The 72,089-nt window shown below is 40.0% G+C and overlaps 1 protein-coding gene and 1 long non-coding RNA gene across 2 annotated transcripts; both read left to right on the forward strand.

The window, feature by feature from the left end:
* The first annotated feature begins 14,048 nt into the window (after positions 1-14,048).
* Positions 14,049-43,183, forward strand: SDHAF3 (succinate dehydrogenase complex assembly factor 3). Its single transcript, XM_058041432.1, has 2 exons — positions 14,049-14,210; positions 42,407-43,183. Exons 1-2 carry the CDS (start codon positions 14,049-14,051, stop codon positions 42,605-42,607), a joined length of 363 nt encoding a protein of 120 aa, XP_057897415.1. The 3' UTR covers positions 42,608-43,183.
* LOC131093981 (uncharacterized) lies at positions 15,921-16,573 on the forward strand. The gene is made up of 3 exons (XR_009115644.1): positions 15,921-16,043; positions 16,243-16,322; positions 16,500-16,573. It is a non-coding gene; the product is annotated as an uncharacterized LOC131093981 (long non-coding RNA).
* Positions 43,184-72,089: the final 28,906 nt, after the last annotated feature.

The raw sequence follows: 72,089 nt of genomic DNA on the forward strand, positions 1-72,089 counted from the left end.
ATCCAAGCCTATGCCTTTCAGCTGCCTCACCCCAAGACAGATGTGCTGCGCCAGCCTGCAGAAAACCTGATTCATGGCTTCATCCACAGCCCATTGCCAAAAAGCAAAACATTTCCGTTGACTTCACTCAGTTTCACACTGGCCCCTGGGACTCAAAACACACTGCAAAACACCAGTTCTCTGCTGAATCTGTCAAGGCTCTCCTGTGTTGTTAGAGCCAACAGGGCCTCACTGGTTGCTGCTAGCAGGGAATTTGGCCCTCCATGCCATTTCCAGCATGGATGTTGCAAGATGATGGTTAAATGATTTCTCTTGAGTTTTTACTGATAAAAAAATATGTCAGACTTTTTGGAAAACCCTGCCTCTTGTACCACTGCCAAGTGTTTCCTTCTCTATTGCTACCAAGTTTTGACTTCAAATGGAACTTTCTAATTACATCACAAATATTATATCATGCAAATTTGGAACATGTTAACATAGTCCAGAATAAAATAACTGAAAATTAACAGACTACAGCCTCTTTTCATTACACTCTGAAGGTCTAAAAAGTTCTGAAGTATAAATTCTCAATCCTGTCTGAGTATTGAAGGACAGATGACCTCACAGCAGAATGAGCTGGTGGCCTAAAGAAGCTGGCTAATCCACGAGACATTATTTCTATCCTCTTCTGTTGGCATCTTTTGTAATAGTTTATTAACAATGATTTGTGTCCTGTTGAGTAAGCTGTGTTTGTATAACACCATTGGCACTACATTAGCTGAAGCCAAGGGTATTCTGGCTAGTTAGTCACAGCTATCAAATGCTTGGAACTTAATTTTCACTCTTTTCTCGCTAAGAATTTTTAAGAAATATTTTGCTGCAGGGTAGAGAAAATCCTAAATGCTCAACAGTATTGTTTGCAGGACCAGACAGGCATTTGCAGCCAGATGAATATGTTTGATGTACTTCTGTGGTGGAAACACAATGACATCTACTGGCCAATGAAGATGGCTGTCAGAGTGTCTGCCGGAGCACAACAGCCCAGAGTGGCTCTGCAAGGAAAGGGCATGGCATTCTTCTGAGAGGCAGGATGACAAATCAGTACAACACCCACAGATATCCCAAGAAATACAATAGAGATTGAAAACCAGAAAATTTAAGGTATTTTATTTAGGTACCACTTGTTTATTGTTAGTTGAAAAACAAACAAACAAACAACACAAATCCTCTGATGGTGCAAATTTTCTCTATTGTCCTCAGTAATGGCTGTCAGATCTAAAAAAGTTAAAGCAATTTACAGTGGGTGTAGCCAGCTAAAATTCACAAACAAGATCCAGAATCCAGTGCCTCCTCTCCTCTTAAAAAAGGGATGCATGCAGGCAGGACTTTCTGATACCCTGAAATGACACAGTTCTGCACAGCACTGATATTAGTGCATTTTTTCTCCGATGCATGCAATCTCTGTAAGTCTTGTGCAGAAGACTATACCTAATCAACCCCAAAGGCATGGTGCTCCAGCAGTATGGTATTTCTCTTGCAAATAGTGCTATTAAAAATAAATAAAGCAGGCAATCAAAACTTGTCTGTTTCTGAAACTGTGAATGCTAACAATAGCAGTTAATTGAGAATGAATTTTCTATCAGCTCACACTTCTTATGTTCAAAATGTGTATGATTTGAAATCCCTTGTCTTCTATCAACTCTGTTCCTATAATTTTTAGTTGTGTTGCCTCAACAAGATGATGCAGTTCAGCAGAACCAGCACCTCTGAAAATCATCATGCTGGCTTTCTAAAATGGATAGGTTGTGCAATTTACTCAGTAAGTGGCACTGGGTTGGAAATGTTATACAGCCAGTATATCAGTGCAGCATCCAGAAGAGGAACTGAGTGGAAAAGAAGGCTTTGGCTTCCATTCATGGAAGCAAATCAATCCAGAACTAAGGAATGCAGCATTGACTAGATCCTGTCCATGGTTTAGAGGCTTCTAGGTGGTGACAAGAAAATTGAGGCTGTCTAAAATGAATTAATATTGTGCATGGAAGTAAGAGTAGCAAATATGAGCAATGCATTAAATGTGGTCACGGCAATCCATGGAGACTTTAGTACCATTTCATGTTGGGTTTAGCAGGAGTCAAGAATGCGCTTGAACTGGAGCAGCTTCTTGTATAATGTAAGTGAATGCTCCAAAGATCTGTACAGTTTTGCATGTCACTCCCTCACTTAGATTTCATCCCTTACAGAGGAGATGAGGGAATGTGAGCAAAAGGATTTGACCCTAATGTCACAACCCTACTGCTCAACAATGGGCCTTTCACAGTGCTGTTGCAAGGAAGAAAAGAGAAGGGGAGAAGGGAGATGGCATAACACAAACAAGCAAAAAATGGTTCAGTCTGTGATTATAAAGGTCTAAAAGGGTCCTCCTCATAGCAATAATAGAGAAATCTGTGATAAAAGTGGTCTGACCATCAAAATATTGCAGGAAGTTCTTACCAGACTATATACAGCAGATGATTCCTTCTGTACATTGTATAGCAATGGGACAACTTTGGGCAGGCTTTCCCTCCTCAAATAATTTCAGAGCGTCAGAATTGGCATTTGATTCCTGACTGGCAGCATTCAGGATGCGGGACAAAACAGGAATGTGTATTTCTGTGAGGCTGCTTGTTTCCATATGTCATCCTGAATTTGGGTTCTGAAAGGCTACATTCTATTGAGACAAGAAAACATAACCAAGAACAAGGAAATGTCTTCCATATTTTTCTGATATGTGTAACTTCTATAAACAGAGCTCTTATGGGATGTGAATTGTCATGTTAAACATAGTGACACCTAACAGTGACTAAAAAATAAATCAGATGCAGATTTCTGGGCTGCTGTCCTCTGTCACCACACCGTCCATGACTTTTGCAAGCGGTCATGTATGTTAGTGGTTCTCACACTGTAGTAGCTGGGATGCAGCCTGAAAACAGCCAGTGTGATACTCATGTCCCTGTTCAGTGCCAATATAAACCCTCTGTCTTTCATGCTGGCAGGCGGGTGCACCATGTGTCCATGGGTGCATTCCACAACAATTCTGGGTAATAATTATTACCAGAATAATCACTAGGGAATAATTATTACCAGAATAATTACTAGGACTCTGTGGAGTCCCCCTAGTTATTGTCTTCCCTCATTTGACTTTCATTTACATTTCCTATGAACGTACTTACATAGAAATATTAAAAAATATTTGTTTAGATAACAAAGGGTGAGCTTTGTTTTTTTTTTTCTTCCTTCCAAACCCCAAAAATCTGCTGAGTGTCTTGGCCAGCCAAGAAGATGTTCACTGGTAACCTTCACTCCCCCTCCAAAAAGCATTGCACTGCCTGGGTTATTTGTTTAAAGAGATACTGTGATGTCAAACTGGGACCTAAAGATAGCAACTTTAAACACAATCCTTTTAACAAACCAAAGACTCCTGGAGACATTTCTATGTTTATAATTTCCAGTGGATACAGGGGATTTTCTTGAATCCTTATTGCAAATAAACATCTTCCACTCAGCCAGTCATGCCAGACAATGCAGCATGGGAGTTAGGGAGTAAAAATGATGAGAAATAATTACTTCAACTTGCAATGAATCAACTAATTTTGTTTAATTTGGAAGAGTGAGAAAATACAGAGGGGCAGCTAAATACTTGAAAAATATTTATGAAATCTCAGAAAGTAAAGGTGGGAGGGTTAAGCACTCTGGTTAAAAACACAGTTGGAAGAACATTTGTCCTCAGCTGTGCTAGATCACTGCTATTTCCAGTTAAACAAAGTTAGGAGGAGCCTTTTACATAATTTTCTTCATTTCTGTCTTCAATACAGAGATCTGTTTGCATAAATATGTACCTTCTCCATATACATATGTAGAGATGAACCAGAGAACTTTGCATGCACAGAACTGCAGTCTCCATCTGCAGGATCCACTTCAGGACTGAACTGCATTATTCATTTTGTGCTCACTTTGAGACATCCTGGAAGATCCTGCTTTTGGGGAGTTCAGAGCCTATACCATCCTTGGGACATTTAATCCAGACTCTAGACATGAAGAACACTGTTTCCAGCCTTAGAGCCTCATCTGTCAAGCCTAAAGACAAAACTCCTCTAGGACATGCAAAGCTGGGCACAGGAACACCCTGGGTGAGGGCTGAAGCCAAGAGAGGCAGGTGAGGATGTTGATGTTGAAGCTACTCTCATCTTGCCTTGATCCCTTGTTGGTCCTGGGTAAATATCTTCATTTTTTCAGCAAGGAGACACCCAGTGAGGGACAACTACTAGACAGTGAATAAGCCAACTGTGGAATGGCTAAACAACATAACCATGCTAATAATTCTTAGCAGTTTTTAGTCCTCATCTCCTTTAAAATAATTTTTTTCATCCTGTGGCAACATTCAACTGCCTTTCTCTGGTCCTGCAATGTGGCACAATGCTGAGGTTTGGCTTACCACCATCTGGAGACGAGATGGATAGAATAAAAAACTTCCACTTTGCTAAATGACCAAATACAAAGAGTTGTCTTTGACCACTTCCCATCCTTCTCCACCCTGAAAAGACCAACCAGAAAATGGAACAGGATGTATATAAAATATCCTTAAGCTTGTAAGCATCTCCTTGTAGTTGTTCATATGACTTTTGAATGTTTCAGCATATCTTTAGTTCTCTTTGATTCTTCTGAGGTTATATGGGTGGTTGCTGGCAGAATTACACAAATACAGTCTTCACAGCTCAGCAATCCTTGCATCCAGATTTGGAGCTCAATGTGGGTGGCATAGGAGTAGATGCCAATAAGAAGGCTAGGACAGTGTTGTTACTTTTAGAAGCTAAATGACTCAGTACAGAGCCTTTGCAAGCAGCAATTAAAGAACCAGAATAATGTTTTGTAACTACTAAAGAGTAAGAGGGAAACCTCATTTTTTTGTAATGATGTTTTATTTTCACTCTTTAATGAATGTTTTAATCTTGCCTTAAGATATATTTCTGTTACTGAATGTCAGATAGAGACAATCAGTATCTTTCAAGTCTTTTGCTGCTAGGGCATTTCCACCTTTGCTGTGGGAACACCTTTCAGTTCATTTTAGGGTTAAGGCTTCAGATCTCAGTAGCTGCACATTGCTGTTGTTGAAAGAGCCTCTATGGGATGTATAGAAAGCATTTACTAAAATCATCATAGGCTTTAGGTTGATTTGTATGGGTAATATATCTGATGATGATGACAATGATATATTGTCCAAAAAGTTTTAAGTAAAAACTGACACATTGATAAGAATGTGAAATAATACAAAGTTGTCCAAACCTCAGAGACAATATCAACTATTAACTGAAGCACTGAACTGAGACACAGGAAAGCCTTAAGTTGTTGTACCATCTCTGACACTGTCTTACTGAAGGCTAGGTTGGCATGATGACCCACTCTCTCAAGTTTCCCATATGTTGAATGGTGATGTGGTACTCTCACACAATCTCAGTGCACCTGGAGGCACATTTTGATAGGCAAGTGTGTAAAGCAATCAGTGAGTGTCAAGTACACATGCACAGGACACAGTTTATATTGTGGAAAGTGCTTGCAGCAGCTATCAGAAAGAAAAAAAAAAAGGCACATATTAAAAGCCTTAAAAATCTGATTACAAAGTAAGCCAGGAAAAATGGGTTTGTTATGTTATTTCAGAAAGTTACAGTAACAAAGTTCTGTGTGCACTTGTGTGTGTGTATTTGTGTCCATGGACATACATATGTGAGTTTGGAGGGGCATGTGGGGGGAAGTATATGTATATACATTTTTATAAAAACAGGTACATGCACATATAGCTCATACTACTTGTGTGGCATGTCTATTCCTTTGCTTGTACAGCAGCACATGAATCAAACACAAAATACTTGAAAAGGAATTGAAAGTATTTACTGACAGCAAGAGAAATGATTCATGTTCTAGTATCAAAAAAGTAATTTTTGATTTTGTTTTTATTTTTCTGAGCTATCACTCTAGTGTTAAATATTTCTCAACTTGTTGTTTACCAAATTTCAAGTGTCTGTTTGGTTAGCTGAAGAATTAAGCTTAAGATCAGTCTGCAATAAGTACATATTTCATGGGTTTCATACCCTCAGATTTCTCTGAATTGTGTTACAAAAAAAAAGATTTAAAAAATCAAGAACCAAAAGTTGCTTAGCAGTTTCACAGGGAGGGAGGAATTACTCCAAATTTACACTGGGAAATGTTCCAGTTATTGTCACGACTAAGTTTTCAAGACCATCATAATATCCCAGTGGATTTCCAAGCATATAAAATGCAGCTCTCCTGGGAAGGTTGAAAAGAAGGGGTATTATCTGAAGACCTGTTAGACCAATTGACTTCAGACCTGCATGGATAATGATGCCTCTGGCTCTGGTGAGGTGTAACAATTTTCAAAACATGTTGGAGATGCCTGTGGATTTCAGAGCACTTTGAAATCCAGGTCTTTAATGAGAAGTTTTGCTCCCAGGGCATAACTTTGAAAGCAGAGTGCAGGAAGACAGTAAATGAGTCCCAGCAAAGCCCTCTGGAAGCTGAGAAGAGTACAGTTTTGACATATGAAGCTGAACAACAGAAGGGGTACAATCCTTGTCCTTTTGAAGAATTTCTGAAGTACGGATCTCCTCAAGAACATCTTTTGATATCACAGCCTGATATTTTACATAGACACTGTACCCTGGACCTAGATGGGATTCTCCAAGTTTTCAAGATGCCACAGCAATTATATGAATTTTGGAGCTCACAGAAAAATCATCTGTCCTACACAATGTTGTTTTCACCATAAACTCCAGGAGTGCATTGCTGCACCATTAAAAAGTTTGCTTTCAAGATTAATTTTAAAGGATTTTTAAATGTACATTATCTTTACACCCTACTAATGAATATTAAAAAAAATTAACTTCTATATGGTGGGAAAATAAAACTGGAGAATAAACAATGCTAGGACACTTTGCTGTATTCCACCAGTGAAAAGTTTCCAACTTTTTTCCTTTGAAGAGATTGTGACCATCCTACTGTCTAACACATTAGAATGAAACAATTGAAAATTTTCCCCTACATTTTGGTCTGTGCTTCCTACAGCACCTGGAGCTGCTACTGCTCCATAGCATACAAGTTATCTTTCAATATCTCAGTTTAAAAGCAAATCTCAAAGAAGTCAAAAACCAAATGCCACTTCCACAAAGCAACAAGCAGTTTGTGATCACTAACTTGTTTTCAGTCAAAAAATTATTCCTGTGGCACCTTGCAAATAACTTTTGTTTTGGTTTAGGAGAAGTGAAAAGCCATTATTCACAAAGCAACAGCAATAAACTCACTATTAAAAACCATATCTCACTGAGGTGATAATTTCAATACTAAGAAATGCTACATGTCCTTTGATCACCACTGATCCTGCCTTCAGGTGGTTTGGGGAGGGGGTGGAGGGAGGAACTGATTAACAGTGATAGTGATGTTGGATAAAAAGGGTTTAAGGAACCCTGAGTATTTATTTAAATACTTTTAAATAATTTTTTTTTCATGTGGTATCCTATAGTTCTATCTTGAATCCCAACCATTAACACAAGATGTTATATCAAGAAACCACATAGGAAAATCCTGACTATCAAGAAATGTAATTACAAATATTACCAGATCCAGTGAATAATAAACCTTGGATGAGTAGCCATCCAGATACACCCCCAGTTTGCAGTGTGGCGCTGAGTTTCAGGGCAGGGAACACAACAAAAGAGCACAAACAGTTTCAGAGCTACACAGTTTCATGTTGGATTTGTTTTCCTGATTGATTACAACATCAGAAACTGGATAGAGACAAGAGATGCCTATCCAAGGCTGCACATCAAAGGTGATGCCAAGTGTTTTAGCGTGAGGCCAGTTAAGTATTCCAGAACTTGGCCTGCATGTTAAATTGTCCTGGACAGACTGGATGCATTCAGAAGGCTTTTAAAGCACTAGAGACCTGAGATGGAACATGTGCTTTGCTGATAGCATATTGTTTATGCCAAAATAATGAATGATGTTGGATTATGCATGCTTAATTTTAAACTGCAGACAATGATCTGGATTTGTGAAACAATAACAACGTTATAGCAAAGCCTTGAACCTGAGAACATGTAACCACTGAGCATGGTAAAAGGAGAAATACAAATACTCTCAGAGGCTGTCAAAATTTATGTTTGGCTTTGAATTTTGTGGGTTTGCCCTGCTTTCTGCTCTGAAGTGTGCAGCATTGGCTGGACACTTGCAGCTGCATCTCCCATGGTCAGGGCACTCAGTGGCTTTGTTTCTCTCCCAGTGGGAAGGAATGGGCTCCCAGACCAGTAAGAGCCACAGGGCTCATGCTTTATTTGTGACATGTAGACTGCTATCTGTAGATCTTGTAAAAGCAAGAAGGGATTTCCAATCGATCTGTGGTTACTTGGTGGCGGGAGGGAGGGAGAAAGAGAAAGCACAGTCTTCTTCCCAGTCCCCTTTGGCTCAGTACTAATGCCAAAACTGAAGCAGCCACACAGAGAGCAGGGGAAACTTTAAAAAAACTTAATTAGGGAAGAAAGCAAACTAAATAATACTATGGTCTGTTTACTTAGAGCTGCAATGCTGCCAGAGAAACCTCACAGCTTGCATTTGTAAGCTATGCTTTTCATATAAAACATATTTAATGAAAACAGGAGACGGGACAACAAGCTTTCTTCTAACTTCATTTAAACATGTTTATGCTGCACTTTAAATTCCTCCTGGGTTAATATGAAGCTGGGCTAAAACTTTGGAAGTGATGCAGCCTAGCTAGCTTTATTCCCTGAGTTTAGGCTTCAGGGCCTGACAGCACATCATCTGGAGCTCCCAGGACCCATGGATGCCACTGTTCAGCCGGGGTTTGCTTTTGCTCCCCTCCTGATGCTTTGAGGTTGGGCAATGCTTCTGCAGTCACATATATGTGGTCCCTTCTGCAGCTTTTCAGAATATTAACTTTTTTAAAATTTGATCATCTACTCACTTGTTCTGTTTCTCCCCTCTGTGAAAAGCATCAACATAAAAATTTCTGTGCTCTTTTTGTGTTATTCTGGAAGGAATTTTAATGGATTTGTGGAAGCATCTTTGCATGGCCTTAAGTTTTACAATGACTTAATAAGTAGAACAGGAAAACAAAGCCTTATCTATGAATGGTGCACACTTCATATTATATTTGAAATAACAAAATGTGTGCTTTCAACTTGTATTTATTTCAGCATCAACATTCTGCTCTTAATTCACTTACCATGTGAATATTGCATCTCTTACAGAATTTGAATGCAGTTAAACAGAACAGCACATGTGGCAGCTTAACCAAGTGAAATAGTACTGTATTTAGCAAAAAGATTGTTCACAAGAAGACACACAGCAATTCCAAATAAATGACATTTTCAAATTCTGTTTGAATTTTCAAAAGTAGAAGAAATGTTTTGCAATATAGGCAATCTTGGATGCTTTCTTTGAATGTTGAAAACAACAATAGCTTAAGGATGAAAAAGATTTCCAGCTCACAGTCTGACTTGGCACCATCTATAAAAGACGGTGTAGGATTTTCCCCATAAAACCATCTTGCCTGCCATTTACATTGAGTTTTGATGCTCTTTAATCATTCTACCCAAAATTTTAATTTTGAATCAGTTCACTGAGTAGAACTCTTTTAGAAAATTTCCACTGAACATTAGATGTGTCTGAAAGGAGATTAAAGAAAACCCTCACAAGGTTAATCGCAATCTTCTCTTTTTCTTTCACAACACTTCCCTGAGACATGCTGCTGCCTGTGTGCTTTGAAATCCAGTGCTGGACTGGGGAGAGGAGATGAAGGTGGGGAGATTGTGAGCAGGAGGGTCCACGTGCAAGCCTGGCACTCCTCCAGGCTGATGTTGCCTACACTTGGCTTGCTGCAAAGCTCTGCTCTCACATATTCAAGCAGAAACTTGATAGAGTTTGGTAGCTAAATATTTGAATATTTTAGCACACTTGGCATCTTTCATGTCTGCAGGAGGCAAGCAGAACTTCCTCAGGAACTGTCAAAAATTTGTTTTGGATGATATGGACCATGTGCTTCAGATGAAAGTACAAGAAATCTTGCAATGAATGAGCAGCTCAAGCATAAGCTGAACCAAAGCAGAACTTCCTTTTAATGTCCAAAAGCTACCAGCATGCCAAGCATGTAATTGACTGTAGTCCAAAACCAGCTGACTGCCTCTCCCTTCCAAAACTGTCATGTGCTGTATTTATTTCATCAGAATTGTGTTCTATTTGTTTTCATCCTACTATCAGATGCATGTGTGAGTACCTGAAGCCATCCTGATGAGCTGCACTAAATGACATTTATTATGGCATCTTTTTCTCTCACTGAAATGGAGCTTTTGGAAGAAAATCACCTGTCCTGCTCTCCCTACCACGCTCTGCTGACCAGGCTGGAGCATGCCAAGCACAGGCTGTGTGCAGAACGCTGGGCCAGACAGGGGCAGGCAGTGTCCAGCCTCTGCAGCCAACAGCAAACACCACTGGTGTCCTCATCAGCTCTGCTTCCCCAAGCCTGGGGAAAGAGCTGCTCCAGTTTCAGCAGCATCCAACTATAGTAGGTTGCACATCCAGCTTTTGGGTGGGTTTTGGAGCAGACAGTCCTGTGCTAAAACTGACTTTGCTTCTTTTGAATCAAGGACAAAACTCGACTCCACTTTGACAGAGGCAGAAACATCCTCAGAACCTCAAAGTACCCAAAAAATGACGTTTTTCTAAGTCATTTATGAAAGTTAATAGTAATTTTCTGTTTATGTTTCCTACAGAACAGGGGTAATTCGGTGTCTTTTTAGTTTATGAGGCACATTGGAAGGTGCCACAGAATGTCTAGTAGACAACTTGTGCTGTCATAACAGATCTTTTGCTTGGTTTTTGAATCTGCTTTGTTATGGAACAGCATGCAAAAAGAAACTGTATTGAATATATTCAAATACTTAGAGAGTTTATTAAAAACATAATAATTCTGAAATGAGAGATGCAATTTTATTGTGATCTGCACAACGCAAAAAAGGAAACAAGGAACAGGGCTATACTTTTTTTTAATAGCAGGAAATTAGACTGTACTTTAACATTAATCCACAATTTACAGAAAAGATTGCATATTATTCTGGGGGGTATATTTTAAATATGACAATACAATTTAGCTTCATCAGGAGTACCAACAGTTCTGGAAAGAAATACCACTTCATTGCATTCTATATTTAATCATTTATTTTGATTCACAAAAAGAACTTCTCTCAGGATGCTCTTGATAATTTAAAAAATTACAGCAATTATACCAGCTCAATAAATACTTCAGCTTCATCTTCTTTAGTCAACATATTACTGATAAAAGGAAAAAATAAACATGGAAGTGTTCCTCCAGTCTTTCTATATTTGGAATTAGGACTGTAACAAACAACACGGCCACTCTGACAGATTCACGGGGTCAAAAGCTCAGAAGGATGGCTAAGAAACCACTTTGCATCCATGCTTTACCACAGGTTTCTTGTATATCCTTGGGAAAAGAGATATGATGCTACTCACACAGTCACTAGCCATGCAAATAGAGATTTAATATACTGGCCAAGCCACTCCACCTGCCTTTGTGCTGACCTATTGCAGGGCTGACACTGCCTCCCCAGACCCAAAGGCACTATGATGGAGCATGGCACAAAGACACTCTGGTACCTTTGTAGGATCCACACCAATTCTAGCAAAACAAACACCGACCCAGTCCTTTAAAGACCAGTCAGATACAGAATCATCCATTATGGGTTGTCTAAATCACACGTACCACAGTACAGCCTCCTATTGACACTTGAAAGGAAGTAGTGCTTAATTGCCTCCACTTGCCCAAAAAGGAGTGGGATGAGCACTCTCCTGAGGTGCCTTTCTGTGATGCAAGCTAAGAAGTGCTCGTGGGCTGTGGAGCACCAGGAGCAGCAGGACAGATGCCCCAGTGTCCTGCACAGAAGCAGTGCTGCCTGGAAGCAGAGGCAGGCACCAACAGGAGGCAAGCCAAGGACTTGCGCTCGTGTGTTAACTAAAATTGTATCTGGATTCAAAGTGTGGCACAGACATTTTGAGTACTGATGACTGAGAAGTCATTATATGGAAAGAATACCTCTAATATTGTATCATGTCTTAATGAGTTCTGCTGGTGAGTCTGCTTGTGCCTGTACACAAAGAATATGGCACTCAATTGCCTCTGCTGCCTCACCACATTGCCTGATAGTGCAGAGACCTCCGAGGACCTAGGCATTTAAAAATTGATATTAGACAAAGACTGACAACTTAGACTGTTATCAGCAGCTTGATGAACTTACAGCTCTATCTCCTGCTGCAGGGGGAATTCATTGGTAAATCCTCACTCTTCTCGCAGCACCTAGGGAAGGCGCAAGGATGAGGCTCAAGAGCTGCAGCTGAAGCATTCTGGAGGTGCAGAGATGCTGCAGGAATCCTCCTGGGCAGGAACCACCTGCCCCACAGGATGGGCAAAAATGGCTTTTGGTCTCTGTGGACTGAAAGGTAAGATGTAAGAAATGTTGAAGGTCACAGATCTGCGTGAGCTGGTATTTGAGCCTGGTGAGAGTATCTGAGAGGCAAAGTGAGTGCCCAGCAGAGGGCTTAAGCAGGCCATGGAAGAAGAGGGCTCCTAAAAACCACACAGGGTGGATGTAGCAAAAAAAGCTCTCAATGTGCAATACTAGTATGTTGGTCAAGATATAATAAAATATTTAAATAAATTCTCTAAATGAATGCACCCTTAGATGATTCAGAGGAATTGCATCACTGCAAATAAGTGATACAGCAAATTGGTTTTTTAACCTCAATCCTTTTAAACTGTGAACATATTGAAAGACAGACATATGGTAGACAAAATGCTTTAGGTCCAGAAATCTTCCCTCAAAGAAATGTCTGCAGAAAATACAGTTTAAAAATATGAAACTGTACCAACCAATTTGAGGATCAGACCACCTCTGCCAGGGCCCGACTGCTCACTCTGACAGCACCACCAGCAGGAAAAGGACAGGAGACTGTAATTGACAATAGTTGAATCTATAAGCATTTGCTTTTATTTCAGTAACTTTGTGTTACTGGGAACTTCAGTTTTCCATCAGTGAAGTGCTTAGGACAATAAATAAACATAAAGAAACAGTAGTCAGTAAAACAGTCTGTACTTTGCTCTTTACTCTGTTGCTCTCATATAACAACTTGGGCTTTCTGCGAGGCAGTACATTTTTGTAATTTCCTAGTATTTTAGTAAAGCTTAATGCTCCCTGGCCCTATAGAAATGTTTCCTTTTTGTTTGGAATCATGAGCAATTTCACTGGCTGGAAGGAGCTTAACACTCACCCGCAACGAGGCAGGACTTCTGCCACTGCTGCCACTGCCTGACTCTGCTTTTTCCATTATATCTATGGCTGCTGACATTTGAGGGTTTTTCCACATGGGTGAGTTGGAAGTGATGTTAAGCTGCTGAAAAAGCTTTATGGAGAGCTAGGGAGTTGGAGTTTGAGCTGTCAGTGGGAGGTAGGAGAACGCAGGAGTGCTCTCGGTAGTGACAATGTGGTGGCACAAAGTCCAACAGGGGCAGTAAGGCTTCTTGCTATGACTCCTCTCGTCTTATGGTGAAAATGCAAATAAATCAAATTTAAGCGTATGAAGCTTGGGGCTTAGTGGCCTAATTAATTTGTGCCACATTCTAATCTGGTATAAAGTACACATTTCATTCTTCTGGTGGTGAACCTGGAGCCAAAAATGAACTGATTTCTTTATCTATCTATATATCGAGATCTCTGCCACCCGGACCGGTCTTTGTGAAACAACATCCTCCATGCATTCTTACAAGTACTATCCGCAACCCCATTGCTGGGTACCGCTCCAGACGCCACCCGCGAGACGCGGGCTCCCGTTCGCGGGCAGCGCCGCCCCACACGGGGCGCTGGGCGCCGCTCCGGCCGCGGCGGGGGAGGCGCGGCCCGGCCCGGCCCGGCCCCTCGGGCCGCCCCAGGGCCGCCATGGCGGGCGGAGCGCGGCGCCTGTACCGCCGCATCCTGCAGCTGCACCGTGCTCTGCCGCCCGCCCTGCGCGACCTGGGCGACCGCTACGTGAAGGAGGAGTTCCGGAGGCACAGGGCGGCCGGGCCCGCCGAGGCCCAGCGCTTCCTGCGGGAATGGGAGGCAAGTGGCCGCCGCCCCGCGGGCAGGGACGCGGCGGGGCCCGGCGGGGCGCAGGGCAGGCCCGGCCCCGGCAAGGTCAGGGCGCCGGGCGGTCGCAGCTGCTCGGGTGTCGGGCTCGGGGATCTCAGAGGTCTTTTCCAGCCCAGCTGATTCTCTCTGCTTGGGCATGCTCCCGTGAGGGGCGAGCTCCTTGCAGAGCTGCAGAATGCCTTGTGGCTCCATGTCTCTAGGCAGGTTATCTGTTATGGTTGTCAGTGCCTTGCCTCTAATGTGTGTGAGCACACACAGGTATATGTAACAGAGTGGCCCCAATTATATAATTAGCTATGTATAAATATATAAATAAAAGTACACGCACAATTATCTGTATGATCTATAATAATGCATTGTATGATTATATATAAATACTTATAACGACATACATAACTAATTTTATAATTATAATTAGCTAAGTATGGGTGTAAATAGCCTCCCTGTGAACTTGCATTTGATTTTGGAGTAACGTTTTTTCATTGTTTCTTAAGGAAATAAGTCTTATGTGAACATTGCTTCTCTGCTTAACACCCCTTCCCCTGAACTTCCTGCCTGGTTTCTCCAAGGAGAGAAAAGCAGATCACTCCCAGGTGACGAGGTTGTAACAAGTTTCACAAGCAGCAGAGGAAGGAGGCCTGTAAGGTGCTTTCCCCACATGCCTGGACTCCAGTAGGTATCAGCGTATTAACAGGTCACCAGGAGTCCACATGGCAAATGTATAGGCACTTCACAGAGGAGAAGCTTCAGTTAAAGCATGAGGACAGCTGCAAGAGACAGATGTATTGACAAGCTTCCCATTAATTTTCATGCTCCTTGAACTACTGCCTTGGTAGTACTTTTGAATCTCAAAACTGTTTTCCTTTCTACAGAAGAAAACTCTGTTCTACTTTGCAGTGGAAGGTGGTTAGCAAAGGTAGCATCCATTGCCTCCCAGTTTACAGAAGGAGGGTAGTGGGGAGAACTGCCCCATCCCTTCTACCTGCAGCAGCTGAAATCTTAGGGCTTGAAGTAACTGGGGCATCAGGAAGAAGCAGGGAGAAGACTGCCTCGTGTACAAAGGAAAGGAATAAATGTATTTTAATTGCCTCTTGCCAACTGATAGATCCTCAAATCAGAGAAATTTGTATCAACTTCTCAAATGCCTGATGCTATTGTAATTTTCAATTGCCGTTTACTTAATACTGCTGAAATGTTTCCGCATCACTGCTTTCAGTTTTAACATGAGCTAAAGAGACAAGTTACAGGTTACTATTTCCAGTGCTAAAATCTTCCTTAAAATAGTTTTAGAAAAGGAAGGAAATGTTTACATTGAAATATCTTTAGCCATTTTTAAAGTGAAGTGTACAAATAGGGAAAATGTTTCTCAGTTCTGAAATGTTTTAAAGGTAGATTATAGGGAAAATGGTGACAAAAATTAGACTACGAGTAACGAGTTGAATTTTGAAACCTGACATTTAGTGCTATTAGCTATGATATGTTCAAGGAAAGGAAACTAATTTAATAACTGTTTTGAGTGTGTGAATATAAAGAACTTTGCAAATATGTCTGTCTTCTAACAAGATGCTGGGAGATATTAGCATGTAGTTAACATATCTCTTCTCATCTTTAATTTTTGTTTTGTTCTGGGGTCTTTTTCTCACCCAAATAATAATTTATTTTGAGTGTGAAATTTAAGTCAGACTTTCACATTTTTGGCCTGTGAGACTTACTTTGTATCTTATGTTATGCTGTGGTTCCCAGCCCCATGAAGACTTGAATGAGGTGATTGAGGAAAGTGGACTGTGGACAAACTGGGATTAGGTAACTCTGGGCTCTAATTACATGCTAATTAATTCATGTTGGAATCAGTCCTCTGACCTGATTTTGGCTAAGATAGAGTTAATTTTCTTTGTAGTAGCTTGTTCGGTGCTGTATTTTGGATTTAGTGTGAGAATAATGTTGGTAATGCACTGTTGTAGCTATTCTTAAGTGTGCTTACTCTAAATCAAGTATTTTTCAGATGCCCATGCTCTGCCAGTAAGGAGATGCACAAGAAGCTGGGAGGGAGAATGGCCAGGACAGCTGACCCAAAGTGGCCAGGTGGATGTTCCATACCATACAGCCTGTAGTATGTTCAATATATAAACTGGGGAAGTTGGCCATGAGGGTTGATCACTGCTCCGGCGTGGGCAGGGCATCAGTCAGCAGGTGGTGAGCAGTTGTACTGTGCACCACTTGTTTCTCTTGTGTGTCATTCTTTGCACCCTTCCTGGGCAGCGGGACACTCTGAAAATAGGCTGGAAGCTCCAGGACAGGTCTTGCAGGACAGACCAGCGTAGCTGTGGAGTGCTGGGTTCTTGCCTAAGAGTCACCCAGTTAGCTGAGGGAAGCTGAGATAATGCTGCTGTTCATGTAGCTTGTACCATAACTGTACTTCTTGCCTTGTCGCAGACATTTTTTCATAGAAATCCTTTCTTTGGGATTTGTTCATCTTCTGGGAAGCTGAGGCCCCAGAAGAAGAATGTAAACAATTGTTATTGGCTGGTGTGGAATGCAACAGGTGCAGCGGTGATTGGTCTTCTGTGAGTGTTTGGATTTGCTGACCACTCACAGGAGAGTTTGTCCTTGCTTTCTGCTGGACACAGAACTTTGTTATTCATTCTTTTCTATGCTATTCTTAGCTTAGCAGCCTCTGCAACTTCTCTCCTTATTCTTTTTAGTATAGTAATAATGTTTTATATATCATATATCAATAAATCCAGCCTTCTGATCATGAAACAAGATTCCGTCTCTCTCTCACCCTGAAGACCTTCATCAGGTCGCTGTAATATTGCCTCTAATTTTATTAAATGAAACAAAAAAGAATCAAACCAAACAAATCCACCTAAACAAATCACTACAACATTAATACAAACTGGTTGTTTAAATTGCCTGTTAAATTTCTTTTTTTTTTGGAAAAAATGCTTACGGCTCTGATAACAGTATTATGGCATGTTGCACTTCCAACTTTTTTCTTCCCAATTTGCTTGTTCATTAGGCTAAGCAAATACCTTGCTGTGTGCACTTTGGTGTTGTCAGTATTCAGCTTCGATCTGGAAATGTTCTTTCCTCATGCCTTCTGTTGAATGCAGGGCAGGGCATCTGGTACAGGGTGTGTCTCATGTTACAGAGAATTAGTATTCTTAATTTTATGTTAAAGTAATATATCTTGATGTATATTTATCAGAGGGTAAAGATTATGGATATGATGATTGCAGTGATGTTTCTTGACTTCGAATGAGGATTTCAATATGAAGTGTAATCTTAGTAAGTCATCTGAAATGCTTTTTGAATGAAAATTTCCAAGGATGTCGTATTTGAACATGAAACTCCTTGACTATTGCTAAATCTCTTCAGGCTCTCTTTGGGTAGTCAGACCTTCTGAATATACTAGTTCATAGCCTGTGGTGTGCTTTCTTGTCCTCCAATTTGATTTATATTAGCTGAACATTTAGAAAACAGGCCTGGCATTTCAATCCCATTGTGGTTGCCTCACATAGTGCCCCTGCCCCCCTTGCTATTTAAATTATGTTGATTCAAGGGAGCTGGGCATATTAATTCAAGTTTGTAGCCAAGTGGGAATCAGCCTCTTGTCCCAGGCTGTGGTTGCTGTCCCAGCCTCAGGTTGTGCCACGGGGAGGTTCAGGTTGGACATCAGAAGGAATTTCTTAGCAAAAAACGTTGTTAAGAACAGACAGGGAGGGGTGGAGTCACTGTCCCTGGAAGTGTTGAGGAGATGACTGGATGTGGCACTTAGTGCCATGGTTTAGTTGACATGTTGTGCTTGATCCAAGGTTGGACTCCATGACCTTAGAGGTCTTCTGCAGTCGGAATGATTCTGTGATTGTGTCTCACAAATGGAATGAATTTCCTTTATTTCTTATGAAACACAGTGGAAAACCTATAGGGAGATTTTTAAGATCAGCTTTAAAAATAAAAGGAGGAGAAACAAGAAGTAAAAAGCTCTGAGATGATATTATTGTAGGATGTGTGAGTGGTTCGTGTTGTTTTCCTGTAAAGGAGATGAGAAGGGACCTCATCTTGTTTAGAATCCACAGGAATTGAGGGATTTAATGTTAGAGCCAACCATGTAGATGGCTAATGAAGTTTTGTAGGAAACCTAAGCTGACCTATTTGCATTTATAAAATAGGGAAACTATCCATTGAATATTCTTGGAAGAGTTTTTAAGTGGGTACCACCAATGGTAGACTGCAAGTCCATATGTGCTCATGTCAAAGTAGAAGAATATAAATATTGTGGTTTTCATATCATTGGTATTGGATTCCTAGTTTGTGTCTGGAAACCTGCTGGAAAATATTAAAGAGGGATGATACAAAGAAAGTAAGCTTTGTTGTTCAGGAATTATGCTTCTTCAGGTAGATTCAAATTAAGCATATAAATTATTAATATATGTTCCTATCTATTTTCTAAATATTTAATATTTTAATTAAAATAATTGGTACTCATTTACAGGAGACTGCTGATATAATTAGATTGATACTGATTATTATCTTGGAATGGTATTGAATTAATGTTGACAGGTATGATAAGTCAATTAGTTCAGCAGTCTTCTAAATCATGGTAGCTGATGAGAATGCTTACATAAGATAAGTAATATTAAGATAGTATTGATTACTTCATTTCAGATTGCAATAGGTTCAATATTCCGCTAAATAGTTTAAGTAACAATTTGTTTCACATTTAAGCATTAATTTTTGAAAATGACCATTTAGTACTTGGCTTTTTTAAAAAGTCTGACCCTGTAGATGAGAGGGCCTGGACTGTCTCTGAGACAAGCAGAATCATTCTGCAGAATTACACAACATTTTCTCAGTTTAATAGATTGAATAAATTGCCTTTGAAATTCTTTGGCCACTCTTGACCCTGAAAATCTTTTTCCAAGCTTTCAAATGAACTGTCACGTAGCCTCTCAGGAATGACTGAATTTTTGAATCAGTGCATTTGATGCAATACAAATAATTGTCATTCATCAAATTTATTTTCAGTTGCCTGCGTCACTTGCAGTATTTACTTTGCTGGGATCATTGTGGGATGCTGTCAGAGAATAAAGTTGTTCTGATATGTCTTTTTCTGCTCATGAGCAGATACACTTACAGAAATTTTTGCTTCTTAATTTTCTGGGCAAGTATAATCTTCCTTCCCCTTCTTGATTTATTTTTAAACTACTAGCACTCAAAAATATGTTGAAATGTTGAATGGAGAATTTGAAGAGCAAATAGTCAAAGAGGGTGGAAGAGTAAATTGTGGCCAGTACTGGAGTCAGACTGAAATGGGAATGGGATGTGTGGGTTCCCCTTTGTGCTGTCTTTCAGCAAATAATGTAGGTAGTATGAGTATAAAACAGCTGCTGGCATTCTGAATTCTGCTCTCAGTTTCAGTGAAGTACATTATATAAGAGATGTTTTCTTTGACTTCACAAAGAAATACATTTTTTGGAAGTAAAATATGTCTTTAGGTTTTTTGCCATTTTATTACTTTTATTAAAGTTGTGAAATAGCATTTTAGAGTAGTATTTCATTTTAACATTACTGGATACATCAGAATTTGCTTTTGGTGATTTTTATGGCTATCCGGATGAAAATCTTACTAAGAGTAAATTCCTACTGAGACCTGTGTTTTTATCCCCCACTTAGGGTGTTCACTAGTTATTAATCTGTAAGAACTAAATTGGAGTCAATTTCCTGTATTTTCTTTTATATTTCTCAAAAGGTAGGAAGGAGTTTTGCACTTTTCTGAGAGCCAGGGAGTTGTGGCTGATAAACTGAAGAGCATTTGGGATTAGGGCATGAATGGCTGCAGGAAATCAGGCTGCTGCTCTGACCTGCCATTCCTGGTGGCCTGCTTGCTTGTAGGATTTGAAGCCTACCTCTGATGAAATTTTGCCTGATTTGGTGAGTGTCCTGAATTAGTATTTATGTGCAATTGCAAAGGTTGACATTTGTTGTGAATCCCTGTTGTGAAGTTTCATACAAATGAAGCTCTTCCATATTATGCCATCTCTTCTGTCCTTTCAGTGCTCTTTCAGTTTTGGGTTAAGAAGCAGGAGCTGGTGTCTGCTTCTCTTCTGTAGGAATCCAGGGAGTCTGGGAGCTTTCTGAAGTGCTGACACTTGGGGTAGCCTGGTGGATACCCACTGCCTTGTGCATGATGCACACCCATTGCAGGAAGGGGCATTTGTTGCTTCTCACCTGGAAAGCAGCATCATTGTCCTTCAGGTTCACCTGGCTGCTGCTGAGACCAGGGATTTCTTGCTGGGTTGGTTGTTTTGTTTATTTCCCCCCCCTGTATACATGCTGGCTTTAGACCTTTACTGTATTTTCTAAATTCAAAATTTTATAAATTATAGCATCAGCATTCTCAGTGCTTCTGTCATGTTACTCTGCCAATTATCAGTATGCTATCATATCTATGGTTGCAGGTAGCTAGTCAGATGGCTCTTTTGATAACTGCTTATCTGCTAGTTGAAGTTTTTATTTATAACCGTTTTGACACAGCAGGAAATCATATCCAAGTCATAGGGGTGACACCCAACAGTAATGTCAAGCACTTGCTTGTGCCAGTCACCTCAGGTACAATGCAAGTATAAATGCATGATGTGCAAATAGGTTTATAAATTTCAGATAGTTTTGTAGCATGCCTTGGATATTTAAAATGTGGCATGAATTGAATCCCTGACCTGAAATTTCTGGCAGAATATAGCAATTTTATTAGTTACAACTTAGATTGAGAAGTTTAAATTGCTGTTAGAAGTGGGATGCATCTCTAATGAGTGTTAACAGTTTACTCCTTACATTGAATAGCACTGAGAGGCCACATTTCTCAAGGGTTGAGGATGCTGTAGAAGTTTTGTGAATGTCTGCTCCATGAGCAGAGACCTGCACCTTCCTAATGAGTACAGGTTAGTGACAGGCAGTGTGAGAATAGGTCTCTAAATAAGAAAAGAGCCAGACACAGTAGAAGCAGCACCAGTAGTGAGCTTTTACAGAATTGTCGGTTTAAAAGGTAATTCAGGTTTCCATCTAGTGGTAGTATAAAATTCTGTCCAAGCCAGATGAGACAGCATCTGCATAGCCATGTTCCTAACATACCATTGTACTTCTACATATGTGTGAAACTTAGGGAATCAAAAGCCTTTATTATGTATAAATTATATATGTACTAGCATGTAATTCTCAGGACCTCCAGATTTTTTAAAGTTAGAGCTGCAGTGACCAGCAGTCTGTTATTTTGGGCATTCAGATATCCAAATATTCTTTAAATGTACGTTTATCTTATTTGGTGTGAATTAGGCTGATTCCTCTTTTTCATTATTCCATGACAGCCATTTAAAAAAGTTTAACTTGACCCAGGTTATTGAAAGCAAACGGGTTTCTTAAAAGGTTTTCTGCAAGTTGTATCTGTGCTAGTATGAGTTTTGTTCAATTTCTTCCTCTCTCTTATATGTAAACAAAAGAGAAAGAAAAGGAAACAGGAACAGATGAGTATTCTGATTCTTTTGCTCCAGTGTTTTAGCTCTATTTTTAGTGTTTAAAGTATTTTGCAGTAGAATTTAGAAAATCTACGAGATTATGTTTTGAGGTGAGGGTTAACAGTGATTGAAAGAAGGACCAAGCAGTGTGATGCTGCAAGGATGTTCATTGACAAAAAGCACAGATATTTAAATTGTTTTTTACTTCTGCATAAAAAATTCCAGTTGTTCAGTCTACGTGTGATTTAGTACATAGCAGGCCATGCTGTGTATATTTTCTTTTGCACAATTACTTATCCCAGCAGGCTGTTCTGTTCTTTGGGAGGGGACACAGTTTCTGCAGGTCCTTTATGTATCCTTCTCCGTTTCTGCAGTTCTTTCTCACAGCTTTTTCTCACAGCTCTTGCTGTACCATCTTCAGCAGCTCAAGAGTATTGTTCATGTCCTTTAACTCATTCTGCTCTGCAGCACAAGGTATTGAATTCTGAACTTTGTTGCATTTTAAGACAGGGTAGTATCTTAAACATTACATGGGTCAAACAAACAAACAGAGTATGAATTGCAGTTGCAAAGCTATGAGGATTTCTGCTTGTTTGTATTTTATTGACACCTTCCTTCCAGCATTTGTTTGGCACTTGTGTGAATATTGTCAGCATGTAGTGTTTTGTAAGCATGGTAGGTTTTTTTACCGCCTTGTCAGTGCATTTCCACTATCAACACTGTAAACACTGCCAACTTTCTACAAGTGCTGTCAAGTACCATATTTTGTAATTACTGCAATAATATTATGAGTGCTGTAATTGCATATACTGTATACATGTGCCTTTCCATCCTGTGTAGACAGAAAATTGATATTTTCTGCAAGTTAAAATTGCATGTGGAGCACATCAGAATTATTGTTTAGAAGCTGTTTTTTTTTTTTCTTCTTCTTTCAGTGTAATGTGAGGTTGCACAAATAGGGTTATGCATATTGGAGGATTTTAAAGCCCCAGATTTTTTATATATAGAGCTATACTTAAGACATACTGATGTGTACCCCTTGAAGAATGAAAGAGGTTTTTTACACAGTTCACTGATATTCAAGTAATTTAATTCAATATTGTTTTTTGCAAGAAGGTGAACCTCAGATTTTGACCTCATAATCTTGTATTTAGTGGCATCTTTGTCACCATTTATGTTGCTTTAGCTGTCTTTTGTAATGCTGAGAGCTTTGGCTCTTTGTTTTGAGGCTGAAGCTGACTGTACTTACAGCCATACATCTTCTTGGTGATATCCTGCTTTTTGTGCAGCTCACTTCTGGGAATTCATCGAGCAGAAAATGTCTGCTGAAATATATTTTGTTTCTGTGTCTCAAAGCTGCTAATTTCAAACTGTATTTTTGAAGGATATAATTTAAAAAATACATTTAATCATAGTGTATGATAAAATGTTTGTACTTCTATCTTTTAAAAGTCATTTCCAGAAGTAATGTATAGTAATGAGGTATTTCTAATGAACAAGTTAGAAATCCTGCTAGAAGCATAGTTACTGAGTGTTGGATTTTAGGCTTATTGAAATGTGGGGGGTTGAGTCCTGTCAATGTCCTATTTTTTATTGTTTCAGGGATATTGTTTTATTGTTTCAGGGGTATTAGTGAGAGGAGCAGTCTAAGATGAAAGAGACCATGATGCACTTTTTTCCTCGCTGCAGTAACTAGGTAAATTTGTAAAATACCTTCTAAATTGATCTTGCACCCATGCTTCAAAACTAACTAACAAGAGACACAATGTAGATGCATCTTCCCTTTCTCTGTGGGAAATTTCTGAATGGTGTAAACTTGATAAACTAGTTTTATGCAACTTAATGGTGTTTTTTTTGTTCTTGGTGAACTATTCTATCCAGTAATTTAGAGGAAATGAACATTAGGTCACTGAAACAATTTTTTTCTTTTCTTTTTTTTTTTTTTCTTCCTGAACCAGAAGAAATGTGGTGGAAGGGTTTATGTCCCCATCACTGTTGCTTCTTTGGAGATGTCGTGGCTGAAGGTGTTGGGTGGTGTTGAAAGTATTGACATTTGCAGGGAATAAGCCAGAGAAACTATTTTTTTTAGGGGCCATCAAATACCATTTATTTATAACCAGTTTTTTGCTTCTTATGATTGCATAGTGAAAGCATGTGGTCTCTGTTGTAGAATTTGAATTCTAATAGGCAGTCTGTATTGAGATAAGATTTCATATTACGTTAGCAATCCTTGAGACTTCATCACCTTCTGACTGAAGTCTGTAATGTCCTTATGTGTAATCTCATGGCTAATTTTTGACCTGATAGTGTTGTTCACAAGTTTGCAGTTTTTGAAGTGTACACATGATGGCAGCAAATACTTAGCTAGAGAAGCCTTGTTCCTATGCTAGAAAAAAGAGGCTACTGAATTTTCTAATACAAACTAGAATTCCTATAGATTCAATTATTGCTAAATAATTTATTGTAATACATATTGAGAATAGTTAACTTACTGCTACAAATTTTGAGAAGGGCTTTTCAATTAGAAAACTTTACTGGGCTTTCCACCTGGTTTAGTCATAATGTGTTTTCTGGTTTGGATTTGCATTGGTAAACAACACTCTTGGGCACAGGGTGTGACTCTTGTGGATGGTGCTGGGCAGGGCCAGGGGTTGGACTGGTCCTTGTGGGTCCCTTCCAACTTGGCATATTCTTTGATTATAAAATTCAGATCAGCTGCTGGAGTCCCCAGGAGAGTAAGCCCAGAGCAGATGGAGCCTCAGCATGTAGATACAAAACTCTTTTGAAATTTATTTTATTTTTTTTCATAGTGGATCTATTGAGTTTTAAAGCAATTATTTTTGGAAGTGTACTGTAATAGCTCTAGTGCAAATGTTTTTTCCATCAAATAAAAAGTTTTATTGTTAGTAATGTCACATTTTAGATGCCGTTACAGAGTATGTTGGTATTGCATAGTACTGTTTAGAGTAGGAAGTTTTCTTTAAAAATGAAAATAGAGTATAAAATATTTTTTATTCCTGCTATTATTCCTGGATGCCAGTGAAACATTTAAACTGAATCTCTTTCTCTTTTTTCTGCCCCTTTCAAAATGAATATGGCATATGTCAGTCATCCACCGTGATATTTTAAGCCAAAGAGTTGCAGGTTGTCACAGTTCCAATAATAAAACCTTGTGGAAGGTGTAGGTCAGCTTTTGGCAGTGGTACAAGTAGGCTGCTCTAAAATGAAGGATATTTTGGTTCATGTTCAGTTGCTTGTTCTGTCTGTGTACTTTATTTGCAGTAGTATAAACTTGATTTTATGCTTAGAATTATTTTTAAGGTGTTCAGGAAATCATGATATTCTGTTGTTTTCTGGGCCTTTTAAATTCAGTTTATTGTTCACAGGTTAGTACCCTGGTGAGCTATTTAACATCCATTATTACAGTGAATCATTTTAAGAATTTATTTAAGAGATCCATGATGGGAAGGGTTTTAATTAAGTAGCAAACATGTCTTTTGTTCTTCAGTTCAGTTGCTGATTGAGGAATGACAAGAAATTTCATGGGTAGCACTAGCAATGTTATTCTGGTTCATGGACAGTTCAGTACCATCAGTGTAACTGAAAGGATTTACACTGTTGAGAAAAACATCATCATCCTATCAAGAAGGAAGTGAGAGTTGCTTTGTGAATAATGTCAACTCTGATTTGTCTTTCAAAAAAAAAAATTTGTTTTACTGGGGAATCTGATTTTTATGGAGTCTTTGTCTGCCAGCAGATGCCACTCCTCAGCAGCAGAGTGTTTCCACACTTCACCAAATAGAGGAAAATAATTGTGGTAGACCCTTGTTTTTAGATATAAACCAATTAAATATTTATATTGCTATAAATATGCTATAAACAATTAAATATTTATATTTTACAATGGAGCTGTTTATAAAGGTTTGTTTCCTGCTGATGCATTAAACCCCAAGGCTGCAAAAATGGTAGTGTGTGAGGTAAGCTGCCTTTGTTCTTCAAAGTATTTTAGTTAAACAGAGGATGACCCAGGGATCCTTTGGGGCTCAGGGAGCTTCATTACAGAAGGTGTAAAGGTGTCTGTGTTGGAATTGCTGAACAGATGTAATGAGAAAGCCTTGGAAGCTGGAGGCTCAATGGCTTCCAATAGGCCAAGTCCTTGTAAAACCTTGACGCATATGGAAAAACAGATGGCCCAGTTTTAAGTGTAAGAAGGAACTAAGAAGTGAAAATAGACAAGGAAATCCTGGTAAGAATATTCTGTTTGTAATTTCTAAATTTTGAAAAGACATTATGATTATGTGTCCTGGGACATGAATAATGACATACTGCTGTCTAAACTTCAACAGCCAGTGTTTTTAGCATCTGGTGTTTTGGATATGGGCAAGACCTGTCTTGGCCTCTGTAGACATCTGCAGTAGAAGACTATTTTGATAATTGTCAAATATTGTTGGACCACCAGACCCTGGATTGAGATGATGGGTGTCACCTTTACAGCCTCAGCCCCTTCCATCTGTCTGGCAGAAATGGAAATACTTCTGATATAGCTGACAAGTTTTTGACTTTTCACACAGAACCACATGTGTGTGTTGTTTCATTCTAAAGGGTTTTGATTTATATCCTGGTGAGAGAAGATATTATATATATGTGTGTGTGTGCATGTATATATATGTATACACACACATATTACGCCTCCTCAACTTCAAAAATAGTGCAGACTACTTTCTTGTGGCTGGTGGGAAACCTGTGAAGATCTGGGGATGCCATTTGAGCCCTGGAGAAAAAACTGTGAAAAAAGCCATCAGTGCCAGTTTTATTGCATTCCCACGTTTCCTGGGAAAGTTCTCCCTTACCTTCTAGTTTGTGTTCTGTAGTTTGGGTTTGGGTTTCATCAGCTCTGCCTTGGAAATTGTGTATTCTGCATTTTGTGGTATTCCTGTCACTTTCAGGAAAAAGTGTTTCTGACTTCATTTCATGTTACAACAAACTTGCTTCTCCTAAGGATGTTTTCTGGAGCATTGATTAGTGTCAGTTATCCGGTGTTAATAGACTTATGTGTTTCACAGATTTAATTTTCTAGATGTTAACTATTTCCAACCTTTTGGAATTTTTTTTTCTGTATTCATATACCTACAGCTGTGCAGTATACCTGCATGGTGTATTTCAGGGGTTTGGCACCATCTACTTCATTGAGTGTTTAATGGCTTTGACTTGAGCAAAGCATATTGAAATCATAGGGTGATTTCAGTGGGTTCTTCTGAAATGGCAAGTGTGCTGGACAGTCTCCTCAGTGGACAGTAGCTGTGGGTGAAGTTGAAGTTCCTTTCAGCTCTTTTACTGAAAGCCATTCATGTATCACAGTGTTTGGTTGAGAGAAAATAGTTGGAATTTTGCAGTTAGAGAACTGAAACATTTCCTGTTTGCATGCAAGCAAACCTTTGTATTAATTCTGCTTGACAGCATTCCAAATGTTGTACTCTGCCATTCAGAGCCTTTGGAGGCTTCCCAGTGATGGGGTTTTGAAGAAGTTATCCCAATTCAAAAACTACACAGCACAGAGGACAAGACAAAAGCAAGCAGTGTATGAAATAAGCTTTTGGTTTGGGAATAGAGATAACTCCTCTTGCAGAGTTTTCTGAGGCCTGTTTGGCCACAGCATTGTTGAGCTAAAGTGAGTCTGTACTGCTGAGCTGATGTGCTTGGGCTGCTTTGCAGCTGGCAGTGGAACAGCCCATTTCCATGCTGTTAAACTCCTGTGCTCCAAAGCAGGGTGGCCATATCCAAACTGCCTGCTGGGAGCTGTCCCTGATCTGTGCCAGCTCACTGAACTTGGGAGTTGTTTCACATAAAGATGGTTATCCTTGATCCAAACCTGTGGCAGGGGCTGTGGCGCCAAGCTCCCAGGGTGAGTGCTTGAGTTCTGGGACCTTCTCGAAGCATTCCCTGGCACTGCTATGAGCTGCTATGAGCTGTAACTGCACACAGAGTGCTGACTCCTCTGTTAAGTGCAAGTGCTGCTTTTGTTCTGAATTCTCTCTGTCGCACATTAGCAGATTCTTAACAGCTCTTGGATTTATCTTCCTTTCTCCAGATCAAGAGTGTGGTATCTGAAATCCATGTGGAGGTTGAGCTCTGAGCTCTCTGGTGCTGTTCTGCTGCTGGTCTGGTGAAACAAGAGGAGAATCTAGGCCATAATGAAATTGTATGTCAGAGCTGGGCACTGTGTCTGCACAGCAGCATTTGTGAATGTTCAGCTCTAGTGGAAAGTACATTCCTGGAAGGAAAAGAAAATGAAAAAACCCACCTTTGCTGTCTTTCTAACCAGCAGGGATTGCCAGACATGTCTCATTATTCTGCATCCTAGATCTGTAATATTCAGTACCATTCAAATACTATTTGAAAACTAGCATATTAAGAAAATTTCATTTGTGATTCAATTCAAAGACAGCATTCACTGCTATTTCAGAGGCCTCAGGAGAACATAGTCTATCTGCTGTTCATGGTTATGCTTTGTGTTGATAAGACAAGTAAGCACACACCTTTTCATCATTCCCTTTTACTGACTTGCTTCTGAAATGTCATGGGCCAGGTTTACACTCTCACGGGCCACAGATGAGACTGACTTTGGGAAGATTGTTTGGTGTGGTGACTTCGAGAGGGTATTGTGAGTATGGGTGAAGGAAAAGCTGCATGAAGAACAAGCTGCATGAGCAAGCTAACAAGCTGTTAACTTCTTTGGGTGATGGTGGGTATAGAGGAGCTCCTGAGTTCCCTCAAAAATCTAGAGCTACTATCATCTTACACAATACCTCAAGGGCAAGCAGGCAGAAAATAAACCTTGAGTAATGCCAATTTGTCTATCAGAGCATTTCTAATTATGTTTTGTTGTTATTGAGCCTCATTTGGTGAACTGTTAAGATGTACTGCTTGTAAATTTTGATCAGATTTTTTTTGAGTGCTGTTGCATAGTGTGTGTTGTTTCCAGTAGAAATGAGGTTTTGTTATTTTTTTCACTTGCATATTGTACAAGTAAAGCTTCAGTGACTTTTGTATAGAGAGGAAAATTATAAGTACAATCTGTTTCTACCTGAAAAATAGCTGTTAATAAAGTTTTGTGTTGATTATGAAAGAGTAGGATGGAAACTAGCTTGTGTGTGCTAGTAATAGCTTGTATACAAAAAGAGTTTGAATGAATCAGCTGATTATTGAATAATATCAGTATTATATTACTGATCTTTTAGGTGTGTGAACTTGTCTGTCTTAGTGAACTATGTAGTTGATTCAATTATTTTGAAACAATTGCCTTGGGGTAAGAAGAGAACTGTTTGATATAGTATGATATCTTCAGTACTGAAACATTTGAAAAAAAATCTGAAATCTGATAGTCCTCAAAACATAATGTCAGATCTTAACAATAACCTGAGAATTTAAATTTGTGATTTAAATATTTTTATCTTGGGAGTAGTCATTAAAATACAACTTGAACTAATCTTGGGTTTTAATGAATGGAGTAATAAAGCAGAGGTAGCCTGCAAGACCTTTACTGGAAGGACCATTTTAGATCAGATTGGTTGTGACCTCATCCAGTCCTTTACACAAACCCTTTTGGATTTTGCTGGTAGAGGATGTGCAGAAAAGATTTGACTTAAAGTATAATTTTCAAATGTTAGCTGAGAAGGTTCCCAAGATTTCTTATGTTCAAGCAAAAGTAACTACAATTCTAAAAGTCAGTTGTAACCTAAGATGCATTCACAGGTGAATGGTGCTGAAGTACAAGTGCTGACTCAGCACTCTGAAGGAATATGGCCACTGACACACGTTGGTATCCTTTGTGGCACTTTTAATTGCTTGGTTTCAATCCAAGAGTAGTATGGATTGGAAACCTGAAAAATTTTTAATCATACTGTATTGGGTTTTGCCTAATAATGAGTTAAGTTTATATAGAAATGTAACTGCATAGATGTGATATAGTTAGATGTGTGTTTATGCTTCCACAGTATGTTTAGTATGCTTTAGTTTAGTTTATCTGTTTTTATACAGAGACACAAGTCAGCCATATAAATTGTATATGTCATTGAATTGAGGACTAATGTGCCATACAGTGTGGAATGTAACTGGATGGAACAACTTTCATGGTAATTAGCAAGAGCCTGGAAACCTGTGACTGCTGTCTACATCATTATTAATTTTTATTGTATTATTTTTGATGGATTGTTTGTATACCTATTTGCACTAATATACACTTTTAATGCACAGTAGCAAGTATAAGAATAAATGAAGTGCATGAGTATTTTTTTTAATATTAATGCCATGGTATCTAAAAGATTTATTTCCAATCTTTCATGGCATTTGATTGATATCTAACAGTTTCACTTGAATTTATTTAGTAGTCTTGCAGAAAGCATGCAGCAGTGTGCAGTGGATTTAATTGTGAAATTGAAATTCATTTTGAATTTATTTGGCTTTGTCCTTTTTTTCTTAACCTTCAGATGTTCAGTTCTGTTATGTGAGATGAAATTCTCATGGTCCCTTGTACTATTTAGCATATCCCATTTGTTGATTAAGCTTTTGGTACAGTGATGCCCCTGTCACTGAGTACTTACCAAGTTACCTGCCAAAGGTTTCCTTTCTCCTGAGTAATGGAACTTTTTTTTTTTTAATTTGTCATTAGGTAGCTTGTAAGAGCATTTTTGAGGGAAGACAGAGTCTGAAAAACATTTCAAATAGGTACGATAATTTTAACAGCAGCTGTAGCAGAACTTTCCCAGGGAAAATTCTCTACCTACCTGACGAAATAAAGCATTACTGAGAGGTTCTGTGAAGGAAGGTGTTTTGCAAAGTTGTTATTTGTAAATTCGCTGCTGTAGTGGATATAGCAAAGAGTTCAGTGAAGATGAGGAAACCTGCTTTATTTTTCTCATAAATATAGTAGAATACAAATGATCCCATCACTTTTCCCCAACACTGTACAATCTTGTTTCAGTGTTTTCCCCTATTGAGGCATTAAAAATTGATGTTAAAGCATTATGCTTTGACACAGAGATGTTACATTTTGTTCCAGTTTCTAGGGCAGCGGTCAATAGGCAAGGCCAGTCCTTTGCTACAGCACCAGCTGCACTCTGGGCTGGCTTTGCTGTAGTGCTCGTGCCTGTGGCTCAGAGCTCCCTGGGGAGCTTTCAGTGTCTGGCCCATAGGGACATTTCCCAAGCAGCCCACAGGTGGCTTTTGAAAGAAGTGCTTGTTCTGTGATACCAATGATGCATGTGCTGGGATGGCAGAGGAGCCCTTGCAACCCGGTGCCTTCTGTGCATGGCCATACTCGCAGCTGTCACCTGCAGCAAAGGTGTGCTGTGCTCCCCTGCTGCATCTCAGGATGCAGGTGAGGGGAAGGGCTTTCCCCTGCATCACTGAACTGATGTAGTGGGACTGGTCTAGGCTCCCCTCTCAACTGGTGCCTTCACAAATTATTTTTTTTCAAAGGTACATGAAACATTCTGCAGGGCAGCAAATCATGCTAATAATACTCATCCAACCCTTTAAGACAGAAATAAACCCCTGCTCACAAAGATCCCATAAATTGCCATTCAGTGTGATCTGTGAGGTTCTGCTCTGCTTGTAGGCAGATGTATACAAGACTTTCTTTTCCATATTTGTATTGGCTAGCATGTAAAATCCATTAAGACGTATAAAGAACTGAAAAATAATTCAAGTTTTTATTACTCAGATAGCATTGCATTGTTTTAAATGAGTCCAGAGTAACTTTAAAGCCATGCAAATATAACCTGAGATAATTCCTTAGTGTTGAAAAGTCCTGAAACACAAATGAAACCTCTTGAATAGCTTTGGTATTCTCTGACTGATAGGAGCCATACTTATTGCATCATCACTGGATGGCAGGCAGAGATTTTTCTGATCTTATTATATAGTCAATTTAAAACCCTTCCTGATCATATAGAGTAGGAGAAGAACTTGGTGTTCTTAATGCAGTGTAAGCAAACAGTGCAGTGGTTTGACATTGATGCTAGTGATAGGAGTGTCATTGTATTAGTGTGCAGAGGGCAGCTGAGCAGATGTGGGTGCACCATACCAAAATAATTTAATGGTACCACTTAGAGCAGAGATAGTTTATCATGGGAGTTTTGGACATACAAATACAACTAGTATGTGACACTTCCCATTTGTGCTCTTTGCCACAGGCTTCTGCTTCTGCTCCAAATGTTAATGTTTTCTTTACCTCTCAGTGAAGACTGTGGCTGTAGAAGCACCTGCAAGAGTGCCAGAGCACAGAACTGAGCTTGTCTGACCAATCTTTATGTGGTGCATCCCTCTTTCTGAAAGGTTGCCCTGATATTTTAATGGCTCTGGTATTTTCACATGCTTTTTAAAGTGTTGAGGTAGATTAGCTTCTATGCCAGTTCAACAATCATCTGTTTGCTTGGGATCAGCCTGGTTTTGCATAGAGAAAAAGGAGAGGTCCTAGCTGGGTGAGAATTTTTAGAAATATATAGGCAGTCTGGATTTTTGTTGGGAAATCTTAGAGCTTTGTTAACTGAATGTTCACTTGAAATGGAAGTACATACAGCTCTAAGCTATTTGACATACTTGATTTCCATTCCTTTATGTTTCCTGTTTTTGCTGTCATTTGCTAATTGAAAGCAAACCCCCTTTAATAGCTGGAAAACCTCTGGCAATAGCAGGAAAAAAAGAAAAAAAAAAATAGAACAAGATATAGGTGAGTTGCTTTTGAAGTATTTGTTGTATAGAGATTACTGGAGAACATGTTGAGGCTTGAGTTTCATATGTATTTGATCTCCCCAAGAACAGTACAGAATATTTGATGGATTTTTTTTCAGAAGTACTTTCAGATTAACTGTCTCTACAGTACTTTATTGAATTTTGAAACTTGTTTAGCAGATGACTGAATTTTCCTTTTTCATTTTCTCCTTAATCTCTCCAGTTTTTGATGGTGTGGCAAACACTTGCTGTATTGTGATAGACACTTTAAAAATCCTCTTAAATGCCAGAGCTGTTGGATAAACAGATAATGACTTGCAGATGATTACAGAAGGCTTTTGCTACCTCCGATTGGAGAGTTCTCATGTAGTCAATAAAGATTCATGCTCCCTTTTAGCAGCTCTTGACTGTACTGACAACACATTTGTTTTCTTCAGTTAACTTCTGTGGCCAGCTCTGAAGTAATTCAGAAATTCTATAAAAATCTGCAAGTTAAAAACCCTTGGTAAGATACATGAATTTGTAGGCTTTAGAATTTTTTTACATTAAGAAACTGCTGAAAAAATAAGCCCAGGTTTAGAATGGGAACTTTTAGTTTCTCTGAACATCTTTATCTGCAGTTACACCAGAGGACTCTCTGGCTACATATGTTAAGGAACTTCATGTTGTCATTTTGAGAGCAATAAAACCAAAGATGAAGGAAATGCCATGATTTATTCTATTGCTTGGAGGATATGGAAGACTTTTTAAACAATGTATGTTATTAATTTCATTTGACAGAGGTAGGTGTATGTGTATACTAAGCATTTGTTTGGTCTAAAACTTGGATGCCATTTAAGATATTTTGCTGCAGCAACAAGAACTTTAAAAATCTGCACTGGGTCTGGCGCAGAGAGTAATAAGTTAACCTTTTTTGCCTTTTATTAAGTACTGTGAAGTCGATGTTAATTGCAGTAACAAACTTTTTTTCCATAGAGTGATTTTACAAATATAAACCAGTGTGTTGTTTGTTGTTATAAGGAAGATGTCAATTACATCAATTTGCATTTCTTTTCATAGAGATGTCCTATTGCTGCTGTTTAAAAGTAAGAAGGACTGAATTGCAACCAAGTGATTGTGGCTAAATACATTGATTTATTTTTACAGAGTAAGACTTTCATGTCTAAATGTCATACTTAGATAAAGTAACATCCTTATTAGAATTCACCTGTGTTTCCCACTGGCAGTATTTTTTTCATTTTTTAAATCATGAGTTTGCCTGTGTGTAGGCTTTCTTTGATTGAGGGCAGGTCTCCTAGGCAGTGCTCTGGGAAGAGCACACCTCAGAATGTTTGTGTCTTGTTGAAGAAGCAGGTAGATAAACTTCCATGACTCCTTGTTTGTCTGCTTTAAATTCCTCCACAAGTGCTGAGGTAGGGTTTGTCTCTGTCCCCTGTTACTGGAGGGTCCATGGTAATACTGGCCCAAGAAATCAGCCTCTGATTCAGTGATTTCTGACACCAAATTTGCTTTGCTAAATTAGTATTTGCATGCATTGTATTGGAACAGGTAACATGGGATATGTTCATTTAAAACTGGGGAAGTTTCTGTCTTTTTGTCACAAGGGGTGAATCTGACTTCTACACTAATGATCTTGTATGTTTTTAAAATATTGCCCATGACGTTTTACTTAATTCAAGCACATATTTCTTCTACAGGTCCATTTAAGTAAAAAATTCAGTGCAGCCTCAGCAGAAGGGTTATTTGTGGTGTCATGGAAATCAATACAAGATGCCTATTAGTGGATTAATTTTTTGTTTATACTTGAGGTTTTCTTTGTTGCTGTATTAGTTCAAGGTTTTGTTTCTAATGAGCATGTAGAAATGCGTGCAATGGAAAAATAAGAATACCAAATTTCTTTTGGATATATATGTACACTTTAAATGCATCATTAGGTATAAATTGAGTAGAAGAACATGCATGGAAGTCATTGAAATGTTATCATCTAGGATATATAGTTTTTTGCATGTTCTTAGCATCTAGCAGTCTGGCAACTAATGTGGTTGTCTTGGAAACAGGCTTTATTTTCCTTTTGTGAATATCTAGATGTGAAATGATTATCTTCCTTAAAAATCTATAAATAATACTTCTGAAAGAAATAACTGCAGATTTAAGATGCTTGTTGTCTATTTAAAAGAATTGATACAGAAGTCTGTAAGTGATGTTTGCATTGTGAGCTTTAATTATAGTTGTGTGCTTATGTTGATAAAACAGTCTTTAGTGTTTTTTTGAGGTAAAATGCCTGTCCTTAGTGTTGATATTTGTCTGGGAATTATCTGCAATGAAACACTTTGCCAAGATTTCCCAGCTAAATGTTTAAATAGAAATATTACAGTGTAACTGATGCATTAGAAATGAAATTCCTAAAACCAAACTGATACTGTGACTTAGAGCATTTTCCCTTGCCTTGTTTTAAATTAACAGCATGCAATAAATCCTTGGGTATTCTGTGAGATTATAGTGTAATATTTGCCAGATAAAACTTTGCTTTTTTATTAGCCGGAGAGCTGCCTGGCTGTGCAGGGCATAAAATGTCGACGTAAAATAGAAACTGAGTCCAGAAATTACCATCTTTCAAATTGTTGGGTTTTTCTTAGGATTTGTATGCAAATATGAAATAATGTTCTTGAAATTTAATTTTTCTAGTCTGTAGCTTATTTGTCCTTATTTGTCAGCAGTCTCATAATTTGGTATTAGTAACAGGGTATTTTCATTCTCATTTTTGCAGATGAAGGTCCAGACAGAATAATTGTCCATGTTTTGTTCTTAAATTGTTAAGTTTAATAAGTTTTCTAATGGAGGTTTTAATATATTTCTCTTCCAGGTATTTTTGTCTCCAATACCAATTTAAAAGGCTTTTAAATTCAGATAAGTACATCAGAGAAGAGTATTGTTTTAAGCCTCTCAAAAAATAACTGTTTTTTTCAGTGAAACTCACACTTTGAATGATACAGCCTGTCCAAGGATAGGGAACCATGGCAAGATCTTGTTTAGCCATCAGAACTCACTTCTTTTGTTCTACCTCCCCTCTCTTCCTCCTGCTTCATTTCTTGTGCTGCACCCACATTTCAGAATGATCTCTTTTTCCAGAACTTAATTGACCATTTTATTTTTGCTTAAATGTTCAGGTGTGTTCCAAATTTTTTAACTTCCTTATTCCCTAGAATAAGGTCAGGCTTTCTGTGTGAGGCCTGAGATGAAGCTTGTTGACCTAAGTGGAGAGAATCTTGAACACTTAAAGACTATGATTGTTACCAGATGATGCAAAAAGCTTTTAGTGACCTGTATTTTGGCCCTAGTGTACAACAGTGGCATAAGTATTCTGCACCCAGAAAGAAATAAATAATCACAGCTTGTTTTTCCACAATAAATAATCAGAGCTGTGTTCCATTTTGGATGCAATAGCATTTATGTATGTTTACCTTGATGGCCAGGCCATAAACTTCCCACTTACATCTCAGATTGTGATCTCATAAATCTTACATTAAAAAACATCACATTTATTTAAGCTACAAACAAAGCTGATTTAGCCTTGAGCTTTTTTTCATATTCCTCTAAATAAATGTCATTTCTTTGAGTTTAACAATATTAGTTAACTGTGTTCAGAAAAAGCAATCCATTTTATACCTTCCTGATCAAATAATAATTCTTCATGCTGATTACTAAGTATTACATAATTATATTCCCTGTCTCCATTTTAGCTGAACATTTTTTCATCCTTTGCTCCTAAACTGCAAACAAGCAAGCAGCTGAAAAAAACCCAAAAAAACCAACCAAACTCCTTATAGTAACAGTTGTGTATAGTTACAGTATGTGCATCATTGTGTGAATGTGATCAGTTCCCTGAAATTGGCTGATAGTCATACACTAGCATCCTTCTCGAATATCCTGGGAAAATCTGATGTTGTTAAAGTTCTCATGGCTTTTCCTTTCAGATTAACTTTTAGTAAACTTTGATGTTTTCTTGTTCCTGTTCTTTATGATGCAGAGATGTTGTCCTTGAGAAATTTGTTTTACCTCTGTGCATTGTAAGACTTGGTCTTTCATCCCCAGAAATGAAAGTATGCATAATTACAAGTTAGTTCTAAAGATAAAGAGGAAGTACAGTTTTTTTCTCTCAGTGTTTCACTTCAGGATGTTGGCAAGTCTGATATCAATCAGCAGCATTAGGAAAAGATAAAACAAACTTCAGGGGAGGGATTGCAGAGTCATTCAAGGAGAAATGGTATTTTTGTTGCCTTTTGTAATTAAAAAAGCACGAAACAAAATGACTAATGAACATTTTCCTTTTAGCATAAGCAAGGAAGTTGATCAGATAGTCATCTACAGCCAGAGACACAGAGACATGTAGTGGCTTTCTCAGTGATGAGAACCACATCTCTGGAGGACAGTGTATCCACTCATCACAGTGTGTTTAAGAGAGAAGTTTCTCTCTCCAGTGCCAGCACAAAGACAAGCTACATCTGTAGCTTAACTTAGGCACATGATATTTAGGTGTAGGCAGTCCCATTGCATGTGCATGATGTGCCTTGAAATGATCTCTGCAAATCTTCCCATCTAATATGGACTGAAATACAAAATAGCTTATCCAAGCTGCACTTTACACAACTTGTTTTAGAGCTTCTCATGAATTACAGTATCTTGTTGCTATTTCTTTCTTGTATATGCTTGGTGTGTTGTTACACATATGGTGGATGCTCAGGTGATTCAAATGCCACAAGAAAAAGTTGCCTTTTCACCTTCTGGCAAGACTTGCAGTAGGAGCTGGACATGTTTATTCCCTAGAGGTCCTCTGCTGTGCTAGGTACCTCAGAGTGAAAGTCTCGATTCTCCATTCTGTTACCCTTTTCCCAGCAATTACTGTTTTAATTATTCACATAATAAACTCTTCTAACACTGCCATATGTCATTACTTGGTATCATTCAAATACCATTTGATAGGTATTTTCAAAAGCAGGGGGAAGGTTTACTCAGAACTCTTTTTAGTAAATTGATTTTTCTTTTTTCACGTGTTAATGGTGTGACCTTTACAAAACCAAAAGTGATGTGTAATTTAAATTTTTAAATTGATAAAACATTGCTCCTTTTAGAAGATGTGGGACTTTACATAGGTTTTCATTCACATCAGTTAATTAACTTGGCAGTAATTGTATTTTATGCAATTTTAAAAATGTTTAGGGCTATTTTTAATGGTCTTGTCTCATGGAATATAGATTGTTATGGGTTAATGTGTTTGTGAGTGCATGAAAATGTTCACTGTAGTGGTATATTGAGCTGAACTTAAATGTGGTAGAATTGTCCTGGGTTTATTACTGCATTTCTAACTATACTTAGAGCTTCAAGTAAAATGTGTGAAGAAGATATTCTGGATTTTCATGGGGTGTAGCACCCATTTAAAAACCCCTTCTGTAATACTGTATCTTTTTCTGATCTCAGTTTATCATCAAAACAGCTTTGCAGTAAAAAATATAGTAAATAATTTGCAGAATTCTATCTGAATGAATATGAAATTATTAATTCAACATATCTCTGCACAACAGTAAGAACAAGGTGCTCCTTGCTGTGCTGTTCATTCACAGCTGTGTTTTCATGCTGCCACCCTTTGCAGCATGTGTTTGATTTTGCTCTGAGTAGCTGCAGAAACACTTGAAATGCTGCAATTTGAAATTAACTTCCAGGGAGTGATGACAGTGGCTTTTCAGGCCATGCTCTTTTTTTTTTATGTTACCCTGAATAAAATAAATTTAAATAAATTGATAGCATTTTTCCAGTGCCTGACCGTGCCTTGTTGAACACATCTCAGAGTAGCATTTTCTGATCTGGCCACAGTAATGTTTGTTATCAGTGCTGTCATTAATTTGGCTGCAAGTGGAGATAGTCTTTTGGAATGGATGAATACTTCAGCTTTATACTTCAACTGCTTAAAGGAGAAAAATTTTAGACCTTTTTAAAAGAGAAAATCTGACTAGAAAGTGAATTGTACAGGTGGTTACTGTGAACAGACATATCTTATTGAGATTTTTGGAGCAGTTGTCTAAAATGCAGCATTGAACATATTTAGGAGGATGCCAGAGAAAATAAAAATTATGATTGTTGTTCTTTTCAGTGAAAATGAAAAAATGGGCTCTTAATAATTTGGTTTTATGATTAAATAATAAATGTTTATCAGCACTTTGTATTAGCATGCGAGATAAATGTGTGTCATTGTGGACTAGATCTGGTAGGAGTTTGTATATCTGGCAGTCACAGAAGTGGGGCTTTTGGTTGTGTGATTTTTGCTTTTTTTTTTCTATTTAATCCTTTCTCAACTTGGAAAACAAGAAGGCTGATGCTCTTTCTGTAGTGTGTGGTATTTTAAACCACAAATGTCAGCCATCCCCTTGCCCTTTAATGAATTTGTGCATTCTGTGAATGCCTGTGAGTCAGAGAGCAGAGGGGAACTCTGTATTTGCTTCAATTAGTGAGTTTAAACAAAAAACCCCTAAGATTATTGATTATAGCAAACACTGACCTTCTGTTTTTTTGTATAAATAATTTAGAGGTTCAAGCATTTACTCATAGAGGATTTAAGAGAGCCCGATGCTTGGGTTCAGCATGCATGCTGTGGATGCCAGTGATCTGAGGCAGAGCCGTGACCTGTGCGTGAGGAGTGCACCAACCTTCCAGGGGAGGCATCTGCCTGCACGCTGCCCATACAGAGGCTTTTGGGGTGTCCCTGTGGTTGCACACGCTGATGGCAGTGCTGTGACATGGCCAGTCTGCACCTTGGGCTGTTACCTTGGGCCTCCTTGAAGGTGAGGAGGGTGTCTGTGATATGGATGGGCAGCAGGCTGGGATTTAATATGGAATAAATCAGCCATCTTCTGATGGTAAATGGTAGGAGAGGTGGTTGTAGCTTGAACTTGATTCTGACCCTCTGTTTCTGGTGGCGGTCATGTACAAGGGGAAAGGCTTTTGCTATTCAGCAAGTGGTTTGGGTTTTGCTTGCTTTTGCCATGTAAAAGCCCAGAAAGTTTACAGCTGGTGCAGGCAGAGGATCATTGTAGTAAGAGCTCCTTCCAAAGAAACAACTAACCAACCTAAAAAGCCACCAGGGAGGAGAGCTCTTGTGTCCCTCTGCCATCCTTGTGTATGTTGAGCCTGGCTCTGTGAGGGTGCAGGATTACTTGTGTTCCATTTTGTGTCTTCTGTCTCTGTTTTTGTGACCACAGTATGATCCATAATTGAAATAAGATGCCCTTGAAAAATCTGCTAAGGATTTGTTTCATGATTGACGACATAGGAGTTTTGTTATATTTGAAAGATGCAGTTAAATATAATGTCAAATAAAAGGCAGAAGTGAAGTAATTTTCCTTGTTTGAGCAACCTAAGCAAGAGTTGGTTTCAGCTCTGCTGGTGGAAAATAGTTAAATTCTGTATTTATTAAGTTCTGATGAAAACTAGACCTTACATGACCATACTGCTCCTTATTACCTGAGAGGGACTGTGATCATTGTATTTTATGATGAAAGTTATATTATTGAAAGAGCAAATGTTAGCTTCTCCCCTTTTTATTTTTTCATTATGCTTTTAAACCTGTTACAAAACCTTGGAGTTCAGCACATTAAGTTCATTTGCTGTTAGGAAAATGGCACATTTTCTAGATAGAAGCTGAATCCTAAATCATTATGTACCATCAAATCATGCAGTACCTCTCCACAAATCACTGATCACATAATAATAGTATTAATTTCTGAGGGAACAGTAATGTATTAAACAGTTAAATATTCCAGGCTTTGTCCCTCATCTGGTAACACCGGCAGAAAAAATGAGATATGCCATATAGTTCATCTTATTTTCAACACTTTTATAAAGGCTGAAGCATATTTTATTTGATGCATCACTGACATTTGGTAAAATGAGGTGAGAAAGTTCCATTTTTTGTCAGGAGTCAACCAGAGCCCAGCGTGTTTCCACTGTCCAGTATTGAATTTCTGTTCACATTGCAGATTGATGTGAAACTGCAACCACTGAGGCTTTCTGGCATGTACAAAACATTTGTTCAGCTAGAAAATGAGTGGGGGAAAAGAGCCAGTGGTGATGTCCAGATGGGAGCCCACTGGAGTGCTGTGAAGCAGAACACCTGGTGTGAGGAACAGGGCATGTGCAGTCATGACCCTGGGTCTGGGTGCAGGGCACCTGTGGGAGTGGGTGTTGCAGCTTTGTTGGGGAACACCACTTCCAGGATCTGGGTTTGGAAATGCTGGTGCACTGTGAGATGAGGTGCTGTGGTTAAAAATTGTTAGATTAAAAAAATTTATTAGATTAAAAAAAATTGCAGATGATTTGTCAGGAATTAATTTTATATTTTTGGAAAACAAAACAGTTTGTAAAATTGTAACTGTTTCTTAAATAGACTTGAGTTATTTCTAGGTACCAGAGGTCATGCCTGCAGTAATAGCTGCAGGCTGCTCCCAGGTGGTTGTTATTGGCAGTGAGGAGGACTTTCCTCCCTCTGTGGTGGTGGGACACTGCATGGAGGGGTTTGTGTGTTCAGTCAGATCTCTTGATACGATGTGAAGAGTTTTACATTGCTTGCTTTCAGTATTGTTTCTGAATTATATGATGTGAATGATGTTGTTTGGTATAATGAAAGTGGTGTGGGCTTTGTTGTTTGTTTGTTTGTGTGGGTTTTTTTGTTGTTGTTCTGGTATTTTTTCATGTGGGTTTGTTAGTTTTTGTTGGTGTGTTTTTGGTTGTTTTTTTTTCCTAGTCCGGAGTTATTACAGACTGGATTGTTCTGTGCAGAAATACAAAGATAGAATAAAGTAGAATGAGGTGGAGTGGTTGATGTGTAACTGTCAGTGTGTTACTGGTCTGCTGGGTAGCTTGAGAGATCACATTTCTCCATCTGCCTTGATAAGAAATTCTGTAAATTGCAAAGTTGAAGAATTAACCCATTACAATTTTTTATCTTATTACAATGTGATTGTTCAATCATTGGGAAAAAAACCTATTTAGTTTCTTTTAAACCCTACAGCAGCTCTACCATGAGGTAATACCACTGAGGTGTAGGTTTACCATGGGAATTAACCGTGGTGTCACTGTTTCTGAATGCCTGTTTCATTTAAAAGCAGGAGAGGTGATGTTGGGAAGAACCTTGAAGAATCAGTTTGATTCAGAGTCTGTACAAATAATAATTTACTTTTGTTTGCCCCAGTTTGTTTTAGTTGTCTGTTTTCTTTAAATAGCCATGAGTTGAGCTTTGCAACAGGGCTGGTAAGATCCTGCTGACTTCAGTGAGGCTTGACACGGTCCATTAACAATCTAATGTATTTACGTTAGTAAATGGTGTCAGTTTGAAATTTATCACAGGCTCATGAATATCTTTATTTCTTCTTGCCCACTTCTCTGGAATTATTAGACATACAGTTGAAGTAGTGGCTTGGGTTACTTTGCTGGTAATTGGTTTAACAATTCAGTTAAACCAATTGGCAGTGCCAAGGTATCTTTTAGCAAAATTGGGACTGATGCTTTCCTTGATGTATCAGTTTACTAAGTGTATCCTGTTGATATCCTGCTGTATAGGAAAGATTATTTTAATATGTATATTATATCTAGAATTAAATTTTGTTTTGTTTTCAATAGTAGTATATGATAGGGCATTAATCTGTAAATATATGAATTTTAAACTAGCTATATAAAATTATTGTAGATATTAGAAATGCTTGAATAAGTTATCTTTCTTATAAAAAGTGCTAATTTTTTTAGTCACCTGTTGTCAGTTAATAGACTGTTGTAGGTGATTGTGTAAGAGTATGTTATTAACATATAATTCTATTAAAAAAAGTTGACCTGAATATTGCTTTTTTCAGTTTTGTGACCTTTATATTTCTTTCTCATTAGAACTATGCAGCACTGATCCAGCAACAAATTGAGGACAAACAAAACTTGAGAGAAAAGGCTGTATATGGAATTCAGCTCACAGAAGAAAAACTTAATGACTTCCGTGATGAGCAGATTGGGCAGCTGAAGGAACTGATGGACGAGGCTACCAAACCTCATAAAAAAATCACAATTTCTAAAGACTCAGAATACAAAACCTAAAAGATTAAAAGAATTATTTTGATGCATATTGCAACCATTTTGAAGCTTTTTCCAGTTGTACTTGAATGTGGTTTCTGTGAGATAATGGACGCTGCTGATGCTATAACTTGTCTGAAGTGGATGTGTTTGGCTTTCTGTGCAAAAACAAATGGAAAAATGGAATAATCACAGTTTTTTGTTAATTACCTTATTTTTTCTCCTTTTTGTTTTTTCCTTCCTAATGGATGTTGAAGACTGAAAGAATTTGGGGAAAGTAAATTGACATTTTTAAAATATGGAGTTGTTAGTTTTGGAGTTGTTTTGTAATCTTGGCACCTACAGGGCAAAACATCTTTCTGTTTGCTTATCATCCTCTTCCTTAATGCAAAAGATGCTATTAGCATTTATTTTCTGGTCAATATTCAGTAGACAAAGGAATGGTACTAAAGTGGGTTTGTTTTGGAAAGAAATGAGCAGTATTAGAAAAGCATACTGCTGGTGAAATTGGAAGTTGATTTTTGTCTTGAGCTTTATTGTGAAATGGACTTTAAAATAAATGATGTAGCTCATTATTAAATTAACCTTGAATCACTCTTATACAGAAAATCCTGTGTTTTTTTCGAAGCTAAATTCAGATTATTGTTAGTATCTAAAATTTTTAAAAACCTTTCATGAATGGGTTGTGCTGTAGTTTGAATTCAAAGGTTCTTTAAAAACTTGGGATCCCATATTATGCAATATTTTGTACAGACCAGAATTTGTAAATGACTCGATCACAGAAATTATCCTGTTGATAATACTGTATGACCAACATTAGCAATTTATTTCTAATAGGTTAGGTCTTCAGTAAAACAATGTGTGCAACACTTGTTGTAACTCATACCGTTGGAACTAAAGAAAAAGGGGGTTTTGTCTCTTAAGAAAAACACACACATTTCTGTGCAAAAGACAGCTTTAATTTCATCTTCCAAAACTAGTTTTATATTACTAGTTTTGTTCTATTTCTGGACTTTTCTCTGTCTGTTACTCACAGCACATTTAAGACAACAAAATTTCTTTGCTCTTGGGGAATAACAGCTTTGACAAGGAAGCACATTTCCATCTGTCTCAATTTGTAACAACATGCTGTTTGCCAAAGCTGCGCTCCAGGATCCTTACAGAGTGGGGAGCAATCTAGGGAGCTGCCTCTTTCTTGCTCCTGTACCTCTCTTCCCAATTCTTTGATGGGATTGTAGGCTGCAGGTTGCTCATTTCTATTAAAAGTCCACTTGCAGGATAGTGTGTGAGGAACATGTGGTTGCTTTGCTGCATTGTTGTGTTTTCTGAGACGCCCGATGAAGGAAGGAGTGATGAATCTGACTCCATGTTCTTAGAAGGCTAATTGATTATTTTATGATCTATATTATATTCAGGAATACTGTACTAAACTATACTAAAGAATACAGAAATGATACTTACAGAAGGCTAAAAAGATACTAATGAAAACTCGTGACTCCTTCCAGAGTCCCAACACAGCCTGACCGTGATTGGTCATTAACTCAAAACAATTCACAGCAGCACCCAATGAAACAATCACCTGTTGGTAAACAATGTCCAAACACATTCCAAAGCAGCAAAACACAGGAGAAGCACATCAGATTATTGTTTTCATTTTTCTCTGAGGCTTCTCAGGAGAAGAATCCTGGGCAAAGAGATTTTTCAGAAAATATGATGGTGACAGCTGCATCTTCTCTGGCACCCACTGCCTTTGCTGTGTGTGCAGTAGGAACACGCTTTAGCCTCAGGCACCCAGTGCAAGCAGGATGGAAGGGCAGAGATGACATCCAGGCTGCAGGGCTGTTCCCAGGTCCTGATTCTGGTGCTTCAGGGGCATCGTTGGAAAGAGTGGCAGCTCCCTCCTGGCCTGCTCCATGCCTAGGATGCCCCAGCATCAAAGTGGGAAGCAAATGGCATGTGCATACAGGAAGCTTGAAAATTGTCTCTGATGTTGTCATTCACACATTGCTAAAGTCTTGTTCTTTTTACAGTTTAAAGGCTGTAAAAATCTAATCCAGCTCTGGAGTTTAGGGCATTAAGATTTATTCTGTTGCACTTCCATCAGATGAAGAGTAATCAGTAATTCTATCACTAAATCTATACTAAAAGTAATTTTTGGGTGTTGACAACAGAATTTGTTTCTAGTCCTTGACTGGTAGTAGACCTGTGCCTGCTTTCCAGTCAGTATCCAAGTTGCTTCAAATTTATTTCAAATACTGAGTTGCTTCAGATTTATTTCAAATACTGCAGTTTAAAGCACCTTATTTTTATCAACTCATTTAATGGAACTTGTTAGTTCAATGAAACTAGGTAAAATACTTGTTTTAGCTCTGTCTACTCATGTATGCATCTAGGTTTTAGAGGCTAAATTAATTAATAATGAAAAATTGCTATTTAGCATGAAAATCTTAAGCCTGTTATGACACCTAAAGGGAGTTGGACGTGAAGGTGAACATCTTTACATCCACAACCCTCTGTCTAATAAATCCAACAATTTTTTTCTTTCATTCCCAGCAGTAGTTTGTATTTGGTACAGTATTTGTATTCTTGTTTTAAACAACTCCCACAAAAGTCAAAATTCCATTACAGGAATGAAGCATCTTTCAGGATTCTTGGCTTTAAGACGGTGCTAATAGTAAGGTGTGCTCTGGCCTGAGCAGGGCTTATGTGGGTGGTGGGGCCCCACAGAAGCTTCATGATGCCAACACTGCCACGGATTAATAAAATTCTTTGATTTACAAATGTGATTAATGACAATTAAGTTGAAAACAATGAGTTGGAGTGAGCTGAAGCTTTAAGTAGCTGGAAAAGACACAAGCTGAAGTCTTACCAACAAGTAAAGAATTTTCAGAAATCTCTGCCATTAAAAATGACCTGTTTTGATATGCAAAGTTACACATCTTAAAAAGAACAAATGAAATGTCCTTCTTGTAGTGTTTTGTTAGGCCTGGGATGTGGGTTTATGCTGTTTTTAACTGACTGCCTGGCAAGAGCTATTAGGACGTATTTATTCCTTAAAAGTAAATTAATCATGTAACATCTTGAAGGTAGGATTTATGAAGAAGTTTTATTCCTTAGTTATTTGGGCTTTAATATTTTTGAATTATTAGTGGACATTCTATTTCTTCTTGAGTACATATTTGTGAGACACTGAAAATGCATGGATGAGTCAGTGGCCAAATTTTCATTGGCTTCTAGGTAAAAATATTGGAGAATTAATGAAGGAACCATGGCTTTCCCTGCCTGTCATAATCTATTTTATCTTCTGCTTTCTGTAGCTAAATTAATAGCAAAGGGAAGACTAAATCTTCCAGCAGACTGATTTACCCAAGTGGGACCACAGAGGATCTATGTACCTTTGATGTATTGTGAAAGCTGAATCACTGTGAAAAACAGCTCACATTCTCGGACAAAATAAGTCTCTATGTGCTATCCTGCTTAACTGTTGATTTTCAGACCTCTTGGAAAGAGTTTCAAGGTAAATTCTTCCTGTTAGATAGTGTAGATGCAGGAGGGTATAGATGCAGCAGCACGGGTATTGCTGGGCTTGTTTGATAAGCAGGACTGCCTAATCCATGCCCTGCTGCTCCATGTCCTGGTGCTGGACCAGGCTGGGTGTGCCCACCTCACAGTGAGCAGTGGTTGTACTAGTTTGAAAACAAACCAGTGGAACATTCCAAGGCAGAACTACAATTTAATAGGAAAATTAAAGGCAATAGTACAGAAACACGGGCCTAAACTGACAGTCAGAATACAACCTGACATCGTGTGTGTCAGGGTGGTGGTAACAGTCTGATTAAATGGTGGCTACAGTCCTGTTGGAGTGATGGATGTGTTTTTGTCAAAACAGTGATCCTGTAGAATAATCTGTTCTTTCTGTCTTGAGGTCCAGGAGTGGGTGTTGAGCTCTTGTTCGCTGGGAATCCTGTGGCAGTGCCCCTGTGGTGTTCCAAGTCTCAGATTGTATCCAGGTAGGAATGTCTGATTCCTCCCCCTGGGCGGGGCATCTCACAATAGGATGATGTAATTTTATGAGTCATGCAGTGGGACTCGATTTTCCCATTACCAGAGATAGCCCCCCCAGAGGGAGTTTTCAGGGATGAGTCATGGAAAAGATAAGGAATACTGCCCCACTTATTTTAGCATCTTATGGAGATGATAATAGAATACATTATTTTGGTTACATCTTACATTGTAACCTAGGACAGTGGTGTATGGAGGGGTCTTCCCTGTGAAGCCATATCAGGAATTTGGCTGCAAAAACTGACACAAATTAAAAGGTGTTAGAAGTGATAACATTTGCACTTGTAAATGATCTGTGTTTGTTCATGGAGGTTATGCATCTGCTGCAAAACCACTGGCTTTGGTAGGAACATTTTCAGCAGTTTCAGTGGCCCCAGATCTGCTCTGGGAGCAATGACAGTGCTGAGTCCTTCCAGATTTTCCAGTGCTCTGTCTACCAGGTAGGGTACATGTAGATCACAGAACCAAATTTTATTTAGTGCAACCTTTACATATGTATATACAAAGTATTCTTTGTTCATTGAAGTTGAGAGCTCTAAGTGAGTGCTTAAATTCAGTGCATAAGAATGAAATGGTTTTGCTACTTGTAGCAGTGTGGTATGAGGAAATATCAGGTGTTTCAACAAGCTCATTTACAGGACACATGATCCTGCACAACTGAATGTGTGTGGGGAGTTCAGTGTTTAATCTCTGTAACCATTTCAAAGCTAGTACTTGAAGTATAAACAAGGAAGAATCCTTTTTTAGATAAAATGACCTTTAGTCATTGAGTATTTATCAACTTGTTATACGTGCTTATTACCACTGTAAAACCCTCAATAAGTACTTTGTTGAAACACCACCACTTGCAACACAACTTCTATCACTGTGCCTTCTGGTTTATGCCAGTTATGTTCCTTGAATGTTGAAGTGAAATTTGTGTTAAACAAATGAACACATTTACACGTTTTTTCCCCAAAGGTTCCTATTTCTGGTTTTGACTGGAGAAAACGTGTTTAGAATCTGAAACACTGTGTTTATCCTATGAGATTAACAGCAAAACCAATAAAACATGCAGAGGAATCTAAGATGGAAATTCCCTGTTGGGGTTGTATCAAAGGCAGGATTTCACTTTGCTTTACTGTGTTAGAATAATGTACAGAATCTGTAGCACAGAAAGTCTGCCAGAGCAGACTACTTGAGTACATATTAAAAATCATGCTGTTACCAGTGAAGTCACCTTTGATTCTAAATTACAAGGACTTTTCAGAGCTGAAAAGAATCTCTAATGAATCCAATACTCAGTTAAAACTGATTTGAGAACTCCATCCTATTCAATTTATAATGTGAGCACATACTACTGGGTAGTGGGAAAATGAACCTGTCCTAAGTATCAGCTTGGTATTGTAAAGTGCTCCCAGAATGTACCCTCAGGTACAGGAAAAAGGAAAACTCATATGTGGCTTTTCTTTACAAATGGTGAAACTGAACCACTCTGCTTAATTTTTTTCTTCTGAGTTAAATTACACCATTCCTGTCCAGTTCAGCTGTTCCAAATTAACATTGTCAATTGCAAGATGAGCTTAGAAAAGAAATTAAGGGTATTTTTATGTGCAATAAGGTTTGTTTAGATGCATCTGTTTTTCAGCTTGCTTTTGTCCTTCTAGTCACAGAATCACCAAATAACCTCAGTTGGAAGTGACTCATAAGGATCATCAAGTCTAGCCCCATACAGAACAGCCCCAAAAATCACACCATGTGCCCAAGAGTGCTGTCCAAACACTTCCTGAACTCTGTCAGGCTTGGTGCTGTGACCACTTCCCTGGGGAGCCTGTTCCCGTGCCCAACCACCCTCTGGGTGAAGAACCTTTTTCTAATACCCAACGTAAATCTCCCCGGCACAGTTTCATGCCAATCCCTTAGGTCCTCTCACTGATCACCAGAGAGACTGGCCAGCACAGCACCAGCTGTGCTGTTGGTTGCTGATTTCACATGGGGGAACTTTGCTCACACTGAGAGAGGGGAAATCAACCCCTCCTCCACGAACAACTCTAATGATGTGCCTAATGATGTGTGACAGACACGTTGCTGTGGTATGGACAGGAGTGTGGCACACGCAGAGCTGCACATCTGCAGCCCCTGCCTGCTGCTCACTGGCAGCCCCTGCCCAGGAGACTGGCAGGCAGGTAAGAAAGGGTTTAGGAAGAACTGGCTTTACTAAAACTTAAGTCTTCCAAGCATCTCTTGTTACTTTAAGGTACTTTTCTCTGGAGAGCCACTGCTGAGTGCTGATCCATCACACAGAACTCCAAAGCCACAGCCAAGGTCTTGGTGCCAGACACTGACTCAGACTGTGGGGTCCAGTCTTCCTCAGGCTCAAAATTCCCCAGTTTGTCCCGGAAAATTCAGTTTGTGCACTGCAGGAGAGAGGGGTCATGATGTATGTCAGCTGCCCTGTGCTCAGGAGTGCAGCATTTGCTGTGTGCCTCATGCACTCTGCGTGGCTGTGGCAGGTTCATGGCAGTAACCTGGGACAATTACTGTGATTTTGGTGCAAATACAGCAATGCAGCCCCGTATTTTCTAGGGATTTAGTACAGTGTTGCCTTCCTGATCCCACAGTGGTGGAATGGTCAGAGGAAGACCAGCACTGCTTAGTGTTAACATTTTCCCTTCTCCATTGCTTTCTTTGTGTTAGAGCAGCGTGCTTTACTGTATACGAGTTCTAGAGAGGTAAATCCAGTACTTCCCAAGCCCTGCCTGACACCCCAGATCTCAGGAAAGCTTTTGGGTCTGATTTAGCCTATGCTACTCACCCCACTAGCCTGCTTTCAAAACTGCAATGAACAAGTAAGTTAGAAAATATTTTAATCTCTTGCCGCTCTCCCAAGCCTCAGGTGAGACTATAGGATTGGACTTGTAAAACTGAGGGAAGGGAAACATTTTTCGTTGTTGCTATGGAGACTGGAGTTTATGCAGCAGTGACTTGTTCTGTTTTCTCTCTCCTTTATCTTGGACAAAAAAAAAAAAAGGGGGAAAGGAATATGAAAATATCACGGGCAAAACCTCTGGGACATAAGATTACAATTTGAATGACCTCTCAGCAGTATTGCAAAGAAAAACAAACATGACAGGAACAAGGAGGAAAAAGTCTTTGTGTGTCAAGACAGTCTCTTTCTGCAGAAGAGGAACTAGGATACAGTGAACATAAGAGCAAAGAATCTGGTTGCAGATTCTTTGGAGGGTCCAGTGTTCCCTATCCAGAGCCGCTGCTCCAGCCCTGCTGTTCATGGAGCCTGGCCATGCTCAGATGCTAAGAGAACAACATAACCCTTTTAACAGTAAGATAGACCCACATTTTATCTGTAATATGCATCTTTCAACAACAGGGATATGGAATCTGGGACTTCACCTCCTCCTAAATGGCTGTGGATGTGGTCTTCCCTTGCTAGTCCATCACCTGAAGGAAAATCTGCTGTGGCAGCTGTATGGCAGTGTGGTAAGGAACAGACTTGTACCTGTGAGTTCATGATCAGTAAGGGTGTGAAGGGTACATGAAGTCTGTACCAGGCTCTGTTGCAGATCAAAGCATGAAGTGTGTCTGATCACATTGCTGCAGTAAATAAATTATTTGAAAGCAGCTCTGAAGTTTCAAAAATTGACACATCCTAAGCATAATGGATTGCCCTTAAAAGACACCCCCAGCATATCAGTACAAAAAAGTGGGACTCTGCCAGACTAAAGATGTTTTGATGTTGCAGGATTTAAGCCCTGTAGTGGAGACAAAATGCATCCTCGACACTGATCAGGCAGGCTTCAGAGCATTGTGGAGAAAGAACCCTTTTGGTTTATGAGCACTGAAATCCTGTGCTGAAGGAGCAAAGAGGGTGGCCATATGGCCCCATCCCTGACCTCTCAGATCCATCAGCAGCCTCTTCTGGTTGTCATGACTGGGGACATAACTGAATCCATGTGCGTTTCCACACTGATGCATGTGTCAGTTCCTGAAACAACACCCCAACAAGTGGAAATGCTGCAGCACAAGTAAATCAAGTGGAATTAGATTCTCCATTTTCTCTCCCTTTTCACTGTTTAGCTCTGCAAAGCTGCACCTGGCTCCCAGAGCAAGAAGTGTTTCTCCTGGCTGTTCCTAAACATCTGTATTGCCTCTAGTCAAGAACAGCAAGGCAGAGGGTGTACAGATGTCTGTGCTGACTGACAGTTATTGAAAGACTGGATAATGGCTTTCAGCGTACCAGAAATGAGATGATGGGGACGTGTAGGAATTTACCAGTTTGATCTCTTATGTTGAACTGTTGTAGGAATTTTAGGGGATATCAAACCAAAAGCTCACCAAAATCTACATAGTAAGTCAAAACAAGCAAGGAATATTGACCTGAATGCCAAGGGGGTGATGCCTTGAGAGGCTGCCTGGACCAGGCTAGACAGTGCTAAAGGAATAAAGTGGGTATTTATTAGAAAGGCCTTCAAAGGATACACCTTGGGCAGTACAAGAGCCTGGCCAAGGCTACACCCAAGATGGACAACAGATCACACGTTTTCACACTTTTGTACATTTTGGTCCATTTGCTTATTGGGGTTAATTGTCCAGTTACAGCATCAAGTTAAGAAGTCCCATCCTCCCAGATTGCTCTCCTCAATTTGCTGTTGTTTATACTTGTTAGGCCTGAAGGTGCAATTGTGTCTTTGGTTCTCAGGCTGGAAAAGGATTGTTTTGTCTAACTAAACTGTGAGGAGAATTTGTTAACACATTATATGAAGTTCAGAGTTATATACTAACGCAGTACAGAATCTGGAAAATATGAAAGCTAAAACTTAAGGCATCAGGGGTACTTGGAGCTAGAGACAATCCTGTAAAAGCTATTCCAATGTTATTGACATCCTACAATGTGTACAGTTCTTTTGAAACCAATTTTCAGCAAGTTTACAGGCCAAAATATGATCCTGCTCATCTCAAAAGCTGGATAAATTTAAAAGTTGATGTAAAATCAGCCTCAAAGGGAGAGTAAATTAGCTCCTGAGAAAACATCTAGAGAACTGGAACGGGGATCTGGGGGATTGTTTTAATTCAAGAGTGTCTTCAAATGCTAAGTGCCAGTTAAGAAGCTGATTCTAGCTTGAAGACAGTTCTTGCTTGGCTGGACTTGATGATATTGGAGGTCTTTTCTAACCTTAATGGTTCTGATTCTCTCCTTTATTTTGCTCAGTTTAATTCATTTCTTTATTACCATAAGAACTGCCTGATGAGTTAAAAACTAGAGCTATTTCTTTTCATGTTTGGGAATAAATACAAAAACTGATAGCAAGAGTTCTTAACACCAGTATAAAAAGTTCCTATAAGTAACTAAGACTTGAGAAATTTGAAAATGCTTGGGCTATACTCCACAAAGCAGCAAAAAAGGCTTAGAAAATGAATAATGTTATTAATTACTCCTGAACAAAATATGTGTAATGAGATACCTGTGAAGCTCTTCATATCACATAAACCTTATGTATTATTTATAATCACTTCTGGGTCTCATCTTTATCACAAAACCCCTTCTATTATAACTAACTGATCACTGTAACTAGTGATGGAATAGTCATTTATAAGAGCAAAAGTTTGTTCCCTGCACAAAGGTAGCAGGGGAAAAGCAATAAACATGAAATATCAATGCTACCTGTGGGATTAAATTGCTGTTTTCCAATATCTGCAATCCTTAACAGCTTGTTGCTGTAGCATGGGTGTTTCAGAGATGTGAGGCATGATATACAGCCATGGTTAAGTTAAACCACACTCTGTCTTTCATCTGGCTACCCTCTAAATCAGGTAAACACTGGGTGTCACATCCCCTGGGGTGCAAAGGAGCATTTGTGCTGGTGAGAGCCAGGGAATGTCCTCCTATGGAAAGGAGGGACCCATTCCCCATGGTCCTTACTCCTGCTCCTCCCCAGGCAGTGTGACCAGCTTCAGGGGACAGGGCTGCCACCTCCACCCTCTGCATGGTGAGGATGGGCTCTTCTGGCACAGCTCAGCAAACCTCTGAGGGAAATCCTGACATTTTGCTGCTCACTGCCCTCAGCAGGCTGAGTTTTGGACTGCAAAGTCCACACTTCTTCCCTTGTGGGGAAACAGAATGGAAGAAACTGAAAATTGCATCAAACCAAATCTGGTCCCAGCTGTGTTTGTTCTTACTGTGTTTTTTTCCAGTCCTGAGGAGGCATTTCTTGACCAGACCTGTTTGCTTTTCAGCTGAGAAAATGGAAAGCCTGGCTTGGGAAAAAGACTTCTTATCTCTTCCCCTTTGCAGGTAAGAAAATCTGCTTGAGGTTTGCAAACCTGGCTAAGATTTTTGAACTGGATGCTATTTTACTAAACACCAGAAGCTCTGGGGAGCTCAGGACCCACTGCACTGGCCTCTGCAATAGAGGTCTCCTCTGTGCAAATGTGCAGGGGCTTCTGTCTTCACTCCAAGGGACCTGTGTGGATTTTCTGAGTTAATTTCAACATACCACAGAGGGGATTAGGAGAGAACCTTTCTACCATCTGTTGTGGACTGCAAGTGAGCCCTTCTAGAAATGACTCAGATGCTTTGGTGTGGACAGGCTGCTTAGATGTGGTTTTTAGCCTCAGGTCACTGCATAACACCTGGAACACCAACATTTTAAAGAGTATGGCCTTAAAATTCCCTATCTTTAAATAAAAAATGAACTTGTACATAAACATTTGCAATAAGCCCAAATATAGGCTGCTGTATTTTGTTTTAAGAAATGATTCTTACTTCCTGTGCCAAGTGCCAAGTATGCAGCAACATCTGCTGCATAAAAAGCACATCTGGTGAGCAGGGGGAGAGGGGACAGCCACAGAGGTCCCTTTTGGGGGTCATGGTGAGGGGTGGGCATGGGCAGATGTAAGAGGTCATGGAGGGTGTGAGCAGCTCTTGGTACAGCTGCTCTCTGAGCCTCGTGCTACCACTGCCCTGCCCTGGCCTGTGCCACCCCTGCTCAGCCTCATTCAGCATGGAGAAGAAGGCTTCCCAAGCCCCAGGAGTGTGGCTGGTTGCTAGACTCAGTCTCTGCCATAAATATGAAGGGTTTTTTCTACTCTTTCTGACATTCTGCCCAGATTGCATGCTGTGAAGATTCAGAGCTGTCATGGAGACTTGATGTGCTGGCAAACACCTTGTCCAAGCAAGATTTTAGTGTATTTTCTTCCTAACAGGTGGGAAAGGCAGCTCCTCTTAGACTTTGGATCACAGGTCTTTCTAGGCCTTTGGTGTGCACTGTGCTTCCAGGGTGCTTGGGAGCAGGGTATGAAACAATTTATAGTACTTGGCATATCTCTATGAAATATTTATAGAAGCACTATATTCCAGTGAATTTTATCACTGGCTCATGCAATGCAGATGATAAAAATGCCCTTTCTAATCCACAGAAAATAAATCCATCAACACTGTAGGAATAAGATTTACAACTGGCAGCATCACTGCGTAACTGGAATCCAGAACAAGGACAAGCCCCATTCCTCCAGTAAGCCCCAGAAACAGGTTCAAGGTTCACCGCTGTCTGTGGAGCTAGGCTCCTGCTGTTGGTGTTAGAGAAGGAGATTTGTCAGCACCTTGGCCTCAGAACCAGCCTGATTTCCAGTCAGAGAAGCACAGGTTGTGATTAAGGAGCAGCATTGCTCATTGCTCACCCTCACACAGCTGGGATAGAAAAAACCCAAAGCTGCAGACAAATTCAGAGTCTCAGGTCCTCTGCTGGGAGATAGAAATTGCAATGATCCATAATGTCTGTCTAGAGGCAAGAACAGTATTTCTTTTGGTTAAGGGGAACCTTCCCATTCCCTGAGCACATGCATAAATGCTGGTGCAGAATAAAACCCACCATGAATGAGTTTTCATCAAAAGCAGAAGTGAGTTATGAAACTGTGTTCAATATAGCGGTGATTTTCCTTTTCCACTGCAGGACAGACTCCAAGGTATGCAAGACAGAAAAGCTTGAAATAAAGTCTTCCTTTTCCATGGAGATTTTATTCTAGTTCTTCCTTTGTCCTCCCTTATTTTCCTACTTGAAAGTAAGTTGTCCCACCAGTGTCTCAGGCCCTGGCAGCCCCATCCCACAAGCAAAGGAGGTGGTGGCAGGTCAGTCTCCTTCCTGCTGCTCAGCCCTGCCATGCCCTGCTCCCAGGACACAGCTCTGGGGCACAGCTGACTGTGGGGGACATACTGGAGTAAGAGAGACAAGCATTGGTTTAACTTGTTTTATATTTTCTTCTTTTTTTCCCTGAGTTTTTTTATTTCAGGGTAAAAGTGGAGTAAGGGATTAGATAAAGAAGTACTGAATGAAGTACTTGGATCAGTGGTGATGAAGGAAAAAGGGGCTGGAAAAATAAAACACATACTTTGTCATAGGAATTCCACACTCACTTTGAGGAGAGCAGGCTGCTGGATCCAGCAGAGACCACGGTACTCCAGGCCACTGGGTTATCAGGGAGAAAAGCTGTCTTTTTGCAGGAAAGGCACCTTCTGTGTTGCTGTTGTCCTGCTTTGGAGTGTGAGTTCAGCCTTGGTGAAAGCAAACACTCAGTGGCTGAATTGGTTTTCTGCATCTCAAACTTGCAGTCTGGGAAACATCACCATTTCTGCCTCTCCATACTCATCTGCGTTTTCTCAGCTGTTAGCAGGATGAACCCCTAAGTGATATTTCCAGTAAGAAGCTGTTTAGAAACAGATGTGCAATAATTTCAGGAGCATCCTTATTTTAATGTAGCCTTATATGAATTTGTCTTCAAATCCTTTGGATGGCTAATTCCTCGTTGCACATGATGATTCATCATGAAAATAATAATCACTTTACTGGCTGCATAGCGTTTAATCTTTCAGCAAATAAAGAAGTGATTGAAACTTGCTCTTATCACACCAGAACAAGTTTGTTCAGAAGAAGAAAATAATTATGTTATTTTTGTACAAATTGGTATAATGAGCTGTCTCTGTGCTATTATCTCTGAGCATTAACTGGCTCTATTATGCAGGATAATACTCTGAATAATTATTACTTATCTGCGTGTACATACACTGAATAATAAAATAATTAGACCTTTTAAAACAGAGGATAGAAAGGATTCCATTTACCGTAATTCTGACTTTCTGATTATAAGGTTGGAATAAAAAAAGTGAAAAAATGTGATATTTCATCAGTGTGTCAAGCCACTAAATGCTGGATTTGTAGAAATCAGTGCAGGCTTTTGCGTAAGTCAGTCTAGACCGAGCAGAGATTTACATAAGGATGTGAAGGATCTGGGCTGCTGAAATTCAGGGATGGCTGAAGCTGCTGAGCACAACAAGCTCTTTGCAAGAGCAGTGCTCCTGCTGCAACTGTGCTTTGGTGCAGTGCCTGTCCCATGGGAGCCTGCACATCTGGAGAGCAGGAGGAGCAGCTGGGCTCCTGCAGATGTGGAGGCTCCTCTTTCCCCTGGGTGGGGGCTGCTCCTTTCCCTCCCAGCTGCCAAATCCTCACGAGGGGGAGTGAGCACAATCTGCCTGGCAGCTCAGCCATTGCATCTCAGAGAAGTGGTCTGAGCTCTTGGGCAGTCGGAGCACATGGATTCTCCTGAATTAATGCACTTCTTTGGAATATTACATAGGGAGCTGTCACGTGCTCAGACTGCCAGAGCCTCCCATCTGTCTGATGGGGCAGCTTCTGCTTCACATGTGTGCTGGGAAGACAAAAGTGATTATGTCAGAAATGGTGGTGTCTTACTGTACTAAAACGTAAAATGCTCCAGCCCTGGGTTTGGTTTTTTTTTTTTTTTTGTGTTTTTTTTTTTTTTTTTGTTTTGTTTTTTTTTGTTTTGTTTTTTTTTTTTTTTTTTTTTTTTTTTTTGGCATATCTGAAAGACACGTGTCCTTCAGAAATTGAGTCATAGAGTTATAGAATAGTTTAGGTTGGAAAAGACCTTAAAGACCACGTCTGTAAGTACCACATCTGTACATCCACTAAATACTCACAGGGATGGTGACTCCACCACTTCTCTGGTCAGGCTGTTAAGAGTGCTTAACACTTTCCATGAAGAAATTTTTCATAATATCTCATCTAAACCTCCCTTGGCGGAACCTGAGGCCATTTCCTCTCATCCTGTTGCTTGTTACTTGAGAGAACAGACTGACCTCCACCTCAGTACAACCTCCTTTCAAGTAGTTGTAGAGAGCAACAAGGCATCCCCAAGGACATCCCTGCTCTCCCCAGGACAGGGATGGGGAGCCTGGATGCAAGCCCCGATGGCTGCCAGCAGGGAGCAGATCTTTAGGGTGGTGTAAGGCAAACCTCTCCTGCCCCAAAAGGCTCTTCAGAGCCAGGAGACAATCAAACATACAGTGAGGGATAAGCTTTTAATGTGATTGCAAAAGCAGACAAATCCCAGGGATCATCAAAACCTTCTTATTGTACTGGTCCAAACGGAATGGAATCAGTGGGAGATGGCTGCTGCAGAGAGCAGGGTTAAAATGTTGTGGTGGGGTGATGAGAGGTGCTTTGAGCTTCACATTTTTGGATGTTGCTCATGATTTTCCAAAGTTGCATTTCTGTCTATCATGCACCCAATTCTCTTGCCTTCACTCACAGTTCATGAGCAGGCTGGCCTTGCCTTGTGTGCTCATTCTTGGCCTGGGGTTGAATTTCCTTAATTTGCCATCTCAAGAGCATGACCTTCTGACTTGTACAGTGGGCCTGAGGAATGGCAGTGGGTGTTAACCATTTCTGATGGCTCACTGTTTAAGGGGAATTTGCTTGGCTGCTTGATTTTCAGGACACCTCAGAAATAACTGAACTGTGTCAGATAATGAAGAGAAACCAATTCATCTCCTACTCTCTTGCAAATCCCAGACACTGGGTTAATCACAAAAATTATTAGGAATTCGAAACAGACTGGTGGAACATTTTAATTCTGTTTGTTGAGAGCGGTAAACATAATTGATTTACATTTCTCTGCAATAAGTTAATTTGAGAGAGTGCTTCCATTGTGAATAATATCAGATTCGAGGCTGTATGGCTTACAAATCTCAGTGGCTCCACTGGAGAAAATACAGATCACTCCTTGCTGCAAAGGATGAAAAGGATAAAGACTAATGACTGGTAAATGTTGGCTTCCTGTAAACAGAAAATTACCAAATCTGATAAATGCAATACATTAGCACTGTTACACAAGAAGCAACATGCTCTCCATTATCCCTGATAAGTTAATGGATCAGTACTGAAATTCAAAAAAAGAAATTAAAGAGAATCTTTGGATGCAAAGTCTCCACTATCCAGAGTAGTTTTGATTTAAAAAAAGAAATTCCTGGAAATACTACAATTAACTGATGGTATGATATATGAAACATTTTTCCATCACAAAATGTAGATTGGCTAAAGATGAAGATCCCTACGGAAGGACATCCCTTGAGATTGAATCTTTGGCTGTAATTGTGGTGAGTCAGACAGAGGGAGGGAGCAGGCTGAACATGGAAATGCAGCAGACCCAGATTCAAGCTCCTGCTGATGCTGCAAATGTTAATCTTAACTGGCTTGTCTAAAGACTATCTAATGTGTCTTTTTCTTTCTTTTTTTTTTCCTTTTTTTTAAACTTTTCCGTTTCCAGAAAAATACTTTGTCATGTCTGCATGGAATCAGATCTTATGTGATTTTGGTTTTTTTGTTGTTTATTTTTTGTCTGAGTGAAAGAGAATTTTTGTATCCTGGAGAGCTCTGTGGTCCTCCCAAGTAGGCAGGAGAAACACAGACACTGTGAAATATTCCTTGCATACTATTGTTACCTCCTGCTGTTTCTACAGCAAAGTGAAACAATTCAGAAACTAGAAAGGCTCAGTATTCAGCTTAATCAAAAAATCACTAAAAATTCCATAACTAGTAAAAGAACAAAAACCCCATGCCCCAAAACAAATGGGGACAAAAGCCCCCTTATCAGGATGATGAAGGCAATTGGGTGAAAAGAGCAAGAGAAAAGGCCTTAGTCACAGTGAAATGAAGTTTAGTTAAATAATGTCAAAGCATTTCCATAAATATTAGTAACTAACAATATGGAAAAAGTTTCCTTCTGACACAGCCTAATCACAGTGACAGGCAAAATAATTCCCCTTTTTAATGTAATTGATGCAGGTCAAGGTTTGCTGTGTGTTTTTACAAGCATGGCTTGCATTAATCACACAGATGTTGCAAATGCCTCTGCCCTTGCCAGCTCCTCTCATTCCCACAGCTCCTTGTTGTTGGCACAGCTTCCCCAGGAGCTGGGCTGGAGCACTGAGACTTGCTCACCTGTCCAGGTGAACTCCTTCAGTGCAGGATGCTTGGGCTCCCAAGCCTGTCTTGTTAGGGAAGAAACATATGAGGAAGGCTCTTTTTAGCAGCAAAATTTGAAAATATTTAAATATTTGTAATGTTTGATGCAAGCTTCTTGTAGGTAGCACTGCAAAAGCAGCTCACCTGCATATGCATGTTATATATCCCTAGTAATCCTAACCCTTTCAGAGTTCAAATTTACATCCAAATCCCTTTGCTAGCAACTGAACTAAAAAAAGAATTTTGTATGAGGTTATCATGGAGGTGCAATTAACTACCACTGTAAACCTGAGTCTTTCTGGTCTCTGAAAAGAAAGAAAATAATAATTTTCAAATGGATCTAAAAATTCTGCTGCAACACTAGAAAAACCAGGCTGGATATTTTCTGCCCCATCCAGTGAGTTTTAGGGATGCCACTGTGGATGCTGCTGTGATGTTTGGATGTGAAGGACAGAAGGTGCTGGGATAGGTGCTTGAAGAGTGGGCAGGTGTCTTACCTCCTTCTCCTCTGCCAAAGCTCCAGTGAGAAGAATGCTAAGATCTCCAAATACCAGTCTTTCCAGGCATGGAAAACACCATTTACTTCTTAGCTCAGGGATCCTGGCCAAAGACACCCAGAAACACCCAAATGTGGGCTGTCATGAGAGCTGAATGAATATTAGAAGTCTGCTGGGAAATGCAGTTAACGTTAATGAAGTGCTAACATTTTGTTAATTTACAAAGGAGCAGAAGAGGACCTTGTGCTGTGAAATTGTACCCAAAGTCAGTAGTGTCTCACAGTTAATCACAGAATTAGATGGGGTGCAGGTGTTAGTGGCAAGGACTTTTCCAATATTGTTGTCCTGAGACAGACACAGACCCCATCCTTTCCCATTTCTTAGCAATTTCCTCTGATTTGTTTTGAAACCTGACTTTCTCAGAGAGATGAGAATGATTGTCTCAAACTGTTATAGATTTACAGGATCCAGCCTGGCTCAAATTAGCTAGAGGATATTCTCCATAGGTGCAGGCATGAGTGGGTTATATTTCATCCTGTTTTTCTTGCTGTGAGTTTAATGGCACATGATCTTTATGAAACATTCACCAGTCTATAAAAGCATGGTGTTTTCCCTATTTCAATCTCATTTTGCAAATCTGCTTTACTCGTGAAATATATGACAATGGCACATGTGCTCTGAACAGCTCCCTGGTAACCTCTGCTTAAGATGAGGAACACAGATTTGACCTAATTTCCTTTGTGAAACATTGTTATGCTCCTGAAAAACACGATCCTGATTTTGTAATGATTGGCTCGCTTAGAAACAGGTTTACAGCCCTTTGCTTTGTTTTACAGCCCCAACTCCCTTTGTTTTCTCATATGCAAGCAAGTTTTTGTTGCACCTGATGGCTCTTGGAGCACAGTGCACAGGGAGATGCTGGCTCAAGGATGCTGGTTTGCATCCTTGTCTGCACCAAAGTGCTGCAGAAGTGTCCTGGTTCATGGATGGCCTTGCTAAACCTCACGTTGCATTCCCTGGGTAGAGGCAGATTCATCTTCCTACAGAAATGGGTCCAGCACAACTCATTCATCAGTGCTTTCTGATGGGACAATATTTCATTGACAGAAAAGAAAAGCATTTTTTAACTGGTCCTTCACAGGATGAGCTGTGCCCCAGGCTATTAATCACAGTGATTCATTGCAATTTCATTTCTTTTGGGAAGTGTTCTCACTGCTCTAGGCCTCTGTGTACCCCCATCTGTCAGTTGGGTGGAGTGACTTGCTCCATGGGGAACCTGGTGTTGGTAGGATATTGAGATGTATAAAAATGTGGAATTATTGATTAATTTCCTCCCCAAATTTCACATGAATTGCTCAGACAGATGAATGTTCGTGTTGTGTTTTGTTAATCAGTTTCTTACAAACATTCCAGTTTTTCATGCCTGAAACCAGTGTTGACTCATGCTTGGTTCAAGAGCAGCTCTGAAGGATGCTGGCTGTCATAGCACTAAGAATTTCAACCTATGCCTCAGAAATTCTGGAAATCTGTTGTTTAAGTAAGTGCCATATTTGTGGTTACTGTAGCTCTTTATTATCCATCAGCATATATTCTCTCTAAACCAGCTGTAAATCCCACAAATAATTTGGAAAAAAAAAAAAGCTGAAATACCTGTCCTGTCATCCTGTCCTCCATTCTTTCATCATTAAATTTCCCTGTGTAAACTCAGCCTTGAAGATTAACCTGCACAGAGAAGTGCTGAGGGACAGCTGTGTCCTGGGACTGAAGTGGGCTGGAGAAGCTGCTGGCAGCACCAGTGTGAGCACTCAGAGCTTGGAGGGAGCCTTGGATGGACAGAAGGAGCCCAATCTCCAAGCTCACCATGTCACTGTTTCTGGGGCTCAGCCAGCTCACAGTGGGGGTGCCACAAAACACAGAGTTCCATGGATTAATATGGCTTGGGAATGTGTGGGATGCCCAAGCACTTCCCCTGCCAGGGGAGAACTTCCCTCTGTCTCTATTGTCACAGCAAGTGACCCTAGGGGTGCCCAGAGGGCTGTGCAAGGTCCCAGGCTCCCAGGTTCCAGGCAAAGGTCTCTCTGCTGGTGGTCTGGCAGAAAGCAGGACCAGAGTGATTCACTCATGGTGCTGCCACAGTCCTTGTGACACTGCTGGTGTGCCTCTCTTGTCCTTGTCCTGACACAGCAAGGCAGCAGGCTTGCCACACTGCATTTTGTAGCTGTGGATATAAGTGGGTGAAAGGGGGAAGTCTGCTGAGCACTCAGGGGGATGCAGAGGCAATGAGGGGAGAGGTACTGTGGTGTACCTGGGTCTGGAGAGAAGGGGTACAGTTACTCTAAAATCAGTATAATGAAATAAAGATGAAAGATAAATGTACACAGTGGAACTTGCTCAAAGCAAAGTCTGACATTGAGGGACCTCATCTGTCAGCAAGGAATCCCTTCCTTCTATCTAGTGTAAACCATCTCTCTTTCAGTTTGCAGCCATTCCCTCTTGTCCCATCACAACATGCCCTTGTAAAAGTCCCTCTCCAGCTTTCTTATGGGCCCTCTTTAAGGACTGGAAGATTACCCAAAGCCCTCTCTTCTCCAGGCTGAACAGCTCCAGCTCTCTGAGTCTCCTTCACAGCTCCAGCTCTCTGAGTCTCCTTCACAGGAGAGGTCTCCAGCCCTGTGATCAGCTTGGTGGCATCCCTGGGCTCTTTCCAGCAAGTCCATGTCTTTCTCATTTGGGCAGCCCCACATCTGCACACAGCACTCCAGGGGGGGTCTCATAAGAGCAGAGTAGAGGGGCAGGTTTGTGAAAAGTACAATGCAGAAGCAGAACCCAGGCTAAAGGCTGCTGGTTTGCAGAGGAGAATTGTGCAGGTTATGAAACTGGGGCTGTTTGTAGCCTTTTGGAAATAACTTCATCCTTTCCCAGCATCAAAGATTATTATGGAGGGTTCAACAATGAGGGAAAATGGAAATTAAAAAGAGCTAAAGGACTCATTAACAGATTCACACACTGTTTTAAAAGGTAACACAAAACTCTTTACAGTGTGCATGACACAGTCAGGTTTGACATTTCTGATGTGGTGTTTGATGAGCAGGACTGGGCTGGAATGAATGAGTTGGGTCTGCTTTGGACTATGGTGGAACCAGGGTTTAGCTCAGTTTTCCCCATCTCTTTTAATTTGTTCCTGAATTTTGCACTTTGACTGTTTTCTGTTCTGTTATAGAACAGTTTATAAGCATTCTGCTGAAGAATCTGATATTTATTGCAAAAGTTCTGGCTTTCTTTTTCACACAAAAAAAGCATAAAACTAACTAAACTTGCACAAAATGCCTTTAAAAGATGATAATTCCCCTGTTAATGAAGCTCCCAAGGAAGTGAACCTGCAGAAAACAGTGAGGCTGCTCGTGGCAGTAGAAATACTCATGGCTTTTCTGCCATTGTCTGTGGCTTGAAATTACTGCAGCTACTGTAATATGGATTTATGGAATTGCCTGAGGCTTGCCTGGTGGGAACAACTCACTGAGCTACCAGGCAATTTGGGTCTCCCCTTATAATCCAGATATACAAGGATTTTGGAAGGAATGCTGTTATTGTGGTAGAATGCTTCCTTTTTTTGAGAAATAGAAACATTCAGATAATTTATTTCTGCTCCCTCTTTTTCTGACCAGAACTACTTCAGTGCAAACTTTGGTCACCAGGGTATAACACCTCCATGCAAACATGCTGTAGGTGTAAAAATCCCAGCCTGGAGAAACAAGGGCAGAAGGAGCTTTGACGTGATTTTGGTTTCTGTACTCATCTCCTCTGGCTGGGAAAGTGGGGCCCAGAGAAAGGATACTGGATTTTAGCCATTAATTCTTTCTTTCAATCTTCATTCAGGATGGTTCAACCTTTCACTGGAGGGATACCAATTGTGGACACTCTGATTTATATTCTTACATCATGGCAAGGAATATACAACAAAAATATGTGGACTGGTTATGTAATCATTTGGATATGCCAGTACTGGCATAAATATATTATTTTATTATATTATAAAATAAAATCAGTGGTATTTGGAGGTAATCTTCCAAATTACCTTCAAAGTTATCTATGCTTTCTTTCTTTCTTTCTTTCTTTCTTTCTTTCTTTCTTTCTTTCTTTCTTTCTTTCTTTCTTTCTTTCTTTCTTTCTTTCTTTCTTTCTTTCTTTCTTTCTTTCTTTTTCTTTCTTTCTTTCTTTCTTTCTTCACTTTTTTAAGGGACTTTTATTGTTACAGTGAGCTTTTGCTGCCAGGAGATTTTATTTTGGTGATACATCCCTGTTATCAAGTGTACTATGGTAGCAGTTCTATCCAGGCATCCTACAATCCTACACAGTGAGCCACAGCCACTGGTGAAAGAAAAGAGTATTTCAGTATATTTAGTGTTCCTTTGAGGTAGTGTCTTGGGGAGGATGTTGTTAATGAGGTCCACAGTCTTTACAAATATAAATTTGTGTTCTGGATTTCATCTGATTCTGGGGAGGCAGTCACTATCAGAGAGTACCAGAGTTTCATCAGACTTAGAACTACAATTCTTCATATTTTCATACTTCCCAAGCAAGGCACTTCATTTACTGGACTTCTCACATATGCACATTCAACTTTCTATTACTTTGTATTTTAAGTAATTTAACAACATAAATTTCACTTTGACTTATAGAAAGAACATTCCTAGGCATGTTTGGATCTGTCTGCATAACTTCCAAGGGGAAAAGGGAGACCTCAAATTACCAAATTTAAGATCACAGAGGACATTTATATTCTCCTATGAAATGTGCAGTAGAACCACAGTTCCTGTGTGTGCTTTGATAAGACTCAGTTTGTACTACAGTTACCTATTGTACCAATTTTCTGTCTTTAAATTTGACTGCTGTTCAGGTAGAAAGAGAGTTTGTATTATTTTCAACATAAAAGTTATAAAACTGCCAGTAATTCTTAATATGAAATTGACTCTTACAATCCTTTGAAAAATAGTGCTTGACTAAGCACTTATTGTTTTTATATATTTTACAATGTGTCAAAAGAAAAATGTCCCTTGCCACTTAAAGAAAAGTCTGTCATTTTTTTGCCTACAAGTTGATCAAATAATTCACCACATCTGTGATCAGAATACATATACATTGTAAAGGGGAGAATCTATCTGGAAAAAACCAAGAGTTAATGTGAGCCAGCAGCCCACCTCACACCTCTGCAGCAAAGGTAATTCCCTGGGGGACTTGAGGACTCTGCTTTTAGAGTTTGAAAATACCTTGTATATTATCAGAGGAGTATTTTTGGTACATTTCTTCTATGACATGCTGGGAAAGTCAATCAGTCCCACTGGTTGATCAGAGCAGTGCCAGCTCATGTGTTTAATTCACGCTGGGTTCAGAGGCGGCGTCGCTGCAGCAGCTAAAAGATTAATCTGCCTTAAACTTAAATGCAGCAGAAAGATCACCCTGAGAGCACAGACAAGCCAAAGCAAGGTCTGGAAGAGATGCCAGCTGAGGCCAGGATTGCATCCTCAGGGAATTTCTTGGAGCCACAGGCTGAGAGGTCCCAGAGCTGCTGTGGTGGCCACAGGGTGGGATATGAGCCCCTTCCCCCATGGCTGCAGCACCCACAGGGATGCCCAGGGATGGAGCTCCCAGTCCTGGACAGGGTGGTGGGATGAGCCCTGGGCTTCCAGAGAGGCTCCATAGCTCCTGGTCCCCCGAGAGCCCTGACACCCAAAGTCTGCTCAGTCTTGTACATCTCATTTTCTGAGTTTTTTTCTTGCCTTTAAAAAGAAATCTATGATTCATGAGTAGATATTTATAAATTCATGTGAGTAAATATTTGGTTCTCTTCAGCTCTGTGGAAAACAATTAGATGATGAACAGGTTGTGACTAAGTACAATTAATAGTGCCAGAGTGTGCCTTCACAGGGGAATAAATACAACAATTAGTGTCTTATTTATCAGTTGTATAGGTTTGCTTCTAATTATAATGGCACTCACAGAGCAGGCTAATACAATACATCAGCTGAATAGAAAACACCAGCTCCTCTCAAATCCCAGGACTGTGTAACTTGGGAAGAATAAAACCTACTGTGAAGCAGAAACTTTTTCTGGACTGGTGCAAGCTCAGAGGCCATCTTTGCTTTTTAGAAAATTGAGGATATTGATGGAGGAAACTTCGGGCTTCAAACCTGAGCTCCAGCCCAGACACTGATAACCATGAGCTCAAGTGACTGGGCTGTGCTGGGGGCCAGGGGGTGCACAACAGAGCACTGCACCCCATGGATGCAGCTGCAGGGCTTTCCCACTGCAGCTGGATGTGCCTTTTCCTGCTGTGGCACGGGATGGAGATCAGCTTCCTCTGGGCTGTCTGTCAGAACACTGCTGGGAGTCAGGGACAGCAGGTTAGGATGCAGGAAGGCAAAGCTGCTGCCTTAGCTGCTGCAGCTGTGTCCTCAGTGCCCTCAGGTGCCCCCTGAGGGGTACATTCTCTACACCCAGGTAGAGAATGCCACAGGACACCCAGGTAGAGAATGCCAATTGCCTCCATTTGGCTGTGCACTATACCTAATTTTAAATTGCAATGTCACACTTCATATGGCATAACTTCTGTTGACTGGAGCTGCTCAGCTCTGGTGAACCCGAGCAGATAATTTTGGGGTGAGAGAAGGGATATCCTTGCCATGTACAGCCTCTGGTCAAATCCCGTGGGAAAAGTTGTCTCAGTTCTCAGAAGGGCAAAACAACAGTCAGGAATGACCATATAGTTTTCATTGCAATTTCTGCCCTCCTGCCTGTAAAACCTTGGTGACCTTTTAGATGAAATGGCCAGCTAAGATTCTGGTGGCTGACACCAGGCTGTTACAATGGAGGGCTCTGGATAACATCAAAGGCAGGTTCCCACTTGCTACATCAATTGGTATGGAGAGGAACTTTGGTGGATAATTGGTCCCATGTTGGTCACTAATCCCATATTAGCTCTTGATGTCAGTAAATATCATTGTATTATTGGAAACAGGACTTGTCTTGGTTCCTTTTTTATGGAGATAGAAATGTGACAATTTCTGAGTTCTCCATGGCTCTCTGGCACTGTCAGCAGCACACGTTGTTGCATTACTCAGTCTCAAATCCATCCCTACTTTAATTGCTCTTGCACTTTTTTCCTGTGCTTTGTTATAGCACTCAGGAATTACTTCAAGGTGCTATTGTTTTTCTAAAATGTATCTTATTGTTAAAAAGATCTGAAGTGTTCTATGCAAATGCTGCCATTCATCTTTTACTTTTAGCTGGATTGTTTTGAGCACGGTTAGCTAGAGCTTTAATAGCTTAGCTGCTGTTCACATGTAGATAAAACCAAAATTTAAGGGGACAGCAGGTGATCTCATCTGAAGAGCACAGCAGCAAACAGACCACCAGAGGCAGTGTCCCTGCCACACGTCCTGCCAGCTCCAGCTGCCTTGGGATGGTGTTGTGAGGGAGGGATGTGCCATGGGCAAAGGAATACAAGTCATGTCCCCTGTCTGTACCCACTCAACAGACGAACATCTGGAATACAGAAAAGGATCTAAAGCCCCTCCTACCCTTGCTTTGCCCTGAAACCAGCCTCTTGTGGGATATAGGGCAAAAACAAGGCAGAATTACATGGGCCTCCATTTGCCTCTCTCACACGTGGTGGTGATTCATCTCTTCTCAGAGACTGAAAGTTGAAGGAGCACAGACTCAGAAAAAATATCAGGTGTGATGTGAGGCTATAGCAGAAAACTCAGTTTTAACATTGAAAGGAAGTTCCAGAACTTCCACTGAAAGTAGAACAAACATATATGTATACATACATTTATGTGTATTTTCTAAATACTGTAATGATTCAATGTGCAGCACTCAGTAATGACTTGAGCTATTTTTGGACGTAACAAAAACCCACCTTGAACTGTACTAAAGTCTATTGTACCAAAAGTGATATTCAGACTGAAAGCTATTGCTCAACCAGAAATGACCTTCTGTAATTTAAATTAGTCTCATTATGCTCGAAAAAGCATTTAAAAAGACTCAGATTATTTTCTTAAAGGCACACAAAAGTTCAGCTGATTTAGTTGAAGAAATGCAAATTTTTTTCTAAGGCTAATTTTCATGGAGGCAATCTTCTGTAGCTCTCTTCCCTTTTCCAAATACACTTTTACAAATCTTAAGATTGGGTATTTGCATCTGCATTTTCTGAAGTCCTTATTCATGTCTTCGTCATGAAGACTTACAGAAGTTTTGAAGCAGTGTATTGCTGGAACATAAATTGATAGAAGGCTTTAAACTTGAGGTGAAATCTTAATAAATGGTAAAGTTCTTTTATTTGCTACAATAAAAACATTTTCTGCTGCTTTCTTGAGGTTGTATGCATACTACCAATGCTCTCATCTTAAACTTTTTTGTCTGTATCATCTTGGAAGAGAGCTGCTTCAGCTCTTGTTTACCAGAATTTTCTTCTAATCTCCTTAAATTGTCTTCCCTCTCATTGATTCTAGTGTGCTGATTAGATTTATAATGACTATAACTAGTGAACAGACTAAGATGAGACTTAATGTTTGCAGAAAACACAAACCAATCCAGAAGAATGTCACAGGTTGATGTTCTTACCTCCTCTTGCTGGCCCCCAGAAAAAACACAAGCAATCTTTCTCTTCACATTGAGCAAAGCAATTCATCAGTGGACTGCGAGTAGATTCTTTATTAAACTTCGTCCACAAAAGGGAACAAGCCTCCCAGTTTTCATTCTGTCTGGCCTCCTCAAAGATCAGTGTGGTGGTTGCAGGTGGTGTCTTGACATTTCCATTGGCTCAGATAGTAGTAGAGCTAATTCACACTAGTAGAGACATAGAAACAAAAATAAAATAAAGAGATATGAATTCTAGATTATTTCCTGAGCCTTTGTTTGCTGCCATAACTCTGCACCAAACACACTGAAGGCTTCGCCCACATATGAGAGCAATTCCCATCAGCACCTGTAAACAGGTCTTTCTTCTGCCACAGGTGATTTTGTGCTGTTGACCCAATGTAGCTAGGCATGAAATTTTTAATTGCAGAAGTATTCTGCCTTCCCAGGACTATAGGAGAAAGCACTGTAAACCCATTAGCTTTTGCTGAACTGCTCTTTTCTATTGTCAAACAGCCTTGGGCAGCCAAGATCCATTCTACTCCCCCAGGAACCACTATTATGCCAACATAAATTCATTTGACTTCAGTGAAGTTCCTGCCCTTACACAGCAGAGAGAGATCAGACTGGACCAATTGTCTTTAGCAATGTTTTTCTCTGTTGCTGGATAGATAGCATGTCCAAACTTTAATTTAATAAAATAAGTGTATCTAGCATAAACCAGATGGAATAAGGTTTGTTGACAAAATGGATAGGTTATTTTCAAGGACACTGATTCACTGTCCTCCAGAGAAAAATAGCATTTAACAGACCTATTGTTGTTGAATAAGCAGAGAAACTGGGAAGATCAATTTACCTAATGTTGTTTTTATATTTTAGAGGTATTTTGCTGGGAATGAGGATACATTAGGCAAAAAGTGAACCTTTTATTATTTTCTTTTAGAATCACAGAATCATGTAGGTTGGATGGGATGCCATCCTCTCCAAGCCCCTGCTCCTAGCAAGACCAAGGGTGAGGATGTTCAATCTGTCCTTGGATGCTTCCAAGGATGAAGATTCCACAAATTCTGAACACCTGTTTCTGCTCTTAACCACAGCTGTGGTGAAACTTTTTGTCTTGAATGAAGTTGGCCTTTCCCTTTCTTGAGTTTGAGCTTGGTTCCTTTTTTACTGTGCCGGTCTGAGAGCAGTATGAATTCATCTTCTGTATGATTTCCCCTTAAACAGGCTGAAGACAGCAGCAAATCTCTAATTAGAATTCCCTTTCAAAGCAGACTCAAATCTCTCAGTGTTTATGTGTGTGTCCCATGACCCTGATGGTTTGGGTGCCATAAATCCCAGGCACATGGCGGGACTCTTGGTGTGTCCTGTGCAGGGCCAGGAGCTGGGTTCACTGAATGGGGCTCTTCCAGCTCAGCACGTTCTGTCATTCTGTGACTTTCTCCAATATGACAACGTCTTTTACTATGGAGCACCAAACTGCTCACTTGTTTAATAGCATTTTCTTTCTTTTAATTTTATTGCCCCCCACCCCAGCCCACATTTCTGAAAATTATGAATTAAAAAAAGTGCTGCATTTCTAAAGCTCTTCCAGCCACTAGCTACAGATAGCCACTACTCTGCTGCAACTGAGATGATGCTTCTGGAAGTTTAGGAGCTCTGAATCTAAGTGTATTGGGTTTGTGTGGCAAGGTTCTTGTAGTGAGGGGTCTGCAGGGCTGGCTTCTGTGAGAACAAACTTCTCTCATGCCCAACAGAGCCAATCCTTGGAAGCTCCAGGATGGACTTGCTGCTGATCAAAGCCAAGCCCATCAGTGATGGTTTTAATGCCTGGTGATAACATATTTCAGAAAGAAAAAGGTCATTGCACAGATGTAATTGTGGTCAGAGAAGAGTGCAGTGATAACGTGTGAGAGGAACAGCCCAGTTGACACCAAGGTCAGTAGAGAAGGAGGCCAAGGAGCTGCTCCAGGTGCTGGAGCTGAGATTCCCCTGCATCCTGTGGTAAAGACCATGGTGAGGCAACTGCACCCCTGCAGCCCCTGGAGACCCATGCAGGAGCCGATATCCAGGTATCCCATGCTGGAGCTGATATCCAGGTATCCCAAGCTGGAGGCTGCAGACCCACGGACAGAGAAGCCATGTCAGGACTCTCTTCTCCCTCCTTGTTGGGGTGCAGGGAGGTTGTCCCCAGCTCATGAGCCCAAAGGAGAATCTTTTTGTCTTGCTACTCAGTGGTGCATCCTGTCCAGTGTGCTTGGCCAGGCTCTCAGGGGCTGGGACTTGGCTCATTCATGGGATTCCTCTTTAAAGGGTCCTCTCAGGAGTCTCTTCAGCATCACACAGATCTCTGAGGCTGTGCAAGCCCACACAGCTGCTTGGGGTTTGGCAATACAAGCCAGGGCAGACTAGGAGAGGCTGGGATGTCATGGGGCACCCCAGCTTTAGCCCACATCACATCACTTTGGCTTTGGCTTATAAGCCTGGCTGTGAGCAAAAGCACTTCTGGCAATTAGGGCTGGAAAGGCAAAATGAGGTCTTCCCACAGCAGCGAGCTTCCCAAAGCAGCTGCTGCATGGATGTTGTTCTGCTCCTTGCCTATTAATATTCATCTTGCTTTTCAGATCTAATATTGATTAAACCTTCATAGGTAAACAAATGAGATGGTTTTCTTGCAGTAAAAGCTTGAGAAAGGCAGGGCATTGGCATTGGTATGCTGTTTGCCTCTGTTTGAATACGATCTCTGAGCACTGGCAACATTATTTGAATCTAATAACCAAGCAATTTTAGAGTGGTGATATTCTAACAGTTCCATCTATCTAGAAGACAGGCATTTTGAAGGACTCCATTTGGTGGGTTGGCAAAGCTGCATCTGTACAGAATAAGAAGGATGCAGATATGACATATTGCATCATCTTTTTCTCTGCTAAGGCAATTTCAGTCCATGCATATGAAAGTTGTATACGTGAGTGAAGACCAAGGCACTAGATGAATAGAAATTATTTCAATCATAACACTGCCCCTATCAGGGAACTAGCACATTTACACAGGTATTTTTCATCTCTTATCATTTTGCCTTTTTTTCCCAGCAAAGTGCCAAACTCTGCAGGCTTTGCTTGGCATCACAGGCATTCTGCAATGAGAAACTAAAGAAAACAAGCCAATGCAAAATGAGAGTTGCAATATTCACAACAGGAAAGAACTAAAGAATATGTTCAGCTTTCCTCAACATTAATCCAGCTACAGCAGGTGTGTTTTAGTCCCATGGTCCTGATTCCTCCTTCTTTATCTTTTTCTTACTCAGGCAGCTTTATTGTTTTTGTGAACTGGAATCTTGAACTCCATCTGCTCTACTCAGCAGTAGAGACAGATAGTAATAAAAGTGAGAGGGTGAAATGCCTGCCATGGGGGAGTGCTGCATTTTGTGTCAGCTTGATCAAAAGCAAACTCCTCCTTTAAAACATATTTTAATTACTTATTAAATGACCTTAAAGGGTTTTTGTGAAACAAAAACTGACAGAGGAGTATCAGCTTTTAGAAGCACTTAGAAACCCATGCACTGCATAAATGCTTTCAACACATATACATACATATATATATATATAAATATGTGTATATATATATATATATATACAGCTTTGAATATCACCATCTTTCCCACTCTAGGATCTTCACTATAACAAAATCCAGATTTTGCCCACAAGATATTCAGGTATTATGGAGAGAACCTGAACAAAAATATTTGGGCAGATGCACAAGCTGACCCTTCTGTTTCATTGTGCCTCAGTGGCTTGAGTCCTTGCACCCTCTCTGAGGCAGAGCACCAAGGCTGCAGTGGAGCCCTGTGTTGGGAGGCATGCAGGCTGCAAGCCAGGGAGCAGGGATGGCTTTTCCACAAAGTTCAGTTGCTGCCACCATGGGCAGTGCACAGCAGAGCTGATGGAGAAGAGTTTGCAGAAAGAGTGTTGTGCTCAGGTAACTAAAAGTTTTGTCATG

The sequence above is a fragment of the Melospiza georgiana genome, chromosome 1 (genome assembly GCF_028018845.1).
Source record: "Melospiza georgiana isolate bMelGeo1 chromosome 1, bMelGeo1.pri, whole genome shotgun sequence".
Taxonomy (NCBI): Eukaryota; Metazoa; Chordata; class Aves; order Passeriformes; family Passerellidae; genus Melospiza; species Melospiza georgiana.

Excerpts from the sequence above, each read along its gene's own strand:
- SDHAF3 (XM_058041432.1), top strand. The coding sequence starts at position 14,049 with ATGGCGGGCGGAGCGCGGCGCCTGTACCGCCGCATCCTGCAGCTGCAC. Across the intron at positions 14,211-42,406 it reads GCTTCCTGCGGGAATGGGAG|AACTATGCAGCACTGATCCA; the intron begins GCAAGTGGCCGC and ends CTTTCTCATTAG.